The sequence below is a fragment of the Salvelinus fontinalis genome, chromosome 13, assembly GCF_029448725.1.
Source record: "Salvelinus fontinalis isolate EN_2023a chromosome 13, ASM2944872v1, whole genome shotgun sequence".
NCBI lineage: Eukaryota > Metazoa > Chordata > Actinopteri > Salmoniformes > Salmonidae > Salvelinus > Salvelinus fontinalis.
Genome location: NC_074677.1, coordinates 17,677,560 through 17,749,648, shown reverse-complemented (window position 1 = coordinate 17,749,648; position 72,089 = coordinate 17,677,560). Strand labels below are relative to the sequence as shown.

The following is a 72,089-nucleotide window of genomic DNA, read 5'->3' as shown; positions in this document are numbered from 1 at the left end:
TTTGTGGGTTTTTGTTTGTCCACCCGCCTCTTGAGGATTGACCACAAGTTCTCAATGGGATTAAGGTCTGGGGAGATTCCTAGCCATGGACCCAAAATATTGATGTTTTGTTCCCCGAGCTACTTAGTTATCACTTTTGCCTTATGGCAAGGTGCTCCATCATGCTGGAAAAGGCATTGTTCGTCACCAAACTGTTCCTGGATGGTTGGGAGAAGTTGCTCTCGGAGGATGTGTTGGTACCATTCTTTATTCATGGCTGTGTTCTTAGGCAAAATTGTGAGTGAGCCCACTCCCTTGGCTGAGAAGCAACCCCACACATGAATGGTCTCAGGATGCTTTACTGTTGGCATGACACAGGACTGATGGTAGCGCTCACCTTGTCTTCTCGGGACAAGCTTTTTTCCAGATGCCCCAAACAATCGGAACGGGGATTCATCAGAGAAAATGACTTTAACCCAGTCGAATCCCTGTACCTTTTGCAGAATATCAGTCTGTCCCTGATGTTTATCCTGGAGAGAAGCGGCTTCTTTGCTGCCCTTCTTGACACCAGGCCATCCTCCAAAAGTCTTCACCTCACTGTGCGTGCAGATGCACTCACACCTGCCTGCTGACATTCCTGAGCAAGCTCTGTACTGGTGCTGCCCGATCCCACAGCTAAATCAACTTTAGGAGACGGGCCTGGCGTTTGCTGGAGCCCTGAAGCCTTCTTCACAACAATTGAACCGCTCTCCATGAAGTTCTTGATGATCCGATAAATGGTTGATTTAGGTGTGCAATCTTACTGGTAGCAATATCCTTGCCTGGAAGCCCTTTTTGTGCAAAGCAATGATGACAGCACGTGTTTCCTTGTAGGTAACCATGGTTGACAGAGGAAGAACAATGATTCCAAGCACAACCCTCCTTTTGAAGCTTCCAGTCTGTGATTCGAACTCAATCAGCATGACAGAGTGATCTCCAGCCTTGTCCTCATCAACACTCACACCTGTGTTAACGAGAGAATCACTGACATCAGTTGAAATGTTTTTGGGGGATTCAGTTCATTTGCATAGCAAAGAGGGACTTTGCAATTAATTGCAATTCATCTGATCACTCTTCATTACATTCTGGAGTATATACAAATTGCCAAATGAATATTTGTGTAATTCTCATAACTTTTGGCCACGACTGTATATTCATTATTTGACTGATAAATTAATGGTATATGCCCATTGATCCTTGCAGATTCTAAACTGGGTGGTTCGAGCCCTGAATGCTGATTGGCTGAAAGCCATGGTATATCAGACCATATACGACAGGTATGACAAAACATTTATTTTTACTCTTGTAATTATGTTGGAAATGTTTTTGGGGGATTCAGTTGAAAAGTTTTCTGGGGATTCAGTTCATTTGCATGGCAAAGAGGGACTTTGCAATTAATTGCAATTCATCTGATCACTCTTCATAACATTCTGGAGTATATACAAATTGCCATCATACAAACTGAGGCAGCAGACTTTGTGAAAATGAATATTTGTGTAATTCTCATAGCTTTTGGCCATGACTGTACATTCATTTTTTGACTTATAAATTAATGGTATATACCCATTGATCCTTGCAGATTCTAAACTGGGTAGTTCGAGCCCTGAATGCTGATTGGCTGAAAGCTGTGGTATATCAGACCATATACGACAGGTATGACAAAACATTTATTTTACTCTTGTAATTACGTTGGTAACCAGTTTATAACAGCAATCAAATCAAATCAAATCAAATTTATATAGCCCTTCTTACATCAGCTGATATCTCAAAGTGCTGTACAGAAACCCAGCCTAAAACCCCAAACAGCAAGTAATGCAGGTGTAGAAGCACGGTGGCTAGGAAAAACTCCCTAAAAAGGCCGGAACCTAGGAAGAAACCTAAAGAGGAACCAGGCTATGAGGGGTGGCCAGTCCTCTTCTGGCTGTGCCGGGTGGAGATTATAACAGAACATGGCCAAGATGTTCAAATGTTCATAAATGACCCGCATGGTCAAATAATAATAATCACAGTAGTTGTCGAGGGTGCAACAAGTCAGCACCTCAGGAGTAAATGTCAGTTGGCTTTTCATAGCCAATCATTAAGAGTATCTCTACCGCTCCTGCTGTCTCTAGAGAGTTTAAAACAGCAGGTCTGGGACAGGTAGCACGTCCAGTGAACAGGTCAGGGTTCCATAGCCGCAGGCAGAACAGTTGAAACTGGAGCAGCAGCACGGCCAGGTGGACTGGGGACAGCAAAGAGTCATCATGCCAGGTAGTCCTGAGGCATGATCCTAGGGCTCAGGTCCTCCTAGAGAGAGAGAGAAAGAGAGAAAAAGAGAATTAGAGAGAGCATACTTAAATTCACACAGGACACCGGATAAGACAGGAGATGTACTCCAGATATAACAGACTGACCCTAGCCCCTCAACACATAAACTAATGCAGCATAAATACTGGAGGCTGAGACAGGAGGGGTCAGGAGACACTGTGGCTCAATCCGATGATACCCCCGGACAGGGCTAAACAGGCAGGATATAACCCCACCCACTTTGCCAAAGCACAGCGCCCACATCACTAGAGGGATAACTTCAACCACCAACTTACCATCCTGAGACAAGGCCGAGTATAGCCCACAAAGATCTCAGCCACGGCACAACCCAAGGGGGGGGGCGCCAACCCAGACAGGGAGATCACGTCAGTGACTCAACCCAATAGGGACAGCATGGAAGAGCACCAGTATGCCAGTGACAGCCCCTGTAATTGGGTTAGAGGCAGAGAATCCCAGTGGAGAGAGGGGAACCGGCCAGGCAAAGACAGCAAGGGCGTTTCTTTGCTCCAGAGCCTTTCCGTTCACCTTCACCCCCCTGGGCAGACTACACTTAATCATATGACCTACTGAAGAGATGAGTCTTCAGTAAAGACTTAAAGGTTGAGATCGCAATAAGGCACCTCAGGGGTTTGTGGTATATGGCCAATATACCACGGCTAAGGGTTGTATCCAGGCACTCAGCGTTGCGTCGTACATAAGAACAGCCCTTAGCCGTGGTGTATTGGCCATATACCACACCCTTTTGGGCCTTATTGCTTAAATATAACTTAGAAATGCCTCATTAACTTAGTTCAACTGTCGTACCCCATCAGAACCCATAATATAAGCTTGTTTTACTCCAATGTTTGTGAACAATGTAAATGTACACAAACATTGTATAGCCTCCAAAGATGGTTAAAACTATATCAGGGAAGATCAATCCTTGCATCCATAGTTCTGTCTATGAATTTGAGTGGTTACATTTCTCCAGCCTCATCGCTTAGCTTTTTAGCAAAATAGTAATCTTTGTTATTGTTTTAAGGATTCTAGCTTTAAAAAGAACCGGGGGAAAAACACAGAAACAGCCATGTTAGAATTCAGTCAGATATTCCCTTCCATCATGATTAAATCATTAAACCTTCCATCGAAGAGAAGAGAAAGATTTTGTTGCCCAAATATGGATGAATATTCATGTATCATGTCTGTTGATGCTTGGCCATCAAAGTAACGAAGATAATGAATCTAGTAAGTTAAAACATGGCCTGTTTGGTTTTATGGTCAGTGACACAAAGTCATTGTGGGTTATTATTCATAATTCAAATCATATTTTTGTTAATTGATGAATATAGATGAAGATCCCGGCGATACTCTGTAGTCAAACACTTCGTCCCCTGACAGAGATGTTGCTGCTTTTTCCTCCACTTTACACTGGTGTAAAACTGCTTCTGTCATACAGCAGGTCTCGCTTCATGATTTTAACATCATTAACACTTAGTGGTGTTTAAACTGATATCGCATAGCCCTGGCATTCACAGAAATTAGACAAATATCCGAAGCTAGAACTGGAAGGCATTCTTTTCCCCCCTCTCTCTTTCTCTCCCTCTCTCTCTCCCTCCACCCTTTCTCTCACTCAACAATGCTGGACATGCCCCCAGCTCATATTTGCTGTGGGAAGATTGCAGCCATTACAGAGGTCAGGTAGAAGAGAGAGATTAATAAAAGTGAAAATCCTTCCCAGTGCTGTTTATTATCCTGGCTGCCGTCTTGTTTCTGTGCATTCAATATTTAATACAGGAACGTCAAGGAAAACTCTTGCCTCAGTCTTGGAGAAGGATTAGAAAAGGCTACCTTTTCAAGTGGTAAGTCCCAAAATTTGTCATCGGTATCAAAGTGCTGTAATTTCACCCTGCTTCTCTCCCTTTCTTTTTGCAAGTATCAACTATCGTCAGAGCTACTTTGAAAGTGTGGGTGAGCGCAGCGATAAAGCACCCTCACATCTCCTGTCTGAAAACAGAGTTGACGCTGACTGCTGTCAAGGGAAAGAGGTAAAGACAGGGCAGCCCTTCCTCTCTCTGAAAGTGCTGTTTGTGTGTGTGTGTGTGTGTGTGTGTGTGTGTGTGTATGTGTGTGTGTGTGTGTGTGTGTGTGTGTGTGTGTGTGTGTGTGTGTGTGTGTGTGTGTGTGTGTGTGTGTGTGTGTGTGTGTGTGTGTGTGTGTGAGTCACGCACACAAGAGGGAGCTGGAGCGGGTGTGTTCTCCTCACCAAGTCATAATGTCTCTAATTACAGGCCATATGCATGTGGATTACAATAGACAGGTCTGGTTTCCTGTCAGATTCACATGCTGAAAAGTCTTGCAAAAATGTTGAATGTAAACAAAAGCTGAACATGGCTGAGTACCCAATGGCACTGGTAAAAAGTAGTGCACTATTTAGGGAGCAATCATCTCTGGTCCTCTGATAGAGATACTTCCCTCTCTCAACATGTGGCAGTCCAAAATACTACATTAGCAATCATAGTAATCTCTCTGTCTGTAGGGGAAAGGATAGCTTCTGTGGCAGGTAGTCTACCCACAGGGGTTGGAATTATCCCGACAACCATGGAGCCGAAAAACGGGAGCATCTAGTTTTAATACTGTTTACACTAAAACCATACAGTGGTCTCGCCACGCCGAAGATTAATTTAATCTCATTTCACGATTGCAGTTGAATCTCTATCCAAAGCTTATTCCGACAGCGGATTTAAAAAAAGGTGGTGTAGGTGCCGATAGGATAGACTTTCAGTGGGTACAGACAGCAGCTAGGGTCTGTGTGATGTGTCGAAACAGTACATTGTGCCGTGTTAAATCAACGCTCAGAATTAATTTTAACACTACTCCGGATAACATATGGTCCAACTCTAGAGTGTAGAAAGTACTCTGATTATAGTGTTTCATTTTTGTGTTCATGTAACACACTGCATTTTAAAAAATTAACACTGGTTTACACTTGCCAGTGTCACTAAAATGTAACACTAAGGGTGAATTAACACTCACAGTGTAATTTATATTCAACACTAGGTTTAATCTAGAGATAACTCTTTAATAGTGTTAACATACACATTTCTGGTTACTCTGTCCAGTGTAAAAACAATGCTTTCTGGAATTACAAAATAAGAATGAATCAAACAGAACAATTGCATCATGTCCCAAAAATATGTGCTTCAAATATCAAATTAGGCATGTGTTACAATCTTAGAACGTACTATAAAAACAAAGGCATTCTGTCATGTCAAGAGACATGGTGTCACGATCGTGTGGCGGATTGATGGACCAAAACGCAGCTTTTGGAAAGTAAGCCATCTTCTTTATTAAACAAAAACACGAAGATGAACACGACACAAAAACACTATACAAAATAACAAAATAACAAAAACGACCGTGAAGCTACAAACGTTGTGCATAGACAGACAGGCTACTAACGTTCTGACATAGACAATTACCCACAACCAATGAGAGCCTATGGCTACCCTAAATAAGGCTCCCAATCAGAGACAACCGAAATCAGCTGTCTCTAATTGGGAACTCATTCAGGTAACCATAGACTCTCCTAGACAACTAAACATACATAGACAACGCTAGACACATGTACTCAACACAAACCCATATACTACACCCAACAACCCCTATACCATAGAAACACCCAAAACCAACAAAACACAAACATTCCCCATGTCACACCCTGACCTAACTAAAATAATAAAGAAAACAAAGAATACTAAGGCCAGGGCGTGACACATGGATTCTGGAATGTCCCATTTGAAATAACTGTCCAGTGAATAACTTACTTTTAAAAGTTAATATTCTGTTAACTCATACCCAAATAATGATGTTGACTTGGCCAATACTGGTATATGGCCAAAGCATAAATTAGAGAAACATTTAAAAAAAAGAAGAAAAAAACAGAAAAAAACAGAAAAAAAACCTGCTTGCCATGATGGATGGAATACTCCTGAGGGTCCGCTCGAGTCAATCAGCAGTACACTTGTATTCATATTTGTAATGACCAGTATACCCACCCACATTCCAACAAAGAAAAGCTGCTTTTAACATCCTTAATTACCATTTTTTGGAGGGGAAACTATTTCACTTATATTCATAGAAATGCCTAAATAGAGTTACTTTATGAACAAAACATGTTTTCATTTTAACAATAAAATACAATAAATACATTTTTAAAATAAACATGCACTGGACATGGTTTCACTTCCGAGCAAGGTAACACAATGATGAATAAAACAAAAAACAAGAGAAGTTGCAGACGAGTTGGACATCTTTGGTTCAAAAACAAAATGTACTGTACACCATGTTAACATCGATAAAGCAGACTACTCAAAGTTGCAATAGCTGACAGTATGGAACCACATACCAAACATAATTTGATCCATAAGCCATCTGTAAATCAAACGGTTTGTAGCACATAACGCCATTGACCTTACACAGCCCAATTCGCTTCAATAAAACTTTAAATGCATGGAAATTGTCATTAAAACAAAGAGTTTGAAGGGATGAGGTAACCAATATTACTTGCTCATCTTTCACAACAATGTCCTTCAACACATACGATCAAGCCAAGACGATAGTCAGCACCTTCGTGCTTTAACCATTTCACTGAGAGAACATTTGTGGGAATCTAGTTTTAATCTCAGGACCTTCTTTCATGTCATTGATCTCTACCATCTTCCCTGGACCTATGGCTAATCTGTCCTGGCTGAAAGATTCCCATTTATATGCCATGTGATGTTGGTGCTTTTTGGCAAGTGTCATGATGATATTTCTTTTAATCGTTGGCTGTGTTTTAAAGAAGTTGTGTTTCGCCTCATAACGAATACACCATGTGTGAAGAATCGGCCCAATATTCCTTACACACAGAGGATAACGTATCATGAAATGGTGTTCAGGAAAAAGATTCCTATTAGGAAAAAAATACTTGAAGAGCCCATGATGCTCAGCAATGAAGTGTTTTAGAAAGATAGTCATACCCTCGGTTAATGCTGGAGAAAAAACAATATTCACGATCTGTAGTAGTAACAGTAGCAAGTATTTAATCATCATTCTGAACCAGATCACCAAATATCAAAGGCATATTGCAAAGAAGAGACCAAGATTGGATAGCATTTAGGCCCAAAGCATTGCTTTCATCATCTAATTTGAGTGCAGGTGGACGATTCCTTCTATCTGTGTAGCCATAGTTAAATGACTATATTCTACCAGAAATGTATCTGTCAGTCACAGAGTTTGCTTGTACATAGTGTAACACAAGTTTACCTCAAACTGTGCAAATCCTTCTAAAATGTTGTGCATAATATCAACATTTGTCAGCTGTGTTGAAGTACTGCAGAGAGTTCAATAAACAAGCATGTTTCACACCGTATACATGAGGTAGTGTTTTTTTTTTTTTTCTTCTTTTTTTTGGGGGGGGGTGGATCAGCTTAATATTGCGGAAAGAATGTTGCTTCCAATGTAATTGTCTGCATCATTTCCAATCCCCCATATTTTTTGGGGTAAATATATATATCCATTCACGTATGCATACATATACACATATATACATACACATACCTACATAGACATACATACTTTTTTTAAAGAGTATACCTTTATTATTATTCCCCGCAAACCCTACCACCGATCCCCCAATTGGAGTAAACTGATAAACATTTCTGTTTTTACCTTCAATTTATACATCTTATACACATTTTACAGACACAGTCTACTTTATAATAGTTCTCTCTTGTTTGTTCTTAGTCCTTCCTCTATTTCTGTTGTCCATCCAGTTTGATTTCCACTTGTAACTGTGCTATTTCACAATAGCTCCGCACCTATACACATTTCACAGATCCCGTATGCCCTACATTGTTTATCTTGTTATTAGTCCCACCCTTCAGCTCCACTTAACCTTTCCCATCTATCTTCCAACATCATCCATTTCGGATTTTTATTTGCCATATATTTTTCAACTGTGCTGTGATGCTTCACAAAAGATTTGAATCTTCCTATTCTCATAGCTTCCACGGATTGTAAATTAAAAATAAACATTTTTGCTAAAATAATTATTATATTATTGATTGATTGACTATGGCTTTTCAGATCCCCCAGTATTGCTATCTGTAGCGTTAGTTCTACGCAAATGTTGCAATTCTTCAACCATTCCTGGACCTGTGACCAAAAACGAGCTACATGCGGACAATACCAAAATAAATGGTCTAATGACTCTGCCTCCTCACAGCAGAATCTACAGAGCTGGGAAGATTGTATCCCCCATATATATAACATTCTATTAGTTGCAAGAATTTTGTACAATAATTTAAATTGAAAAATTCGAAGTTTTGAATCCGGCGTTGTTTTGCGTATCAATTCATAAACCCAGTGCCATGGAATGGGTACATCGAAAATCTCTTCCCAACTATTTTGCAATTTATATGGCACAGCTGTAAGTTTTTTGGTCCTTAAATGAAATTGGTATATGTTTTTATTTATCACACTTTTATTTAACCATTTATGTTCTTTAATATAAGGCCGACATACAAGTTCCTTACTTTTATCCCCTTCCACCTGCCTCTTCCATTTTTGTGGTAATGCCGCAATTAATTGGTTGTAATTTTGGGTAGAGCAGACATTTCCATATGTCTGTGTTAGCTGCATGTGTGACATTACTCCACCAGTCCTATTTATGATATCATTCACAAAAATTACAAAAATACCTTTTTTAAACATTTCTTCGATAAATACAGTTTTTTTATCAATTACTATATTTGAATTTAACCACAAGATTTGTTGTACTATTTGTTCCGTCCTTTCAGGTGGATTAAACTGAAATTGCAACCAACTTTCTAAGGCTTGTTTAAAAAATAAAGATATTTTGGAAATTATTTCCTTTTCAAGCAACCGAAAGTGAGCAGGTGTAATCTGAATAAAGGGAAAAAGGCCCTTCTTGAACATAGGATGAGACATTTGTACCAATCTACTAGAGAACCAGTTTGGATTTAAGTATAACTTTTGTATGACTGATGCCTTTAGTGAGAGGTCTAATGCTTTAATATTTAATAATTTCTGCCCTCCGAATTCATATTCGTTATATAAATAGGCCCTTTTAATTTTATCTGGCTTGCCGTTCCAAATAAAATTGAATATTTTTTGTTCATATAATTTAAAAAGCAGGTCACTAGGTGTAGGCAAAACCATAAGCAAATAGGTAAACTGTGATATGATTAAAGAGTTAATCAGGGTGATTTTCCCACAAATAGACAGGTATTTTCCTTTCCATGGTAGCAAGATCTTATCTATTTTTGCTAACTTTCTATAAAAATTTATTGGAGTGAGATCATTTCTTTCTTTTGGGATTTGTATACCGAGTATGTCCACATCACCGTCAGACCATTTAATTGGTAAACTACATGGCAATGTAAAATGTGTATTTTTTAGTGATCCAATACGTAATATGGTACATTTATCATAATTTGGTTTTAATCCAGAGAGGATAGCAAATGTATCTAGATCCTCTAAGAGGCCGTGGAGAGATTCTAGTTGTGGTTTTAAAAGAAAACATGAATCATCAGCGTACAATGACACCTTCGTTTTTAGGCCCTGGATTTCTAATCCCTTAATATTAATGTTTGATCTAATTTTAACAGCTAACATTTCGATGGCAATAATAAATAGATATGCCGATAGTGGACAACCTTGTTTTACTCCTCTAGATAATTTAAAACTTTCTGAGATGTAGCCATTATTTACTATTTTACACCTAGGGTTACTATACATAAGTTTTACCCATTTTATAAGAGATTCCCCAAAATTGAAATATTCTAGGCATTTATATATAAACTCCAGTCGTACTTTATCAAAAGCTTTTTCAAAATCAGCTATGAAAACCAGGCCTGGTGTCCCCGATATTTCATAGTGTTCTATTGTTTCCAGTACTTGCCTTATATTATCTCCAATGTATCGTCCATGTAAAAAACCTGTCTGATTAGGATGAATAATATCTGACAAAACATTTTTTATTCTATGCGCCAAGCATTTTGCTAGGATTTTTGCATTACAACACTGAAGTGTAAGAGGTCTCCAATTTTTTAAATGGACTGGATCTTTATATATACCACTTGGGTCCTGTTTCAGTAATAATGATATCACACCTTCTTGTTGCGTGTCTGATAATCTATCATTTATATAGGAGTGGTTAAAACAAGCTAATAATGGTCCTTTGAGTATATATTTTTTTTTTGTATACTTCCACTGGTATGCCATCCAGTCCTGGAGTTTTCCCATCCTTAAAGGCCCCAATTGCATCAAGTAGTTCCTCCTCTGTAATTAGGCCTTCACATGAGTCTTTCTGTACAGATGTTAATTTTACATTATTATTAGGGAAAAAATCCATACAATTAGTTTCAGTTAGTGGAGATGGAGGAGCCTGAAACTAAAATATATTCTTAAAGTACTTTACTTCCTCTTTCAAAATATCATTTGGTGAATCATGCGTGACGCCATCATTTGTAACAAGTTTTAATACGTTTTTTTTGGTAGCATTTCTATATTGAAGATTGAAAAAGAATTTGGTGCATTTTTCCCCATATTCCATCCAGTTCGCTTTATTTTTGTAATATATTACACTGGATCTTTCTTGAATAAGTTCCTCCATTACATGAGGTAGTGTTGGATTTGACTGTATAGTTTGACAATGGTCTGAATGCATGCCTTTTGTTTGCAAAATCACACTTGGGTCATCCTCACAGAACACAGTTTGAAACTCCCCCTTCTCAGTGAGACCAAAACGACAACAATACCGGCCACTAAATGATTCTACAATAACAAAGAGGCAATGTATGCCCAGATTATCACCAGGACAATACTGCCATGAACACGACCATCAAATATGGAAACTTCAATTCCCTCAGCCTCAAGCACTTTCAGGTCACTTACAATTGGCTTTAGTACGGCAAGTAAACTCCTTCGAAAGGGTGACTTGCCTCCCAAGTGGTGCAGTGGTCTAAGGCACTGCATCTCAGTGCTAGAGGCGTCACTACAGACACCCTGGTTCGAATCCAGGCTGTATCACAACTGGCCGTGATTGGGAGTCCCATAGGGCGGCGCACAATTGGCCCAACGTCGTCCGCGTTTGGCCGATGTAGGCCATCATTGTAAATAAGAATTTGTTCTTAACTGACTTGCCTAGTTAAATAAAGGTTAAAATAATTTTACTGCAATGTCTGAAGAATTGGAACATAAGCAATCTTGTAAGATACAACTACTTGATCATAAGTTCCAGTTGTTTTGTTTCTTCTATGATCAGATCTAACACCAAGCACTTTCCCCACCGGGTTAACAGTTTCCCATGTCTGTGCAAAATAGTTTTTTAGTTTTGATTCGGAATTAAATGAAGTAAAAGAGTTTTCAATATCCTGAAAAGACTGCTGGATTTTGCCTAGCATTTCTGTGTGCTGTGAATACATACATTTCAGAGCTGTCTCTTTAGCTTGACCCTGTATCTCAATAACTGCTTCTTCCATGGAAGATACAGAACTATTTACAGTTGTCTGACCTACACCCGCAGCCTGCAGTTGTGCAATAGCTGACGCACACAAATCAAGGATGTTCTTGTTGGATATAAGACATAAGAAGTTGTAGGTATGACATCACTTGGCTGACTATTATCTTTGTTATCCATGTCAGTGTTCAATAGAACATCCTCATGTCCTTCGTGTACCATGTTTCCTTAAGCCTGGAAAAGTACCAAATACAACAACCCGTTTGACCACATTTCAGCGTAAGTGTTTTACCAGGGCAAAGTCCATGAATCAACTAAAGATTCCTAACAAGCAAGATGGAACTCCAAAGACTAGCATGACAAACAAAAATCAGATTTCAACTCCATATTTCTGCTTAAGTGTAGGAATCTAGCTCTAAGCTCTGCAGCACATGGACTCTTTATAACCTTCCCAATATCTATCTTGTACACAGTTGTCTGTATGAAGGTGTACATACTGTGCAGCATCAGATCGAAGAGCTCATCAAATCAAACTTTATTTGCCACATGCTCCAAATACAACAAGTGTAGACATTACCGTGAAATGCTTACTTGCAAGCCCTTAACCAACAGTGCAGTTCAAGAAGAGTAAAGAAAATATTTAACAAATAAACTAAAGAAAAGGCGCTTGGTGAGTTTCATGTCAGAGCTTGCTTGTCCAGGATGATGAAGTAACTATGGATGCTGCTCCTCTTGGTCCCGACAGCAAGAAGGTACGGTTAACTGCTTTGGGCAATAGCATCAATGTGTTTCTGGATACTGGTTCCTGCCTGAAGACAAAAACAACAAAAGAAACACTACCATTATTTAAAATTCACCAATAGTCTAGTGGCTTGGATTCAATAAACCGTGACACTAGGTACTCAGAAAAGGAGACCAATGCAAACGTTTTTGAATATGACGAGATGCTTCTCAGCTTGAGGCAGACACCTTGCCTGGTCTTTTGTGGCCTTGTGATGAAGGGGGAATCAAATGGAGCTGGAGGAGGATGGAGGAGAGGTCACTGTCCATCCTAAACAGAAAGATACTGAGCAAAATGTAATACAATAGCACAATAGTTACGAAACTGCCAAAGCAATCAAACTCTCCATTTTTGGATTCAAGGGAGGATGCCGATGAGGTGATGTTGTTTGAAATGTTGAATTTGAAATGTGAATTTGTTTGAAATGTTGAAGAGCTTACCAGGCACTTCATATCCATGAATTGTGGAAATTCAGTCAGCAACTCGCAGCATTTACTTGGGTCATGAGTCATCTTCCGTCTGTATTCAAATGTCATCCTCATTTTCTGCTTGTTGGTGACCTCATCAGAAGAATGCTTCATCAGGGAAATGGCTTCCCTACACTTTTCACCAATCAGGGTAATCTCTGGATGGGATGGAGTCTCTATCTCAGCTATTGGGTCACCACTGAATTACTGGCTAGGTGATAATTTCTCAGGTGAAGCTGAATTCCTCTGGATGGTTCAGAGGACAAGTAACTATTTCCAGTTTGAGGGTCAAAATAATGTTCCTTGAAGAAAAGGAGAACACATTCACTCATCTTAACACAATGGAAAAGTCACATCAACACATACATTAACACTCCTAATCAGACAACAATTGCAAGATGTGTAACACAAACACAAATGCATGCAAAATGTGGCATATACAAAAACATTTGGGCCAATTAATACTCACATATCTTTTAGTTTTGTAGGAGTCCTTGAGGTAAGGGAACAAGTCGACAATTCCTTGAGCATATGACTCCCTCATGGCGTGGTGCTGATGTCCTGACAACAAGAGTACTTTATTCATCCATTTGCAATGAAGCCCCCTGTTGATTCTGGTCCCTATAATAGCAACATTCATCTCAAATACATCTTAGATACAGACAGCTTTCTTGCGTGCCTGGTTTAGTGCTTAACCGTGAGTCTCGGTCATCTCTGCTGTGAGAAAATGTATCATCTTTCGTCTGGTGTCGTCAGTCAGCCCTTTGGTTCGAGAGTATTGATGACAAGAGCGCCACCAGATTTCTTCTTCAGTATGTTATTTCTTAACTATGAAAGGAAAATGATCAAGAACAATCCAGAACCATCCTTACCCGCTCTCATCGGACACTGCAGGTAAAAAGGTATGCACTGGTTTACAGCTCCCAACTATCAGGGGGGTAAGCTGATATACGGAACATTAGTTAAGAGAAAGAGATGTTAGCAAATAATGATTCTAAACAGATGCTTATTACATTACACTCAGAAAAATACATGTTGTTTAGCTTCATCCTCAGCTCTCTGTCGTTTTCTTGAAGGGCTCCAATCATCGCTCAGAATGACAGTATCATCTAACTCAATGGACGAGATCTCCAACAAGGAACTGGCAAAGGAGGAAGTCATCTGGGAAGATACTGTCACACAAAGTGGTTGATTATTGTAAAGGTTTTGACAAAGAGAGACATTCCAAATGAATGTGAGAAAGCAACACAGCCCTATACAAAGTAACTGGTCCAGAGGAGAGGCCGACAGTTAAACCTCTAACTTTATTACTGTGAAAAACCAACACATACCAGTATCATTGTCCAGTCTGATTGTGAAAACACCAGGACTTGGCTGTGTCAGCACCTCCTCAAACATTTCTCCATCAACTTCAGTTCCCGACTCATCATACAGCTTTGCATTAATTTGGCTGGCGACTGGTACGTCATATTTCAGGAATGCAGAGACAAATCATTTCAAAATAACCATGAGTGGGGGAATTACAATCAATTGTTCTGTTCGATGTTCTCCAGTCCATTCTATAGATGGTTTCAAAAAATCATTACTATGTGAGTTAGAGTTTAACGGCGATCCATAACAAAACTGTAAAATGTTTGCATTTTATATGTGATTGATCCCCAAGAGGAAATTCTGTTGTTATACTGTCAGGGGAAGTTAACACATTTTCACATGTTTTATGTTCTCCCTTTCTGTGTTTGTAGTTGATTTCCCAAATCGTTTTTTGATATCGTATTTCTGAAAATTGGTTTCACTTTTGCTGAATCATCACTTTCCATTGACTGAATGCATGATAAAAATGTGTATATAAAACACTCCAAACTCACTAATTTTACATATTTTGTTTCCACCATCCTATAACTCAATATTTGCATATTAAGGTTAAATCTTTCAAACATGGATTAATGGCACAGTAGACATAATATATATATAAAGAGAAAAGTAAGGCCACAAAAACTTAAAATGGGTGAAGTTCCCCTTTAACATCACATTAGGATGGCTGTGAAACTCACATAACGATATGAAACCATACGGACTCAACAGAAACAGGAAAAGTGGAATTCCCCTTTAACTGAGAAATTAATCTTTCGCAACTACAGTGGTAAAAGACAATTACATTTTAATGGCCAACTTAAAAGATTATCTTCATTCAAGAAGTCACTCAGCCTCAGGTCAGTGAGTCAACTTCCCTTGATCAGCAATGTTGGATCTGAGGAGAGAGAAAAAAAAGAGACATTGATTTAAGTATTCAAACAAGTCAAGTTCTGTTGATGAGATTTTGAAGATAGGTTACCATGAACATGTAATCCATAACCATAAACGTATGAGACAATACTCAAATACTGATTTGTGACTCACATTTGGCCAACCTTGTGATTCACAAATTGGCCTCCCACCAACTTCACTGAAACAGACAAATTAGTTCAGTACTGTAAACTACTTCAATTTACAAGAAGATCATTAAATAGTCTAAACAACCCATTTCAAATTAAGCAGCAATGAGGGTGCATTCGGAAAGTATTCAGACCCCTTGACTTTTTCCACATTTTGTTACGTTACAATCTTATTATAAAAATGTTTTCCTCATCAATCTACATACAATACCCAATAATGGCAAAACGAAAACAGGTTTAGAATATTTTGTCAATTCAAAACAAAACAGAAATACCTTATTTACATAAGTATTCAGACCCTTTGCTATGAGAATCGACATTGAGCTCAGGTGCATCCTGTTTCCATTGATCATCTTTGAGATATTTCCACAACTTGATTGGAGTCCACATGTGGTAAATTCAATTGATTGGACATGATTTGGAAAGGCACAAACCTGTCCATGTAAGGTCCCACAGTTGACAATGCATGTCAGAGCAAAAACCAAGCCATGATGTCAAAGGAATTGTTCATAGAGCTCCGAGACAGGATTGTGTCGAGACACAGATCTGGGGAAGGGTACCAAAACATTTATTCAGCATTGAAGGTCTCCAAGAACCCAGAGGCCTCCATCATTCTTAACTTCTCTAGGGTAGGGGGCAGCATTTGGAATTATGGATGAAAAGCATGCCCAAATTAAACTGCCTGCTTCTCGGGCCCAGAAGATATGATATGCATATAACTGGTAGATTTGGATAGAAAACACTCTAAAGTTTCCAAAACTGTTAAAATAGTGTCTGTGAGTATAAGAGAACTGATTTGGCAGGCGAAAACCTGAGAAAAATCCATTCAGGAAGTAGGATTTTCTTTTGGTTTTGTAGTTTTCTATTCAATGCCATTACAGTATCCATTGACTTAGGACTCAAATTGCAGTTCCTATGCCTTCCACTAGATGCCAACAGTCTTTAGAAATTGTTTCAGGCTTGTATTCTGAAAAATTAGGGAGTAAGAGCAGTCTGAATGAGTGGACCCTGCCGTGTCCCAGAGCTTTTTCATGCGCGCGACCGAGAGAGTGCCTTTCATGTTTACCTTTTATATTGACGACGTTATTGTCCGGTTGAAATATTATCAATTATTTAGGCTAAAAACAACCTGAGGTTTGAATATAAACATTGTTTGACATGTTTCTCTGAACTTTACGGATACAATTTGGATTTTTTTGTCTGCCTGTTGTGGCTGCGTTTGAGCCTGTGGATTACTGAAGAAAACGCACAAACAAAACGGAGGTTTTTGGATATAAAGAGACTTTATTGAACAAAAGGAACATTTATTGAGTAAATGAATGTCTTCTGAGTGCAACCATATGAAGATCATCAAAGGTAAGGGATTAATTCTATCTCTATTTCTGACTTGTGTACCTCTTCTCCTTGGCTGGTTACTGTTTGTAATGATTTGTCTGCTGGGCTGTTCTCAAATAATCATAAGGTATACTTTCGCCGTAAAGCATTTTTTAAATCTGACACCGTGGTTGGATTCACAAGAAGTTGATCTTTAAACCTATGTAAAATATGTTTTGTTTTCTGAATTTTTATAATGAGTATTTCTGTATTTGAATTTGGCGCCCTGCAGTTTCACTGGCTGTTGAAGAGATGGGACGCTACCGTCTCACGTACCCTAGAGAGGTTTTAAATGGAAGAAGTTTGGAACCACCAAGACTCTTCCTAGAGCTGGCCTCCTGGCCAAACTGAGCAATCGGGGAAGAAGTGCCTTGATCAGGGAGGTGATCAAGAACCCGATGGTCACTCTAACAGAGCTCCAGAGTTCCTCTGTGGAGAAGGGAATGGGACCTTCCAGAAGCACAACCATCTCTGCATCACTCCACCAATCAGGCCATTATGGTAGAGTGGCCAGACAGAAGCCACTCCTCGGTAAAAGGCATGACAGCCCTCTTGGAGTTTGCCAAAAGGCAGCTAATGACTCTCAGACCATGAGAAACAAGCTGCTCTGGTCTGATGAAACCAAGATTGAACTCTTTGGCCTGAATGCCAAGCTTCACATCTGGAGGAAACCTGGTACCATCCCTACGGTGAAGCATGGTGGTGGTAGCATCATGCTATGGGGATGTTTTTCAGCGGCAGGGACTGGGAGACTATTCAGAATCAAGGGTAAGATGAACGGAGTAAAGTACAGAGAGATTTTTGATGAAAACCTGCTCCAGAGCGCTCAGGACCTCACCTTCCAACAGGACAACGACCCTTAGTACACAGCCAAGACAACGCAGGAGTGGCTTCGGGACAAGACTTGAGTGGCCCAGCCAGAGCCGCTACTTGAACGCAATCAAACATCTCTGGAGAGACCTGAAAATAGCTGTGCAGCAACACTCCCCATCCAATCTGGGTGGAGTTATAATGTTTCTTACACTATTAGAGTAAAAAATTAAACATAGCATTTAACTACAGTTATCAACACTGACACTAGGGATCTTTTGACACTGCATGTTGTTCAATCACTTTTGACACTGCAAATTTAACACTTGTGATTTTACTGTGTATGTGGTGTGTCTGTCTATATCGCTTTTGTTCAGTGGCGAAATCGACCCCCATTTTCTCAAAATTAGCATTTAGATTCATACATGCCACCGGCCCCAAACTCAGACAATTGGCACTGCTGCTGTCACGTACCGAAGCCCGTCCATTAATATAATTACCACAGAGTTGGATAATGAGGCATCAGAGCCTCCGCTCAGATTAATGGATAAAGACAACTCTGCAGAAAATTAAAATCATTCCTCCTCTTCACTTCCTTTCCTTTAGTTCTCTCCTCCTCTCTCCCGCCCCTGCTAAGTGAACGATCACGGGACGTGGATGGGGGAAAAAAACTCCCTCCTGCTTGCTGCCTTCCATTCCAGAATTCTGCCAGCCTTTCCCAACTCCATGACATCACAAGGCAACGATACATCTCAGGGTTCAGGAGCCAACCAGATGAGGCGACCACCGAGGTTGTCATTAATCCATAGGGGGATGTTCCCTCTGTTTAAAAAGGCTCCTCTACAGCCTCATTTAGGCATCAATAAAACACATCTCCATCTTCACTTGCCAACTCTGACACACATGTTGAACACAGGCGTGCATGTCCACCTGTATCACTTCTCTCCATGACTTCTCGTGACTAGGATCTCTCTTAGCATGACGAGAATGGACATGAGAGCCACCTCTAGAATTATAATGACGAGATTAAACTGATAATCACGTTACAACACGTCGCTAAGTTGTGAGGTACAGTATATTCGGTGACAAGACACTGGTTAGAGCTAACACCAAACCACTCTCCCCTTCCATTGGCTCTTCACAACTACCCATCGTAGCTATCCGCCACAACACAGAAAATAATTTGTTACCTCCCAAATGGCACCCTATTCCCTATATATAGTCAAAAGTAGTGCACTATTAAGAGAATAGGGTGCCATTTGGAATGCACACAATGACTAATGGATGATGAACAGTCGAAGACAACAACCCGTCCTTTCAATTAATGTTGATGGTTTAATCACTGCAATCTCATCCCACTCTGTCTATAGGAAAAGAAGATGACAGAGATAGGGGATGGCAGGGAGGAGAGGAGAAGGGCTGAATGAAAGGCGGGAAGGAGGCGGCGGCGTAGGGCTCTTATCTCTGCATCAGACTGTGACATGAAACAGCTGTTTCTTAGTGCGAGCCTTCCCTCCACCGTCTCATTACAACAGCACCTGACAGAGAAAGAGAGACGCTAGAGAAGGACTGACTGTCTCTCACACACACACACACACACACACACACACACACACACACACACACACACACACACACACACACACACACACACACACACACACACACACACACACACACACACACACACCCCACCCCCCACCCCCCCACCCCCTACTGAGATGTGGCGGTCAGTGACGATTAAGATGAGGGAGGATGATTTTTTTTTTCATGAGCATGACCTTGTTTCTATTAGAGCATGTTGGATGACTGTCATTCATATTCCATTCACCCAGTTCAATGTAACGTCGATAGTTTAGGCTACTACATGATACTCAAATTTTTCCTATACCCATCATGACTTAGCCTATGAATTAAAGTTTACAATGTAGGTGCACAGGTCGAGAGAAAAAGTTGAGCATTCAAGGTGACAGACAGTGACACATTCAATACCGCCTTGCACACACTTACCTGCATCTAGTTGATTTAGGGTGTAATCATTAGTCCAATAGTTGTAAATGAGTTTCAATTGGACAAATTCAGGTATGTTTATCCCCGTTTTGTTCCATTTAAGAAACGTTTAAGAAACCGAATCAGCGGAATGAATACACCCCTTATCACACGCAAACACAGTTCACTTTCATAGCAGCCACAAACAAACAACATGAACATTTTCCTCGTTGTGTAATTCCTTCTCGCATCTACGTGCTCTCCTCCTCTCACCGATTCCCTTTGCTTGTGGACTTCCGATTCCCTTTGCTTGTGTACAGTCAGCAAGCAGTTTAGCAGCTACCTCGGTGGCAATAAATTAATACAATCAAAAACTTACCTTGACTTGGAAGGGTTCCAGTGTTGGATAGCCATAGCCAACTAGCTAACATAGCATCCCTCTCTGTTTGAGCCGGGTGTTTGAGTAGGCTAAAGTAGCTAGCTGCATTCGCTAGCTAAGTGAAAGTGAAAAAAATACAACTAAATATAGCTCTCTCTCACTTCTCCTTCATTTTTAAAGAAATGTATTTGTTCAAAACTGTTCAACACTTTTCTTTATCTTTATTGAGTCAACTACTCACATTTTATGCACTGCAGTGCTAGCTAGTTGTAGCTTATGCTTTCAGTACTAGATTCATTCTCTGATACTTTGATTGGGTGGACAACATGTTAGTTCATGCTGCAAGAGCTCTGTCAGAAAAGAGGACGTACTCCGGAAGTTGTCATAGTTACTGTGTATGTCTATGGAAGGGGGTGAGAACCATGAGCCTCATAGGTTTTATATTGAAGTCAATGTACCCAGACGAGGATGGAAACTAACTGTTCTCCAGCTACACCATTGTGCTACCCTACAGAGTGCTGTTGAGACTACTGTAGACCTTTATTGTGTTTTGACTAATTATTTGGTGACGTGAATATATATTTAGTATAGTTTTATCTAAAAAGGATAACTTTGTTAATGTTTCACTATTTTTTTTAAATGAAAATCACTGAGGATGATGATTCTCCCCTTACTCCTCTGAGGAGCCTCTACTGCTCCAAAGGTGCTCTACAGGTATGGAGTCACTGTCATTGCATCGGCCTCTCACTCAGACATTATGCAGTGTACAGTACAGTACACACTCATACTGGCATGCTCACAGACACAGAGACACAGTAGCCTATACAGTAGCCTCTCTCTCTGCAGTCCCAGCAGGGTTTGGCAGTAGCTATGCCTGATGTCTGTACCACAGCGCAGTCACTCTTTGCCTCCTGTCCTCTCCTCTGTCTCCACACAGTATCGAGGACCAGGCTGACTAACAGGCTCCACAGGGCTGTGTAGCGCTGTGCTGTCAGGGTCCCCTGAACAGATGGAGGGCCACCTCTATGACAACACCTGGCAGAACAGAGCACGTTGTCATGCCTGAGCTGTGGCAGACAGCAGCAGCTTCACATGCTCCACACCGTAATTTAGTCTGAGGGATGGACAGAGCCGAGGAGTGGGTGGTGAGGAGAGTTAGTGGTAGATAGTGAGAGCTGTTGTTTTTCAAAGAAGGTGTTAAAAAAAGCTACTTGGTGATACATAACTTACTGTGTTTTAGGGTAGTTTTGAGGATGGTTTGCATGGTTTGAAAGTGATCTGGAAGCCGAAGGGACTGGGTGAATGGTGGAAATGTCTGGATATTGGATAACATTGATAGCTAATGCAGTTAGTATCAGAGTTAATATTCATTGTGTTTTGGTCACCTTTTAAGCATCTTGACCATCTGATTCTTAGTTATTCATGTTGTGTTCATTTAGATTTAAAGCTAAACCTCTGCTTGTGTTAATTTGAGAAATTTACATATTCCCACTCAAGGAGTCTAACAGAGTCAACTAGCTAGGTACTTTACTGCTTCAGTTCACCATGCTTTTGTCCCAAATGGAACCCTATTCCCTTTATAGCGCACTACCTTTGGCCATGGCCAATATGGCTCTGGTCAAACGAGTACACTATATAGGAAATAGGATGCCATTTGGGACGCAACCCATAACATCATAGAGCTGTGCCTTGCCAGCCCAGTGCAATACATGGAGGCTCTACAGTAATGAGCAGTAATGCCCTAACACCTTGATTAATCCTCTGTCTTAAACCATTAACATAATGCCATTTAAGTGGCTTTAATTTACCTTTCCTGATGAACCTAATGTCTCACTTCATTCTCTATCTCCCCTGGTTACCTCCTCTTCACTGAGCTCTGGCTGCATCATGTCCTCCACTGTGTTGTGTATTTTCTCGTTAGCATCTGTTGGGCACCTGTCTAAGGTAATGCCTGTCCCCACACACCACAAGAGCGGCCGATGTACAGTCACCGAAGAAGGGAAAAGTAAAGCACTCTGAAAACAGGGAAGAGAATCCAATCTACCCTCCTCCCCCCCTATCGATTCCATCAGCACTTACTTAATAACATATTTTATTGGCAACTTTGGCAGACAATAGTGCTATTGAGGACAACCACAAAGGGGTTTTGCGAGGCGAGCGTTTATCGTTTGATGGAATGTGGACTGGACACGGCAGCTGTGTGAGTGGATTAATGGAAGCCATGACAACGTGCTCTGCTCTGAAATTTCTGTCACCTTTCAACAAACGGCCAGTAACAACAGACCAATCAGGTGGAATCTGTGAGAAGTGGGTCTCCATTGTCTGGCTTTTAATTTCTACAGTCAGGGGCTTCGTCCTATTCATGTTGCCCTATGGGACCTGGCCAAAAGTAATGCACTACATAAGGAATAGGCTGCAATTGGATCGCTCCCTAAGTGATGAAACCTATCAGGGTCTCGTAATGGCCTTTTAGGAGCTGAGCTGCATGTGAAGAGACAAGGGAGGGGAGGGCTTTTCATACAGAAATCTTTACACAGTTCTGCCTTAGCATCAACAGGTAGATGCAGGAGATACAGGAGAAGAGACTCCTGTATCAAAGCCTTCTTCACCAAAGTAAAAGCAGCATCTGTATCAATATGTATAGATCAATCATCTACGTATAAAGCAGCTTTTCAATTAATAACATTGAAAACAATTAAAAACCTTAAAAGCCAGGCTAGATAAATGTCTTTGGATTACCTTTGGTGTAATCACTGCAGCTAGAGGAGAGGAAGCAGAAAACCAATATCAGAGATTGGATGGTGGGGGTGGTTTGCTTTCAACACAGCAGTGGTTCTTATTGAAGAAAAAATAAAGAAAAGTTACACTGAAATCAAAATTGTGTTCAGAAACTATTTGTCCTGTAAAGTTCAGTTCAGCTCTCTCTCTCTCTCTCTCTCTCTCTCTCTCTCTCTCTCTCTCTCTCTCTCTCTCTCTCTCTCTCTCTCTCTCTCTCTCTCTCTCTCTCTCTCTCTCTCTCTCTCTCTCTCTCTCTCTCTCTCTCTCTCTCTCTCTCTCTCTCTCTCTCTCTCTCTCTCTCTCTCTCTCTCTCTCTCTCTCTCTCTCTCTCTCTCTCTCTCTCTCTCTCTCTCTCTCTCTCTCTCTCTCTCTCTCTCTCTCTCTCTCTCTCTCTCTCTCTCTCTCTCTCTCTCTCTCTCTCTCTCTCTCTCTCTCTCTCTCTCTCTCTCTCTCTCTCTCTCTCTCTCTCTCTCTCTCTCTCAACATGAATGAACTCATTATTTAAAGCAATTCAAAAGGCCTGTGGAGGGTTGCATGCAGCATGCTCAGAGCAAACGGTGCCCCCTGGTGCTCTCTCCTCCAGCCACTGACAGCACCGCCATCGCTACATAATCATATCAATGGGCCCCACTGTTTCAGGGCTGTCTAGACTCTACAGTACACTCCTGCATCAGTCCTCCAAACAGTCGCTGCTTGTAGTCGCTAATTGTATTTGTCACATGCGCCGAATACAACAGTTGTAGACCGTACCGTGAAATGCTTACTTACCAACAATGCAGTTTTAAGAAAAAGAAGGGTTAAGAAAAATATTTACTAAATAAACTAAAGTAAAAAATAAAAGAGCAACAATAAAATAATGATAACGAGGCTATGTACAGGGGGTACAGGTACCATGTCAGTGGGTAACCATTTGATTAGCTGTTCAGCAGTCTTATGGCTTGGGGGTAGAAGCTGTTAAGGAGCCTTTTGGACCTAGACTTGGCGCTCCGGTACTGCTTGCCGTGCGATAGCAGAGAGAACAGTCCATGACTTAGGTGGCAATTTTTAGGGCCTTCCTCTGACACCGCCTGGTATATTCACAAGCTGTAGAACTTTTTGAGGATCTACCTCTGTCCACCTACAATACACACATGGTTCAAAAAATGTTAACAAGAGCTGAATCTTAGCTTTTCTGACCAGCTGGGTGTCACAGTACATTTAATAACCTTTATCTCTTCTAGCGAGAAGTAATGTCAGCAAGCCACTAGAGTTCACTTAACACATGGCAAACAAGCCAATTCCCCATTGAGGACAAAAAAGATCCCCTGCCCAGCAGTCTGCATATGTGTATATAGTGATTTTATAGCTGTCAGTGGCCATAAACTGTAACATATTAATTGAAGTAATAATTTGGGACCATTGCGTTTGACCCGTCATGAGTTAAGTTATTGCTTACTCAGGTGTTGGTATTCTCTGTCACAATGAAAGCTGATGGAGAGGTCATCTGTGTGACAGTGGAACACAACAGAAATGCTGTTACATGAGAAAATGCCCGGCGGTTAGTGAGGAGGAAGGTGTGGATGTGGAGGAAAGGAAGGTATGGGTGTGGAGGGTGTGGATGTGTAGGAGAGGAGGGTGTGGGGGAGAGGAGGGTGTGGAGGAGAGGAGGGTGTGGAGGAGAGGAGGGTGTGGAGGGTGTGGAGGAGTGGAGGGTGTTGAGGAGAGGAGGGTGTGGGTGTGGAGGAGAGTAGGGTGTGGAGGAGAGGAGGGTGTGGGTGTGGATGAGAGGAGGGTGTGGGTGTGGGGGAGAGGAGGGTGTGGGTGTGGAGGAGAGGAGGGTGTGGAGGAAAGGAAGGTATGGGTGTGGAGGGTGTGGATGTGTAGGAGAGGAGAGTGTGGGTGTGGAGGAGAGGAGGGCGTGGGTGTGGAGGAGAGGAGGGTGTGGGTGTGGAGGGTGTGGATGTGTAGGAGAGGAGGGTGTGGAGGAGAGGAGGGTGTGGGTGTGGAGGAGAGGAGGGTGTGGGGAGAGGAGGGTGTGGGTGTGGAGGAGAGGAGGTTGTGGAGGAGAGGAGGGTGTGGGTGTGGAGGAGAGGAGGGTGAGGAGGAAAGGAAGGTTTGGGTGTGGAGGGTGTGGATGTGTAGGAGAGGAGGGTGTGGAGGAGAGGAGGGTGTGGAGGGTGTGGAGGAGAGGAGGGTGTGGAGGAAAGGAAGGCATGGGTGTGGAGGGTGTGGATGTGTAGTAGAGGAGGGTGTGGAGGAGAGGAGGGTGTGGATGTGTAGGAGAGGAGGGTGTGGAGGAGAGGAGGGTGTGGAGGAGAGGAGGCTGTGGAGGAGAGGAGGGTGTGGATGTGTAGGAGAGGAGGGTGTGGAGGAGAGGAGGTGTGTAGGAGAGGAGGGTGTGGATGTGTAGGAGAGGAGGGTGTGGAGGAGAGGAGGTGTGTAGGAGAGGAGGGTGTGGAGGAAAGGAAGGTAGTGGTGTGGAGGGTGTGGATGTGTAGGAGAGGAGGGTGTGGAGGGTGTGGAGGAGAGGAGGGTGTGGAGGAAAGGAAGGTATGGGTGTGGAGGTGTGGATGTGTAGGAGAGGAGGGTGTGGAGGGAGAGGAGGGTGTGGGTGTGGAGGAGAGGATGGTGTGGAGGAGAGGAGGGTGTGGGTGTGGAGGGTGCGGATGTGGATGAGAGGAGGGTGTGGAGGAGAGGAGGTGTGGAGGAGAGGAGGGTGTGGATGTGGGGGAGAGGAGGGTGTGGAGGAGAGGAGGTGTGTAGGAGAGGAGGGTGTGGATGTGGGGGAGAGGAGGGTGTGGAGGAGAGGAGGGTGTGGGTGTGGAGGAGAGGATGGTGTGGGTGTGGAGGAGAGGAGGGTGTGGGTGTGGAGGAGAGGAGGGTGTGGAGGAAAGGAAGGTATGGGTGTGGAGGGTGTGGATGTGGAGGAGAGGAGGGTGTGGAGGAGAGGAGGGTGTAGGTGTGGAGGGTGCGGATGTGGATGAGAGGAGGGTGTGGTAGAGAGGAGGGTGTGGCTGTCGAGGAGAGGAGGGTGTGGGTGTGGAGGAGAGAAGGGTGTGGGTGTGGAGGAGAGGAGGGTGTGGGTGTGGAGGAGAGGAGGGTGTGTAGGAGAGGAGGGTGTGGATGTGGGGGAGAGGAGGGTGTGGAGGAGAGGAGGGTGTGGGTGTGGAGGAGAGGATGGTGTGGGTGTGGAGGAGAGGAGGGTGTGGGTGTGGAGGAGAGGAGGGTGTGGAGGAAAGGAAGGTATGGGTGTGGAGGGTGTGGATGTGGAGGAGAGGAGGGTGTGGAGGAGAGGAGGGTGTAGGTGTGGAGGGTGCGGATGTGGATGAGAGGAGGGTGTGGTAGAGAGGAGGGTGTGGCTGTCGAGGAGAGGAGGGTGTGGGTGTGGAGGAGAGAAGGGTGTGGGTGTGGAGGAGAGGAGGGTGTGGGTGTGGAGGAGAGGAGGGTGTGGGTGTGGAGGGTGCGGATGTGGAGGAGAGGAGGGTGTGGTAGAGAGGAGGGTGTGGGTGTGGAGGAGAGAAGGGTGTGGGTGTGGAGGAGAGAAGGGTGTGGGTGTGGAGGAGAGAAGGGTGTGGGTGTGGAGGAGAGGAGGGTGTGGGTGTGGAGGAGAGGAGGGTGTGTATGGGGCCTCCTTTGCTGAATATGCACCAGCTCAATGGAGGGAACATTACAGAGTCTGACATTTAAATTTACTTCATTCTTATGTCGGCTGCAGCGTGTGACCTTTGCACACCTCCATCCATATATCGTTCCTAGGCAACGTCGGCACGACGACGGTTCTCCATCCCACATGCTCAGATGGATTCCCTCTTTTTTTTAATAGGAGCTGTATCAACCAGAAGGAAGTCCATAGAGGGAATGACTGGAATCCTAATGATGTTCCTTCAGAATGCTGAGATTGCACAGTATTCTAGTCAGTGGTCATGCCTGAGACTGTTCAGGTGTTTTATTATCTGGGGGACAGATGGTGACGCATGTCTATGTTGTTGTGACCATAGAAATCATATTAAATTACTCATTTGTTTTCTAATTCCTAATGTTTGTGACTGACAAGGGAAAAGCAGTGTGTTTGGAAAGAAGTCATAGGCCATGGCTCCCCAATAAATTCAAACTGCCTTGTCACAAGGTGATCTGATACAGTTAAAATGGAGGGTCAAGACGTTGAGGAACAACTCTAGAGGCTGTTAGTGATTTTTTTTTTACAAGAACACAATTGGAGAAAAATTGAATCCGTTATGAGAAATCTCACTCCAAAGATTAAATCAAATTCATATTCACAAGGTCCAATTAATGCATAGACAAACCTAGAAAAAAAACTGCACCTCTTCAGAGACCGAAGGGAATATCAAAAGTAGCAAATAAAACCATGAGAAGAAGTTAGTCAGAGATTAGGACGGAGCTAGAAAGACAGATCCAAAGTGAAAGACAGAGATATATGGATCCTGCAGGACTCTCTGAAGACAGACACTGGTAGAGAGATTAGCAAGGATTTTGTATAGCCCGAGTCGACAGACAGCGTAGACTGACTGATTCCTAGGAGAGAGAAAGGAGCTAATACACTGTCCTGAGAGGACTGAAGGAGAGAAGTAAATAAGGGAGTTAAGGCAGATAACATAGTAGGTCTGACAAAACCAAGCAGACAGACGTTGTATGGCTTAGCATGGTACAGTAGCTGGAGGCGGGCAGAAACACACACACACAATTCATGTTTAATCAATCCGCTGAGAGCAGAACCGGAGGTAACCGGACCAACACGCTTATTAACAGTATGGAGAGAAGATGCTCATACAGTATGTAAGCGCTTCTGAAGAAGACAGGACTTGCGACAGGTTTTCAACACATGATGGGTTATAATCTAACCGTTTGATCATCATAAATTTAACTAACTATTTAACTAACTAACGCCTCTGAGCTAACAGTTTGTTCAAGGAGGAGGGTTTTAGAGGAAGGGAGGTGCTTTGATGGTGAGTGAGTAATGAAGGGGAGGATGACAACAGAATGAAAGAAGCGAGGGAGGCCCCAGGGAAACTGGCCCCTCAGAGAAGAAGGCAGACAGTCTACAAGGGGAGGATGACAACAGACTGAAAGAAGCGAGGGAGGCCCCAGGGGAACGGGCCCCTCAGAGAAGAAGACAGGCAGTCTTCAAGGGAAGGATGACAACAGAATGAAAGAAGCGAGGGAGGCCCCAGGGGAACGGGCCCCTCAGAGAAGAAGGCAGGCAGTCTTCATAACAGCAAAGAAGACATGTGTGGCATTTATCAACAAGAGGAAATCCATGAGTCAACACTGTACACTATAGGCTTCCCCATTCCCAGACAAAAACTTAGGACAGTAAAGCTATAGTTAATATTAAAATAACACACCCAAATCAAACGAGGCAAATAGGACTAGACATTCTGGACAGAGTGGATTATGCCACCCGGGTGACTTTTAGTTTAGGACAGGGACAGGAAATTAAAAGTCTAAGTGAAGTAATTAGAGAAGGTAGAGGAGGTCAGAGATATTCATCTTCCTGCATACCCTTGACCAATGAAAAGGTAATTGTCACATTTTGTGGTAGGGATACCACTTCCTGAAGAACATCAACCAATAGTAGGTCTTAAAAAGTCTCACACAATATGAAAATCCGTTATGGGCTCCCAAGTGGCGCAGCGGTCTAAGGCACTGCATCTCAGCGTTAGAGGCATCACTACAGACCCTGGTTTGATTCCAGGCTGTATCACAATCAACCGTGATTGGGAGTCCCATCGGGCAATTGGCCCAGCGTTGTCTGGTTTAGGGTTTGGCCGGGCTAGGCCGTCATTATAAATAAGAATTTGTTCTTAACTAACTTGCCTCGTTAAATAAAAATAATTTGAATCAAAAATAAGAATCCATTAGGAGACATGGCTCTGTGAATTGAAACAACATTTTGACGAAATGAAGAAAATATGCCGGAAATATACTGGTAAAGGAGAAAGAAATGAAGTATGACACCTGCGTTCACACGTTGGTCCACAAATATCCTTGTAATGTCAAATAATGATTAACCATCTACATTTGATAAACCTGACTATCTGATTTCATTTGATACCATGTGCAATCAAGTATTATGCGTTTCGCTGACTAAGATCCAGAAATGGTCATGAAAAGTGAATGCAAAATGGAAGAGTATTTAATTACTTTGTAAAATGAATTATAACATTATACAAGGCATAAAGCTTAAGTTGCATAGCATTCACAATCTAGGCATACAAATTACAAGTTACAGTTACAAGCCAAAGCATGAAAAAAGAGATGCCTAATATGAAATGAGAATTGATCATACAACCGTTCTCCATGGTGATCATACAACCGTTCTCCATGGTGATCATACAACCGTTCTCCATGGTGATCATACAACCGTTCTCCATGGTGATCATACAGCCGTTCTCCATGGTGATCATACAACCGTTCTCCATGGTGATCATACAACCGTTCTCCATGGTGATCATACAACCGTTCTCCATGGTGATCATACAACCGTTCTCCATGGTGATCATACAACCGTTCTCCATGGTGATCATACAGCCGTTCTCCATGGTGATCATACAACCGTTCTCCATGGTGATCATACAACCGTTCTCCATGGTGATCATACAACCGTTCTCCATGGTGATCATACAACCGTTCTCCATGGTGATCATACAACCGTTCTCCATGGTGATCATACAACCGTTCTCCATGGTGATCATACAACCGTTCTCCATGGTGATCATACAACCGTTCTCCATGGTGATCATACAACCGTTCTCCATGGTGATCATACAACCGTTCTCCATGGTGATCATACAACCGTTCTCCATGGTGATCATACAACCGTTCTCCATGGTGATCATACAACCGTTCTCCATGGTGATCATACAACCGTTCTCCATGGTGATCATACAACCATTCTCCATGGTGATCATACAACCGTACTCCATGGACAGGATAAGAGACCGAACAAAGGCACTTCATTCCATTTATAACACAAGGTGACACTTTCAAACCTAAACCTACCACCATTGACCCATCAAACGATACCAAGTTACAGTAACCTGATCAGCCAGGCCCAATCTCCACAGGATGTCACAGCAGCTAAAGGTCTAGGGGGGGGGGGGGGGGATACTGGCCCTTAAATCATTGTTCTTTGTGTTTTCCTCATGTTCCTGGGCCATTTGCCATGACAGAGAGCACATAAGTTAGGTACATAAGTTTGAGGCAGGGCCTGCATCCAGAAACACAGCACCTATGAAAATATAATATATCCTAACTGTTGCCTACAACAGCAACCTTTCTCCAACAGGCCCTGACACAGAGCTAGCTTGTCAATGAGGCACACCTTGACCTCCCTGTGAAGATAAAGCAACAGCCAGAACATATACATCTGATATGTGTGCTTGGATAAATATTGTCTGTATTCCAGTTGTTTTATCTATCTGCAGAGGGAGGCTTGCCCCCCGGTTTCCAGTCCATATATTGACCTATCAGCATGGGGAGCCCCCTCGTCCCCTCGTAGGTGAAACACCCACCTACCAACTGCAGGCCAAAATAACAAAACCAAAATGCCCAATATTAGCCTTAATCAACCATCCTGCATGACCTTGACATCCCATGTTAACAATATCACTGCAGATTTGGGTTTACATATTGTCAATGCTTTGCCAACTTTTTTTATTTATTTACCCACTATCATGTGCTTTTGTGAAGCAATGGAATCTTTGGTTTCACTTCAATTGACAGTGTTGGGGGTTCATGAAATCAACCATGTAAATAATTAAGTACGTTCTACTTACTTACATGGTTATTAATTAGCCTACTCTGTGCTTGCCAGGTTTCAGGATGATAGGCATATCCATTCAAGCTAAAACAGTCACCAAGTTCTTTTCTTTTACTCAAGCAATAAGCTTCCCAGAAGTGCCCTTCTGAATGTTCTCACGCGTAGTTGCTGTTTACCGTCTGCTCATCACTGAGTTGTGTCTCTACTGCCATCCAGTGGTGATGTGACCACCTGCAGCCTTTTGTCTATATAGGACAGGCCCTTTACCTCCTTCAAGACCTACCCACAGGAGCCAACTCATATCAAGCTCTCTCAGTAATGTCATCATTCAGTTAGTAAAAAATGTTTGACTGTGTTTTATCATCACATACATTTCACTGCACCTATCCAGTGTGTTGTTTTACAGGATCAGCCATAGTAGTAAGGGACCCCTGGAGCAAATTAGGGTTACTGTAGGTGCCTTGCTCATGGGCACAGACAGAGTTTTCACCTTGTCGGCTCAGGTACTCAACCAGCAACCTTTCAGTTACTAACCCAACGCTCTAACACAGGGGTGTCAAACTCATGCAGGGCCATGGCTGCAGGTTTTGTTTTTTTCCTTTCATTTAAAAACAGACAACCAGGTGAGGGGAGTTCCTTACTAATCAGTGACCTTAATTCATCAATCAAGTACAAGGGAGAAGCAAAAACCTGCAGACAGTAGGCCCTCCAGTTTGACAAACGTGCTCTAACCAATAGGCTAACTGCAGCCCCATGCATAACCATGAAAGGTCACATTGCCATTGACCAGGGGTGGGCAACTCCAGTCCTTGAGGGCCTGATTGGTGTCACACATCCCTACCAAACACAGCTGATTAATCAAATGGCATTCTAAACTGAAGATCATGATTAGGTGATTATTGGAGTCAGGTGTGTTAGTTGGGGCAAAACTGTGACACCAATCCAAACCCCTCGAGGACTGGAATTGCCCACCCCTGCCATTGATACTGCTTAGGATTCAGGATTACTCACAAGGGAGCTATAACTCAGAGCAAAGTATATTTCTGTCATCATACAAGACAACTTTAGCAATGGAATGATTCAGCAGTTACTGTAAAGTCATGTGGACATGACAGGCTCATTTCCAAATACATGAATTCCTGTGTGGCTCAGTTAGTAGAGCATGGAGCTTGCAATGTGGGTGAGAGAATCTGCTAAATGACTAAAACGTAAAAAATAAAAAGCATTAATTTCTCTTCACGATGAATACAACTAACTTTTTGATGACTCTTATAACCTGCTGTGGAGATAAATTCAATTACAAGAAATGTAAGAAACAGAAATACATTTATTTAGTAGCAAATGAAGCATTAGCAAGAGACAAAAAGGGACCCATATACAATTGTGCTTTATAGAATCTCTACAGTTGATTGCAAAAGCAGTGTTCATCCACCACATGCTATAAGAAAGCTACACAACACCGTATCTGTTCCATGCATGACATCTCCCTCCCATGCTTTAGCGATTGTCGTGGCACCAGAGTGCGCACAGCTCCTGACAGAGCTGAAATCCACCACCTATTTATAATGTTTTAGCCTGGTCCCAGATTTAGGCTGTTTACACCACAGAAAGCCCAAATCTGATATGTTGTTGATTAAATTGGCCTTTTGACAAATCAGATCAGCTCTGAAAAAGATCTGATGTAATTGGTGAAAAGACAAATTAGTGGAAAAAATATCAGAATTGGGCTGCTTGTGTAGACGCAGCCTTTGTGCCCTTTCCAATGCCATCGCTCATTGTCAAGGCAAACATGCTCGTCATGACAATGAGTGACAACAAGTTGGCACGTTAGCACAAACAGCCTGGCACTCAGGCTAATGTTTCTTCTCTGTACTGAAAAGACAGTGGAAAATTAACAGCGATTGACAAGTGCATGAGAATTGATCATTCTGGATTCATGTCACAGGATAATGGCATTAGAACTGAAGGCTCGTTAAGGTAATGACGAGTGAGCGACGGTGGTTGTTATCGTTTCCTCCAGACTGAGTCTACGTCACAAATGGTAACCCATTCCCTACACAGTGCACTACTTTTGACCAGAACCATAGGGCCCTGGTCAAAAGTAGTGCACTACATAAGTACTAGGGTGCCATTTGGGATGCATGTGCCCCAGAGCGGGGACAGAGAGCTGATTGATCTAAAGTAATCGGTGTCCAAGTGGTGCTTTACATGCACATTAGGCCATATGAAGAGTGCAGCTTTCTGATAAAAAGAGAAGAATGAAGGAGCGAACAAACAGAAAGGAGGACCAGTCCTGGGATAAGTGTATAGAAATCTGGACAACGTGTTAAGACCAGTAAAATGCCAGATGATGGAAAAATATCAATGTGGTGGTGTGTTCTGGCAGGTCAAGAAAAGTAAAGTGAGGATGGTTTTAGCATAAGAAATAACCACAACATACATAATTGTCAGTATTGCTGTAAAAATTATCAATTTTATTAAGGTCTATATTTGTAGTATAGTTTTCCAACTCCTGTCCTCCAGTACCCCCCCAACACAATACATTTTTGTTGTAGCCCAGGACAACAACAAAAAACACCTGATTCATCTTGTCGAGGGCTTGATTAGTTGGGGGGGGGGGGGGGGGGGGGTCGGTACTGGAGGACAGGATTTGGGGAAACACTGGTGTAGTATGCTTTATTCCTACAATATTAACTTCTACAACTACAAATGCTTTGTGGCTAGTCACTACAAATAGCCTTCATTCATTGCTGGGCAAACTAGTTACTAACAAGCAAAGTATCACAACATATTTATCTTGATATTGATTCTGACAATCTATACATCCAAATTTTCTGTGTGTGTAATCTGCAAAAGGAGAGAAAAAATATTAAGTGTAGAAGGACAGTAGGGCTTAAACATGGTGAGAATGTTTTTCATATAGACCAGTGTAATTGTCACCCAAATAAATCATTTCAAAACTCAGAGTATGGTTAACAAAACAAAGAGTAATATTTCCAACGTACGTGGATTAACATTGAAAAAGTGTAGGCTATCGATTACAGAGATGAAGTACCATCAAACTCCCTCCTGCCCAGGATTGTCCTGAAGCAAGAGGAAGTGGGGCAAGCTTGTGGGAAAGCGAGCATTTCAACAATGCAGCCGGAAACAGGTTTGTTCAATTCAGTTCAGTCTTTTCAACTTCCTTCTCTGCTCAGAAAATGTAATCTTGAGTCATCTTGAGGGAAGGCATGGCATCGTTGACATTCTGGTCCAGCCGATGGTACTCCACATTGTTGCGAGAGCACAGGCCGTCCCTCCAGCGCCGACTCTGGGCCAGGAGGAAGATCTGGAGAGAGGGGGATATTCAAATTGACCTTTAACCTTTTTAAAATGGTAACCTGAACCAGTATTCATAAAGCATCTCAGAGTTGCAGAGCTGATCTAGGCTCAGGCCCCATCTGTCCATGTAATCCTACTCTAAAAAGGCTAAAATTATCCTAAATTAGAACGTCTACTCTGAAATGCTTCATACATACAGACCAAAAAGTAACTGCACTAAGCGCTATCAGGATGTTTTTCAAAGAAACACAAAGAGGCGTGAATGGGGATTCCCCACACTAAAAATGTAGCTTGTCTACCCATTAGGGCAGGGGTGTCAAAGTCAAATGGACGGAGGGCCAAATAAAAAATTTAGCTACAAGCCGAGGGCCGGACTGTTCGAATGTTCATTGAAAAAATTTTAAATGACGCATATAGTCTAGTGAACCTAATTGAACCTACTGAAAACCTAACAAATATATTCCAATATGATCAGATAAATAAAGCAATATTTTCTTATGGCTCTGTCAGTAATCTTTAATTTTCAACAGACACAAAAGACAAATTTCCTTTATATAAAAATCCCCATAACATGAACATTAAATGAAAGAAACCGGTATTCAAGGCACCATCAGTAGCCTATATTTTCTATTTTAGCAAAAGTGGGCTAAATTTACTTCAAAGAAAAAAACAATAATAGCAATTTTCTATCATCCACTCAACTGAAATATTTTTAAAATATAATTGGATTGAAATACAATAAAATAAAGTGCAAAAATCTATTAATCAAAAACAACACTTTGTTTAAGGAGAAGTAACATGCAGTGAAAACAAATATTAAACTTTAACTTTTAAACTTGAACTGAGTAAAAACTCTAAATATGTGATTGCACAGTAATGTTCACTTGTTTGAGGTTGAGGGTGATACTTGGTGGTGTCCCATCTTTTCCACAAGTTCATCAATGTTCGGGGTAAGGCTCTGAGCTGAGGAAATCCTCAGAATTGAGTGGAGGTGTTCAGCAGTAAGTCGACTTCTGTGTGATGTTTTGTTCAGGTTCATCAAAGAAAACAGTTGTTCACACAGGTATCTGCTGCCAAACATAGACAACGTTTGAGCAGCCTGGATGCGCAGCTGGGGCATTGTGTCGGGGAGGAAACGGGCGAACTCCGCAGCACCCACTGCCGCATATTTTGCCCTCAGTGCATCATTGCATTGGAGGTCAATCAACTCCATTTGGAGGTTTGGTGGTGAGCTTTCCACGTCAACAGCAAATGGGTTACCGAGCAGTTCCAACCTGCTTTTTTGTGCTTCAAAGTCAGCAAATCGGCGTCGAAAGTCAGCGGAAAGCATACCTATTTTATCAGCCAACTGTGCGCTCGGGAACGCACTGGTAGAGAGCTTCTCTTTCATGGTCTGGCAGCTGGGAAAGTGGCTCAAATTTTCTTTCCGCATCTGCGTCTCCCACAGAGTCAGTTTGGTTTTAAATGCCTTCACTGTACTGTACATATCAGAGATGACATGATCCCGACCCTGCAGCTGCAAGTTCATTGCATTCAGATGACTCGTAATGTCACACAGAAAAGCCATTTCACACAGAAACATTTCGTCTCGGAGTTGTGTTGTGTCTTTCCCTTTGCTGTCCAAGAACAGACAAATCTCCTCACGAAGCTCGAAACATCTTTGAAGCACCTTTCCCTGGCTTAGCCATCGCACCTCTGTGTGATAAGGCAAATCACCATGCTCCGTTTCTAACTCCGTCAGAAATGCCTTGAACTGGCGGTGATTCAAACCTTTGGCTCTGATAAAGTTAACTGTGCGCGTGATGATGCTCATTACATGCTCCATTTTCAAGGCTTTACCGCACAACGCTTCCTGGTGTATGATACAATGATAAGCTGTCAGCTCACCTGTCGCGTTTTCCTCTTGCATCTTTTCCCGTATCTTCGCCACCAGTCCGCTCCTGTGTCCACACATCGCAGGTGCTCCGTCGGTTGTCAAACCCACGAGTTTTTCCCAAGGCAGCTCCATCTCATTTACACATCTTGACACCTCTTCATACAAATCATGCCCCGTAGTTGTGCCATGCATAGGACGTAAAGCCAAAAACTCCTCTGTCACGCTTAGGCTGGAGTCCACTCCGCGGATGAAAATTGACAACTGGGCAATGTCAGAAATGTCGGTGCTCTCATCCACAGCCAAGGAATATGCAATGAAATCTTTTCCCTTTTTCACAAGCTGCTCTTTTAGATTGATGGACAACTGGTCTACTCTCTCGGCAATGGTGTTTCTGCTCAGACTCACATTTAAAAAGAGTTGCCTTTTTTCTGGGCAAACTTCGTCACAAACTTTAATCATGCAGTTTTTGATGAAATCCCCCTCCGTAAATGGCCGGGCTGATTTAGCGATCTCTTCTGCCAAAATAAAACTGGCCTTGACAGCAGCCTGGCCTTGTGATTTGGCTTTTTTGAACAGAGCCTGTCGAGATTTGAGGCCTCGTTTTAATTCCTCTGCCTTTTGTAGCCTTTGTTCCATGTCCATATTCTTGTTTTTGTCCGCGTGTTTCGTTTCATAATGTCGTCTCAGATTATACTCTTTCAGTACCGCCACACTTTCTCCACACAGAAGACACACGGGTTTTCCAGCTACCTCCGTGAACATATACTCCGACTCCCACCTTGTTTGAAACCCCCGGTTCTCAGTGTCCACCTTCCGTTTTGCCATTTTTGATGGGTATCTGAAAGTTAATTTTACTGTGATGCTGACGACTGCTGTGCCAATAAATATTGAAATGAAGCAGCCTACTGCTCGGTGCGTCACCGTTGCATTGTGGGAAATGTAGTATTGGTGCGTGTAAAAGATCTGCGGGCTGCCGGCTTGCTGCGGTCTGCGGGCCGGTTCTAATAATAAATCAAGATCATCCCAGGGGCCGTAAAAAACCTTCTCGCGGGCCGGATGTGGCCCGCGGGCCTTGACTCTGACATATGTGCATTAGGGTAATGAAGTCTCTCAAAAAGCCTAACTGCAAAAGGAGGCTACATAATCATCATAAGTGTGGGAATTTGTGTGTAAAGTGACCATTTCAAGACAAAGGCTAACTGAAGAAAACCAACCCAAATATGTTTTAGAATAGTCTTGGTCCTTCCTACTACTACTATTTGATCATATTACTCCAGTGCTAGCTTCCCTACACTGGCTTCCTGTTAAGGCAAGGGCTGATTTCAAAGTTTTACTGTTAACCGATAAAGCGTTACATGGGCTTGCTCCTACCTATCTTTCCGAGTTGGTTCTGCCGTACATACCTACACGTACGCGACGGTCACAAGACGCAGGCCTCCTAATTGTCCCTAGAATTTCTAAGCAAACAGCTGGAGGCAGGGCTTTCTCCTATAGATCTCCATTTTTATGGAATAGTCTGCCTACCCATGTGAGAGACGCAGACTCGGTCTCAACCTTTAAGTCTTTACTGAAGACGTATCTCTTCAGTAGGTCATATGATTGAGTGTAGTCTGGCCCAGGAGTGTGAAGGTGAACGGAAAGGCTCTGGAGCAACGAACCGCCCTTGCTGTCTCTGCCTGGCCGGTTGCCCTCTCTCCACTGGGATTCCCTGCCTCTAACCCTATTACAGGGGCTGAGTCACTGGCTTACTGGTGCTCTTTCATGCCGTCCCTAGGAGGGGTGCGTCACTTGAGTGGGTTGAGTTACTGACGTGATCTTCCTGTCTGGGTTGGCGCCCCCCCCTTGGTTTGTGCTGGAGATCTTTGTGGGCTATACTCGGCCTTGTCTCAGGATGGTAAGTTGGTGGTTGAAGTTATCGCTCTAGTAGTGTGGGCGCTGTGCTTTGGCAAAGTGGGTGGGGTTATATCCTGCCTGTTTGGCCCTGTCCGGGGGTATCATCGGATTGGGCCACAGTGTCTCCTGACCCCTCCTGTCTCAGCCTCCAGTATTTATGCTGCAATAGTTTATGTGTCGAGGGTCTAGGGTCAGTTGGTTATATCTGGAGTACTTCTCCTGTCTTATCCGGTGTCCTGTGTGAATTTAAATATGCTCTCCTTCTTTCTCTCTCTCGGAGGACCTGAGCCCTAGGACCATGCGTCAGGACTACCGGGCATGATGACTCCTTGCTGTCTCCAGTCCACCTGGCCTTGCTGCTGTTCCAGTTTCAACTGTTCTGCCTGCGGCTATGGAACCCTAACCTGTCCACCGGGCGTGCTACCTGTCCCAGACCTGCTGTTTTCAACTCTCTAGAGACCGCAGGAGCGGTAGAGATACTCTTAATGATCGGCTATGAAAAGCCAACTGACATTTACTCCTGATTATTATTTGAACATGCTGGTCATTTATGAACATCTTGGCCATGTTCTGTTATAATCTCCACCCGGCACAGCCAGAAGAGGACTGGCCACCCCTCATAGCCTGGTTCCTCCCTAGGTTTCTTCCTAGGTTTTGGCCTTTCTAGGGAGTTTTTCCTAGCCGCCGTGCTTCTTCACCTGCATTGCTTGCTGTTTGGGGTTTTAGGCTGGGTTTCTGTACAGCACTTTGATATATCAGCTGATGTAAGAAGGGCTATATAAAATAAACTTGATTTGATAATAAGAGTGCTTTTCCTTACATCTCCTGCCGTTTTGCAGGTTAAACAAAGTGGCTACCCACTGCTTCAGCCTCTCCAACCTTATGTGCATTTTCTACAGTGCATTCGGAAAGTATTCAGACCCCTTGACTTTTTCCACATTGTTACGTTACAGCCTTATTCTAAAATGTATTAAATACAATTTTTTCCTCGTCAATCTACACACAATACCCCATAATGACAAAGCGAAAACAGGTTTTTAGAAATGTTTGTTAAATATAAAATAATAATACATAAATATTCAGAATCTTTGCTATGAGACTCAAATCTGAGCTCAGGTGCATCCTGTTTCCATTGATCATCCTTGAGATGTTTCTACAACTTGATTGGAGTCCACCTGTGATCAATTCAATTGATTGGACATGATTTGGAAAGGCACACACACACGTCTATACAAGGTCCCACAGTTGACAGTGCATGTCAGAGAAAAAACCAAGCCGTGAGGTCGAAGGAAGTGTCGTAGAGCTGGGGAAGGGTACCAAAACATTACTGCAGCATTGAAGGTCCCCAAGTTCAGTGGCCTCCAAGATGAACAGAGCAAAGAACAGAGAGGTCCTTGATGAAAACCTGCTCCAGAGCGCTCAGGACCTCAGACTGGGCAAAGGTTCACCTTCCAACAGGACAACGACCCTAAGAACACAGCCAAGACAATGCAGGAGTGACTTCAGGAAAAGTGAGTGGCCCAGCCAGAGCCCGGACTTAAACCGGATCAAACATTTCTGGAGAGACGTGAAAATAGCTGTGCAGCGACGCTCCCCATCCAACCTGAGAGCTTGGATCTGCAGAAACTCCCCAAATACAGGTGAGCCAAGCTTGTAGTGTCATACCCAAGAAGAATTGAGGCTGCAATCGCTGCCAAAGGTGCTTCAACAAAGTACTGAGTAAAGGGTCTGAATACTTATGTAAATGTGATATTTCAGTGAATTGTTTTTATAAATTTGCAAAATGTCTAAATCTGTTTTTGATTTGTCATTATGGGGTATTGTGTGTAGATTGATGAGGATGTACACAATTCCTGGAAGCTGAAAATGTCCCAGATCTTCCATGGCCTGCATACTTACTAGACATGTCACCCAATGAGCATGTTTGAGATGCTCTGGATTGACGTGTACGAAAGCGTGTACCAGTTCCCGCTAATATCCAATATCCTTATATTAACTGTAACAGTAAAATCTTTGATAATTGTTGCATTTATATTTTTGTTGAAGATGAGGTGCAGTACAACAGAATACAACTGTCTTGAATGGATTAATAAAGTATTCTTCCTCTGCTTACCTTCCTCTTATTGTGGTAGGTGATGTATACGATGGCCACCAGGAAGGCCAGGATGACCACGTGGAAGAAGAAGTGTGAGTCCTCATCCTGGATGGTGTAGATGGTGGTGTCCTTCATACGCACGTCTATCTTCCCAGCATTCTCTGCTGGTCTGAGCACCACCGGGTCATTGTCTGCGTCCACCATGATGTCGTCCTCCTCGTCGTTGTTCAGAGGAGCCTTAACTGCTGGCCGCAGGTCATAGTCGTCGTCCTCATCGACATCGTCCTCATTTTCTCTGTCGTACACGTCAATCTCTGCCTGGGACTCTAGATTGTCCTCTTGCTCGTCCTCTGTAGGGTTCATGCGACCGACAAGCTTGGTGTTGGAGGCAGAGCTTGGTTTCTCCAGGGTGGGCTTGGTTGTGGTGGTGCTGATGGCTGGATCTGCAGCCATGGTAAAGGCGGCAGCAGCATCTGCATCAGTGGGATTGGGAAGTAGTTCTTCAGTAGTAGTCCGTCCTACTTCCTTGCCAACAGTTGTTTTATTAATAATGGCAGGGGATTCAGCTATAACCTTCCCTTTGGTGGCCGGTGCAACATATGCTGTTACACCATCGATAGATGCATCCTTGATGGGTGTGTTTGCATCCTTGATGGGTGTGGTAGCGTCTTCTAAAGGTGTGGTAGCATCCTTGATGGGTGTGGTAGCGTCTTCTAAAGGTGTGGTAGCATCCCTGATGGGTGTGGTAGCGTCTTCTAAAGGTGCGGTAGCATCCTTGATGGGTGTGGTAGCGTCTTCTAAAGGTGCGGTAGCATCCTTGATGGGTGTGGTAGCGTCTTTGATAGGCGTAGCACTCTCATTGGGTGTAGCAGCAGCATCCTTTACGTCTGATGTTACAGCCTTAATGACTGCTGTGTCATCAACCTCGATAGATGTTCTAGCTTTGTCATTGGTTACTGTGTCTGCCTTGCTGTCTGTTGTACCAGTGCTGTCGGCTGTTGCTGCACCCTTGCTGGCAGTTGCCAAAGGCAAGGAGTGATCTGAACCAACAACTCCTGGATTCAGAGGTGGTTGAACCTCAACTAAATCTGGAAATGAGAGAAATGGGAATTGAAAACAATCACCGCATTCACTTGAACATTTGTTCACATTCCACACTTTGCAAAACAAGTCGTGGGCGTTTAACCGATTTGCAGTCTACTGGGGATTTGAAAATAAATGTGGTGAAATCTTTAGTGGAACAATGTAGCCAAGTGATATAAGCCTAATCTAATTTTACACGACACACATCTTATCATTCTGTGTCAGATCTGTAATGTTTTTCATTGCGCCATCACTTTGAATGATTTTGTATTAGATAACCTACCGTTAGTTTCTCTTTGCCCTCCGAGTTTCAGTATACATTTCTCACTGTAAAAATGTGCAGTGTACAGTAAATACCAGCTTAATTTATATGCAGTCTAAATGTACAAGATGTTCAGTCGGGCATCTACTGAGGGGGATGTTTGTTCTAGCACCTTCCATCTCAATCAATGACACGATTCAACTAGAGAGTCAACATGATTTTTTACTCCTGGGACTTTTATAGGCGTCGTCCAAGCTGAGGGTTAAGCTGGGTGTGGAAAGTCGGCGGAATTGCGCCCCTAAGTTAGCGGTCCCCATGAAGAAAGGGAGTATTCATTCCTGAGGCTACTGCCAGCATAAATATTGAATAAAAGGGAGACCTTTGTCGCAACGATCTCGTTACACATTAATTTGCGACTAAACACACCCTCTTTAACTGGTAAATGACTGGAAAGTATCCTCCGTCGACTTTGTAAAGGGAGGGACATCCAAATAATATGCAACATGTCTACTGAAATGTCCCCAAGTCTAACGATTTCTACGCTCTTGCAATGTCTGTCATCAATCTCTCCTACGTCTACATCACAAATACTGCTCTCCTCACACGTTAAACACCGGTGTAGGACGACACCTCAGATGGCACCTTTCTTTCTGTAACTCAAGAAACTCTGGGGCAATCCCAGCATCTCCTCACACACACACAGTGTATGGCTACTGTTGGTAATGGTTAGATTTCTCACAGAGAAGAACACTTATGGATACACTCATGCAATGTCAATTTGGATGCCTGTAAAACAGGCCACATATGATCGCTTTCCCTGAATGTGGCATTAAGCAATGCTCCTAAGAGGAACTCTGAACAGTTCGGCTATGGCACACAAAGGGAACATAGACTGGCTATGATACGAAAAGGCCAGAGATGTTGTGTGCAAAATGTGATCTCTTCTCAAAATATGATTTTTGTAAGTCACTTTCAGAAGGCGATAAGGAAGCTATTGGAAAAGTATTCCTGGCCTCCTGAATGGCGCAACGGTCTAAGGTGATGCCTTAGACCGGTGATGCCTCTAGCGCTGCAATGCATCACTACATACCCTGGTTGGTTCCCAGGTTGTCACAACTGGCCGTTATTGGGAGTCCTATAGGGCGGCGCACAATTGGCCCAGCGTTGTCCGGGTTCGGGGGGGGGGGGGGGGGGGGGGGGCGTCATTGTAAATAAGAATTTGTTCTTAACTGATTTGCATAGTTAAATAAAATGTAAAAATAAAGTATTCCCATGAAGACAAGCTTTATATCAATCTCCAATACAGCATTGTCAAGTCAAAAATAGACATTAAAATCATGTGCAGACAGAACCCCGCCCCCCACCAAAAAAAAATAAGAAACTTAGAAAACTAGCTATAGGCCTGCCTTAGATAAGGTCATATTTTTGTTAGAAATTGTGCGCACACAGGCTAGCTCGCCAACACCGAAGAGAGTAATCTATAGTGACTATTTTAAACACTAATCCATTGTGCTACAAGCTAGCTAACTACCTCTCTGTAGCTGGGATTCAAGTTAATAGCATGTGCACACGTACAGTGAAATGCCTTTCTTGCTAGCTCAAAACCCAACAATGCAGTAATCAATATCAATGTAGCACTAAAAATAAAAAGGTAGAACAAAAACATGAGAAATAAAGGAAATAAGAACACGAGAAGTAAGCTAGCCTATATACAGGGTCAGTGCCAATACCATATTTACAATGTGCAGGGATACTAGAGTGATAAAGGTAGATATGTATATGGGTAAGGTGACTAGGCATCAGGATATGATAAACCAAGTATCAGCAACATATATGTTGAGTGTATGGGAGTGTGTGTATGTGTGTGTAGTCAGTGTGCATGTTGTGTGTGGTGTCAGTGTACAGGCCGGTGAGTGTGCATAGAGACGGTGCAAAAATAAACGGTCAACTCAGTCCGTGTAGACATTATGTTAGCTATTTAGCAGTCTAATGACTTTTGGATAGAAGCTGCTCAGGAACGGGTTGGTCCCAGACTTGATCCACCGGTACCACTTGCTGTACGGAAGCAAAGAGAACAGTCTGTGGCTGGAGTATAACGATTTTCCTTGCTTTCACGCCACCTGATTTAGAGGTCTTGGATGGCCCCAATAATGTACTGGGCTGTCCGCACCAACCTCTTTAGCACCACGCGATCCAGGGCGGTGCTGTTGCCATAATAAGCAGTGAAGCAGCAAGTCAAGCTGCTCTCAAATGGTGCAGCTGTAGAACATCAAGAATTGAGGATAAAACCTTTGCCACCTTCTTCACAACTGTGCGCGTTAGTGATTTGACACCGAGGAACTTGAAGCTCTTGACCCGCTCCACTGCAGCCCCTTCGGTGTGGATGGAGGCATGCTCAATTTTATTCCATTCCAGCCATTACTATGAGCCTGTCCTCCTCAATTAAGGTGCCACCGGCGGCCTGGGATTGTCACATAGCTATTCCTCTTATCTAGGTGGATGTGAGGTGCAATTGAGATTGCATTGTCGATGGATCGGTATGCAAATTGGAGTGGTTCTAGGATGTCTGGGATGATGGAGTTGATGTATGCCATAACCAACCTTACAAAAATCACTTAATGATTATAGATGTGAGTGATAAAGGCCAGTGGTCATTGTGGCATGAAGCATTAGAGTTCTTGGGAACAGGAATGAAGACATGTGGAGATTAAAGATTGGGACAAGGAGAGGTTGAAAATAACCATGAACTTAGGCTTGGGCGATACACTGTTATACAGTATAAACGATCTATTTCGAAATACCGACAGTATGATTTTCAATTCTGTTTTCTGGGTGCGGTTGGCGGCAACCCGCCTCGCAGGAGCTGCATGCTACAGCACTGCTTGTTAGCTATAAGTTAAATATAACAAATCTAAGATGTGGAAAATAAACTATCTCCAGCTATGCATTTGGTTTGCTAACTTTCTAGATTAATGGCTAGACGTCAAGATCAAACTTCTTTGTTTGTGTGCACATTCAGCAATCTGCGAAGTCTTGCATCTCGCAATAACTGCATGGCAATGTAATTTCGCTGAGTCTACCTTTTAAATTACACTTTCAATATTCCATAAGAAATCGATTCAAATAATAGAAATAAAGAGACTTTCCATTTAACTTGACATTCAACGGTGGGTGAGCCGACAGTCATCCTTGTGGTAGTAATTTAAAATGTTCAATTTAACATGTACCAACTAAATTGCAGTGGTCTGAAGGAATAGTCTCTGCATTATATTTCTATTTTTGAAATGACACCCACCCTGTATTCAAGAGTATGCTGTGTTAACCAATGGTGGGCACAACGCACATTCACCTCAGATTATGTAAATTAGGGTCCAAGCTACAACATATGCAAAAATGTTCATGTGATTAGATAATTGATGTTAAAGGCAACAGAAAAAAAATTAAATGTACAATGTTCGCAAGCTTTTACATGGTATGCAAACCGGTCAACATTGAGCAACTGTCACATATACTCCCTCTCCGGCATGAGAGGTAGTTAGACTGCTCATTGTTACGCACACCTGTCACCTGGACTCGATCACCTGCCTGATTAACTTCCCTATAAAACTGTCCCTCCCGTCGGTTCTTTCCCTAGCCGTTATTGACTCTGCGTTCCATGTCTGTACGCTGCTCGTGTTTTTTATCTATGTTCATTTATTTATCAAATTATTCTCTGCCTGTACTTGCTTCCCGACTCCCAGCATACAGGGCGGCAAGTAGCTTAGTGGTTAGAGCGTTGGACTAGTAACCGAAAGGTTGCAAGATCAAATCCCCGAGCTGACAAGGTAAAAATCTGTCGTTCTGCCCCTGAACAAGGCAGTTAACCCACTGTTCCAAGGCCGTCATAAAAAATAAGAATTTGTTCTTAACTGACTTGCCTAGTTAATTAAAGGTTAAAAAAATTTGTTACAGCAACTCCATCTGAATGTTTTGGCACGCAGGTCCAAAGTCACTTTGCCCACTTCTACCATGGGGAAATGGAAAGGTCCATTCAAATAAAAGGGGTGGGGTCAAAAAGTGACCTATTAATCAGATTAGTTAGTTAAGAATGGATGAAAGATTATGCGGAGTTCAAAAAAACTGGAAACTCTCCGATTTCAGTGTGTTCACGATAACTGGGATCTCGGGGAACTAAAGTTCATGGATATTTGGGGATAATTCCCCAAATGTGTTTCCTTAATTTTCTATCAATTCGGAAGTGGCTGACTATAACCAGAGAAACCCTGCGAGGGAAACAGCACCCCTCTGTCTCAGTATGTGTAATCTTTGTGTCCGATGCTGTCTGGAACAAGAGTATGACATGTTGCTGCAGTAGCATTTGATTGATTGATGCAAGCTTAGCTCAACTGTGGGTTGTCCTAGCACAGTACCTTGGACAGCCACATGATATTTAGCAACATTGATTGGACTAAATTGTTTATATCTTTACGTTTTTTCAGTGTATTAAAGTAAGCATATATAGCCTCGTTGATCTGATCATGTTTGTGCTGGAATAGCAGACGCATTGCTCCTGTTGTCTTTGTGCTGACATGCGGTAACGCCATGATTCTAAATCAGTAGTTTAGTAAATTGTCGGAAACAACTTGCTTGACCATGCTGCAGGCCATATAACTGTTTGTTACATGCAATACTTACTTTGTGGACTTCACCTGTCAGATGTTGCTCTCAGGTTTTGTGATGAAACAAAAACACTTGTTTAATTTATTCCACCACTGTCTGACTTGTCTTTGTTGTCGCTGCCTTTTTGTATATCACGGTGGCGTATGAACTAAGTTATTTAGCAAACATGCAAATATCACAACATAGGTTGTACTATGGCTTTTTTACTGCCTTGGCTTGCCCAGTGATTTTACCCATGCACCTCTAATACTGATGTAATGATTTGACCTTGTTTTTAATCACGAGTTCCCAGTTTTGAAAGCACCCCACGCCACATTCAATACAACTGGGAACTCTGGAAAATAAGAGGTCAAATCATGACATCAGTGATGTTCAGAGCTCTTGAAAGAGGCCCGAGTGGAGATGGCCCAAGATGGCATCACTTTGATCGGGTGTATTTGAACGTATGTCCCAATAAACTAGGAAGATTATGATCAATATTCAAAGATTACTTATCTGAAGTAACAGAAGGTGATTGGAAAACGCTGTGATCACACTACTACATGGGCAGAAGAAACCGAAAAAGGCAAAGCATGGCTGAACAGATGCTTATCACCTCAAATCAAATGTTATTGGTCACATACACATTTAGCGGATGTTAATGTGAGTGTAGCGAAATGCTTGTGCTTCTAGTTCTGACAGTGCAGTAATGTCTAACAAGTAATCTAACAATTCCCCAACAACTACCGTATACACAAACACAAGTCTCAAGGGATGGAATAAGAATATGTAAATATAAATATAAATATATGGATGGCCAAGCGGCATAGGCAAGGTGCAATAGATGGTATAAGGTACAGTATATACATATGAGTAATGTAAGATATGTTAACATTATTAAAGTGGCACTGTTTAAAGTGACTAGTGGTCCATTTATTAAAGTGGCCAGTGATATGAGTCTCTATGTAGGCAGCAGCCTCTCTGAGTTAGTGATTGCTGTTTAACAGTGATGGCCTTGATCAAAGCTGTTTTTGAGTCTCTCGGTCCTAGCTTTGATGCACCTGTACTGACCTCACCTTCTGGATGGTAGCAGGGTGAACAGGCAGTGGCTCGGGTGGTTGTTGTCCTTGATTATCTTTTTGGCCTTTGTGACATCGAGTGCTGTAGCTGTCTTGAGTGGTAGGTAGTTTGCCCCCTCAGATGCTAGCAGCGAAACAAAAGCATGCAGCCCACGTGAAGACTTTCCAGAACTCATGGCAAAAGAATCCTTATTTTCACCACTGCCACCGACGCCGAGTAAGAGCCCTGCTACCAAATACAGGGCAGTCAAATTGTTCTGCCAACCCTGACATTCTCAAGGCCATCTTTGAGAAACTGGCCATCATTGAAAAGACAGACTATCTTCAAATCAATGGAGTCGCTCTCAGCCACTGTGCAGCAGCTCCTCAATCAGGTGTCAACCCATAGTGAAAAAAATACTGACAATGGAAGCTGAAATACAGAAAACTGCAACAGGTGAAATCTCCAGCTGCGACAGAATTCCAACTGCGACAGAATGTCATGGAAGTCCAGCGCCGGAGATGGAACCTGAAACTGCATGGGGCGCGAGAAGAAGACGGGAAGAACATGCGGAGGGTTTTCATCGACATCCTCGGCAAAGTAGCACCCAGGATTGGAGACAAGCTCCCGGACATCATCGACGTGGTGCACTGCCTGGGAAAGTGAAGGGACGACGGATCTCCGCGGACAACCATCATCCGGTTCACAACGAGAATCTACAGTGTTGTCGGAAAGAAGCCAAGGAGTCCAGGCTTCTCATGGAGAATAAACTACACATCAAAGAGGCTCTCACTCCAGAAGATGCTGCTGCAAGGGGAAAACGTTGACCTCGTGGTAAAAAAAATGCAAGAGAAGGGAAGAGAGCATCTTTCAGCAGCCCTTCTGCATTTATTGATGGAAAGAAGATGGATTGCCTTTTTAAACCTTTTTGACTATCTTTTAGCTGGGCCTCCGTCTGTTTCATTCAACCAGGATCTTACAAGTTCTGGTTTGCAGACTGAGTAATATAATTAAATTGAGTTATGTACCTGGAGAACAAAATTCTCTTAACAGCTACCTAGCCTACTAGTTCAACTAGTTATTCATATCACTACACTGTATTTGTTTTCTTATTTTTGTCAGGTTAGGCAACGTTTTGAATTCAATGCACTAAATATTGTATCTCCAAACGCAGGGGTTTACAAAACACTAAATGTAGATTTCAATCTACTCCAGGAGACTCACTCCTGTGATTCAGATTCTAGTTTTTGGAAATCACAATGGGGAAATACTGTTTATTAGTCAGGGGTCTAACCACTCAGCTGGCACTATGATATTGCTTCATAAGTTTAGAGGTGATATTTCAAAGTATTGTGTGTCCAAATATGGAAGACATTAATCTCCAATCTAAATAATGATTGTTATATTATATGCAATGTGTACAATTGATAGATATTACTGCACTGTTGGAGCTAGGAACAAGCATTTTGCGACACCCGCAATAACATCTGCTAAATGTGTGTATGTGACCAATAAAATGTTATTTGATTCTCACACCTCAAATAAGACTTTATTTTTGGATCTTGCTGATAAGCTTACTGAGCTGCAAAACAAGTATACAAATACATGGCTTATAATAGCTGGAGACTTAATGAAACACCTCATAACTCTTTAGATAGATTTCCAACTAGACTAGCTCAAAGATCTCAGAATAGTAACATCACCTCATTTTGCAGTAAACTGACAGTGATTGAACCATGGCGCTTCTTTAACACAAACTTAAACGAATACACCTGGTGTAATAGGTCAATGATGGTCAGATCCAGAAAGTATCCGTTTCATTTCTCCCCCACTTTTACAGTGTGTACAAGAAGTCAAACATGCTCCTTTGACTGATCATAAAATGATATTATTGAAGTTAGAATGTTTTGAAAAATCCAATGGCATTCGAGGATTCCGGAAACGTAATAATTCACTCTTAAATGATCCAGTTTTTAACAACAGCATAAATAACTTGATCATAGACTTGTTTATTTCAAATGATTTAGAACCAAAGCCTGAAAGTCATTGAGAAATATTTAAATTCAAAAGTAAGATATGACCATTACACTTAATAAATAACATGTTATTTTAGGAAAGGGATACCCTTACAGCAGAGGAAGAAACATAGCAAATGTACATTGAGTTAGCTAAAGAGCTAAAAATGGGTCGAGGGTTAGAAAAACAAGATCATTTTTTGCCCTTGAAAAAAGGAACTAGAAGAGACAATCTCTTTCTACATTAAATATTGACAATGCCTTGTGTAAAGACCCCCAAGATCATCTCTAGCTTTGTGTATTCTTTCTATGAAAATCTGTATAAATCTAATTTTAATAGAATGTGAACATTTTATGGAACACGTCCATGATCATGTTCCAATTATTTCTGATGAGTTCAGGTCCATATGTGAAGATGAGTTTTCTGTAGTAGAGATTAGAGATGCTCTTAAATCTATGAAGAAGGGCAAAGCACCTGGAACAGATGGTCTTTCTGGACATTTAGAGGGACCAGTATTCAACATGTTCCAAGAATGTCTAGCAGCGATGATTACTAGCATGAAATAAGGGCTTATTTCCTTGATACCAAAACCTGATAAAGATCCCCTTTTCATAGATCATTTGAGACCTATTAAATTATTAAATACATATTATGTTTGCATATGCTAATAGACTTAAAAATGGGCCTAAACCACCTCATTAATGAAACCCAAACGGGTTTCATGAAAGGTCGCCGGATCAGCTGTAACATTAGGTTAGTTTTAGACTTGATTACGCTGATTCAATTGACTCAAAGGCTATTATTTTATTCCTTGAATTTTGTAAACATTTGATACAATTGAACACAAATTCCTAAAACATATGTTGTACACTTCTGGTTTCGGGACTAGCTTTGTCTCTGTTATCAATAGGTTTTATAAAGATATGAATAGTTCTATTCTGATTAATCGTAAAACATCTCAAATATTTCATATTCACCATAGTGTATGCCAGGGTTGCCCTATTTCAGCTTTCTTATTCCTTTTGGTTGTAGAATTACTATCTACTAGCATTTTAAACAACCCTGAATTAAAAAGGTATTTCAATATTTGGAAAATAAATACAAATCTAAATTAGCAGACAATACAGCTCTGTTTCTAAAAGACAAGGATCAAGTTGCTATTGCACTTATTATAAAATCATTCTCTTCTGCTCTGGATCTTAATTTCAATAAATGTGAAATATTATCATTTACATTTAAGTCATTTAGCAGACGCTCTTATCCAGAGCGACTTACAAATTGTAAAGTTCATACATATTCATCCTGGTCCCCCCGTGGGAATTGAACCCTGGTCCCCCCGTGGGAATTGAACCCACAACCCTGGCGTTGCAAGCGCCATGCTCTACCAACTGAGCCACACGAGACCATTATAAATACATAACTCAAATTACCAATCTGTTGAATATTCCAGTAAAAGACTGAAATATTTCAGGGTGCACATGGCAAAAAAACATTTTCCATCAACATCTCAAATTCTCTCAGAGATTAAAGAAAACTAAATCCCTCTTTAATAACTGGTTCCTGCGTGACCTCTATTACTGGAAGGGTTTTATTGTCCAAAGCAGAAGGTCTGACGTTAACTACCCTGCTCTATCGCTATTTGGAGCTGATCAAACCAGCAAGGATATCAACGAAACTTTCCTAGACTTTAAAAACAAACAAACAAACTTAAGTCTAATATCAAACTAAAGAGCTGATGGTGGGCTTTAAGTGCTAGATTTAATTGATAACAACAATACCTTTCAAGTAAACTGGATAAAAAGGATGTATGCTTAGCTCTGAATCTATATGGTACTTCATTCCCTGTTATATCTTTATGAAATTGGGTGGTCTTCAATTTGTGGAAATGCAACTATTCTCCAGCAAAATTACCCATCAAACTGTCCACATTTCCTGAACAAGCCCTTTTAGCCTGGAAACTATATTATGTCCACAACTTCTCACCACACAAGGCACTTCTGGGGAACAACAAAGATATTGTTGTTAAAAACAGGTCTTTGTTCTTACCTAAGTGGTTTGAAAGAAATATTATATTTGTCCTTGATTTATTTGATAAAAGGATTAAATATACTCTTATAGAACGTTCTTAGAAACATAACTTCCAGTACATTATAAAGAATTTAATTCTACATGCAAAACAATACCTTGAGGACTTACTCAATGAAATCTCATCTGTGTTTCAGAGAACATGTCAAGATAGATGCACAATTTGTTAGGTTGCCCCCTGCTGGATAAGAAATGTAATTACACATTCTTAAGATTACTTTAACTCGAAGAACAATATCTCTCCTAGAGTGAAATTCTTCTTTTATTTTATTTATTTATTTAACCTTTATTTAACCAGGTAGGCAAATTGAGAACACGTTCTCATTTACAATTGCGACCTGGCCAAGATAAAGCAAAGCAGTTCGACACATACAACAACACATAGTTACACATGGAGTAAAAACAAACATATAGTCAATAATACAGTGAAAAAAAATAAGTCTATATACAATGTGAGCAAGTGAGGTGAGATAAGGGAGGTGAAGGCAAACAGATATATGTATAAATAAATAAAATATAAAAAGGCCATGGAGGCGAAGTGAGTACAACAGAGCAAGTAAAATAAAAACTAAAAAAACACTGGAATGGTTGGTTTGCATTGGAAGAAAGTGCAAAGTAGAGACAGAAATAATGGGGTGCAAAGGAGCAAAATAAATTAATAAATAAATACAGTAGGTAAAGAGGTAGTTGTTTGGGCTAAATTGTAGATGGGTTATGTACAGGTGCAGTAATCTATGAGCTGCTCTGACAGCTGGTGCTTAAAGCTAGTGAGGGAGATAGGTGTTTCCAGTTTCAGAGATTTTTGTAGTTCGTTCCAGTCATTGGCAGCAGAGAACTGGAAGGAGAGGCGTCCAAAGGAAGAATTGGTTTTGGGGGTGACTAGAGAGATATACCTGCTGGAGCGCGTGCTACAGGTAGGTGCTGCTATGGTGACCAGCGAGCTGAGATAAGGGGGGACTTTACCTAGCAGGGTCTTGTAGATGACCTGGAACCAGTGGGTTTGGCGACGAGTATGAAGCGAGGGCCAGCCAACGAGAGTGTACAGGTCGCAGTGGTGGGTAGTATATGGGGCTTTGGTGACAAAACGGATGGCACTGTGATAGACTGCATCCAATTTATTGAGTAGGGTTTTGGAGGCTATTTTGTAAATGACATCACCGAAGTCGAGGATTGGTGGGATGGTCAGTTTTACAAGGGTATGTTTGGCAGCATGAGTAAAGGATGCTTTGTTGCGGAATAGGAAGCCAATTCTAGATTTGACTTTGGATTGGAGATGTTTGATGTGGGTCTGGAAGGAGAGTTTACAGTCTAACCAGACACCTAGGTATTTGTAGTTGTCCACATATTCTAAGTCAGAGCCGTCCAAAGTAGTGATGTTGGACAGGCGGGCAGGAGCAGGCAGCGATCGGTTGAAGAGCATGCATTTGGTTTTACTTGTATTTAAGAGCAGTTGGAGGCCACGGAAGGAGAGTTGTATGGCATTGAAGCTCGCCTGGAGGGTTGTTAACACAGTGTCAAAAGAAGGGCCAGAAGTATACAGAATAGTGTCGTCTGCGTAGAGGTGGATCAGAGAATCACCAGCAGCAAGAGCGACATCATTGATGTAAACAGAGAAGAGAGTCGGTCCAAGAATTGAACCCTGTGGCACCCCCATAGAGACTGCCAGAGGCCCGGACAACAGACCCTCCGATTTGACACACTGAACTCTATCAGAGAAGTAGTTGGTGAACCAGGCGAGGCAATCATTAGAGAAACCAAGGCTGTCGAGTCTGCCAATGAGGATGTGGTGATTGACAGAGTCAAAAGCCTTGGCCAGGTCAATGAATACGGCTGCACAGTATTGTTTCCTATCGATGGCGGTTACGATATCGTTTATGACCTTGAGCGTGGCTGAGGTGCACCCATGACCAGCTCTGAAACCAGATTGCATAGCGGAGAAGGTGTGGTGTGATTCGAAATGGTCGGTAATCTGTTTGTTGACTTGGCTTTCGAAGACCTTAGAAAGGCAGGGTAGGATAGATATAGGTCTGTAGCAGTTAGGGTCAAGGGTGTCCCCCCCTTTGAAGAGGGGGATAACCGCAGCTGCTTTCCAATCTTTGGGGATCTCAGACGACACGAAAGAGAGGTTGAAGAGGCTAGTAATAGGGGTGGCAACAATTTCAGCAGATAGTTTTAGAAAGAAAGGGTCCAGATTATCTAGCCCGGCTGATTTGTAAGGGTCCAGATTTTGCAGCTCATTAAGAACATCAGCTGACTGAATTTGGGAGAAAGAGAAATGGGGAAGGCTTGGGCGAGTAGCAGAGGGGAGGGCAGTGCTGTTGTCCGGGGTAGGGGTAGCCAGGTGGAAAGCATGGCCAGCCGTAGAAAAATGCTTATTGAAATTCTCAATTATAGTGGATTTGTCGGTGGTGACAGTGTTTCCTATCTTCAGAGCGGTTGGAAGCTGGGAGGAGGTGTTCTTATTCTCCATGGACTTTACGGTGTCCCAGAACTTTTTTGAATTTGTGTTGCAGGAAGCAAATTTCTGCTTGAAAAAGCTAGCCTTGGCTGTTCTAACTGCCTGTGTATATTGGTTTCTGGCTTCTAGAATGCATATACTGAAATTGAATGGAAGAAAGCTTGGTTGCTCCCTCACAAATGTTCTATATCAAATCAAGTAAAATAAATTTACTTTAAATCTTGCACAAAATATACCCTTGCAATAACTTGTCTAAATTCATGTACTTAAGAGGACATATGCCTTTTCTGTGATAAGGGGAAACTATTATACACATTTATGAGTGTCACTCTAGTTAATTTGGAGCGAGTTAAGTATTTACAGTTTTAATTTCATTAATGAAATGAATGAAAGATGTAATATGTTATTATTCAAATTAAAAAAATACTGAATTTGTCCTTAATTTCTTAATTCTCTCGTAAATTGTATATGAAATCTGTCCCCAAATGCAATATAGTTTTACTTGAAATTCAATATTTAATAAAATCTCTAGAATTAGTCAACCAAAAAACACTATTCTTACAATGCTATCATAGGTTTGTACAATTGTAACCCCTGACCTTATATTTATTTGAAGTACTTTAACTTTGAAACTAAATTCATGTGTAGTGATTTCTTCTTTTTTTTTACTTTAATGTTATTTTATGTTCCTTCAGAGAAAATATACGTGTAGTTCGAGTTAGAATTCAGATTTTTCCCAGTCGGAGCTCGTTTTTTTCCGAGTTGCCACTGGTTTTGAACACTCAGAATCAGAGATTTCTGAGTTCCCAGTTGTTTTCAACGCGTAATAACTTATATTTCTGACAGAATTGTCTGCCATGTTCCTCGTCATCTGACACCTTGACAATTCACTAGGCGGCACAAACTGGTCGTGTTGGAACTGTGAGCAAGCTAGCTTACTCCCAACATAAAACTAACCATAAATATTCCATGGCAACTTCATGGTGAATATTAAACATACCGTTTTCGGGTTCCAGCGGTGCCGAAATACATTTGAGAGGAAATAGTTGTAACAAGATAAACACAGCAAATGCACAGTGAATTTTCCAGCTGCGTCTCGTCTCCCTGCAAGCCGCCATCTTTGTTTTGGGTGATTGTTGATGGGCGTGGTTAAGACGTGAAAAGCTGACGGAGAACAACAGAAACGAGAAACACTGGCAGCATTCCAAAGACTTAAATGACACACCCAATCCCCTCACCCCTCAAATTAAGTGCACACTTCTAGTGACGTTCCATAACGTCTGACGAGTATACACTTTTGGGAGAGGGCCCGTGAAGATAAATCTTATTGCAAGAACTGGGAGCTCTTTCAATTTGAGGTGTCCAAATACCTTAGAAAATATGGTAGTAATATTGCTAAGACCAGAAGAGCTGAGGAGGAAAAGGTGATCATTAAGATAACTTCCCTTTCTCAGAGGTCCCCAGCCGGCCTCTCGGGGGAGGAGAATATGGAACTAATTGAGTTACAAAATAAACAGGATAATATATACAGATTAAAAGCAGAAGGAGCCTTTATTAGATCTAGGAAAAATGGATTTAGGAGGGAGAACAGAATTCGTCCTATTTCTTTAGACTTGAGAAATTTCACTCTAAAAATAACACTATCCATAAATTAAACATTGATGGTGATATTACAGATGACCAAAAATGAATCGCTAAATACTGTAGCAATTTTTACAGAAAATTGTATAGCTCTACGTACTGTCAGGAATCCACAGATGTGTTTTTTAACTCACTGAATAATGTTCACTCTATCAGTGATATAGAATCTAAACATTGTGATGAACCCATCAAAGTTGAAGAGATTATAGAGTCTATCAAACATCTAAAAAACAATAAATCACCAGGTGTTGATGGAATTACATCAGAATTGTACAAATTATTTTCTGAACAAATAGCTCCCTTCCTATTTGAAGTCTTTTTAGAGTATTAAAAACAATGTTCTCCCTCCTACAATGAGTCAGGGATTAATAACACTGATACCTAAGCCTAAAAAATAAGTGCTGCTCATCGATAACTGGCATCCAATTTGTCTTCTTAATAATGACTATAAGATATTAGCCTTACTACTTGCAAAAATAATTAAAGAAGTCCTGGATGCAATCATTGATGAAACACAGTCTGGCTTCATGAGGAATAGACATATTACTAACAATGTCAGACTAGTATTAGACATACTTGACTACTCAGACCTAATAACTGAGGATAGCTTCATATTATTTTTTGATTTTTATAAAGCATTTGACACAGTAGAGCATCGGGTTCTCTTCCACTCCCTTGAGAGACTTGGCTTTGGGGATTTTTTCTATAAGGCTATTAAGACTCTCTATGCAAATGGTAACAGCTCTATCAAATTGAAATATGGCACCTCACCTAGATTTGAGTTAAAGAGAGGAATTAGGCAAGGTTGTCCTATCTCCCCGTACCTGTTTTTATTAATCACCCAACTTCTTGCAAATTCTTTAAATAATAGTCCTGTACAAGGTATTTCCATAGCTGGTAAAGAAATTATTATAAGCCAGCTGGCTGATGATACTACAATTTTTCTGAAAGACGCTAACCAAATTCCCATATCGATCAATGTGATACAATCCTTTTCCAAAGCGTCTGGTCTATACCTTAACATTAATAAATGTGAACTCATAGCTGTCAAAGATTGTGTGACACCTTCATATTATGGTATTCAAGTAAAAGAAGAACTTACATATTTAGGCATAACCATTACAAAGGATCAGAAGTCTAGAGGCTTACTAAATTTTAACCCTCTTATTAAAAATACCCAGAAGAAGCTAAATCAATGGCTACAGAGGGACTTATCTTTAAAAGGTAGAGTCCTAATAACCAAGGCTGAAGGTATCTCTAGACTGACATATGGCGCTCTATCTTTATATCTTCACAGTAAAATAAGCAAGGAGATAGACCAGATGCTTTTCAACTTTCTTTGGAGAAACCGTACCCATTACATTAGGAAAACTGTTGTAATGAACACTTATGAGAATGGTGAACTGAATTTTCTGGACTTTACTACTTTAAATAATACTTTTAAGATCAATTGGATAAAGCAATTCCTAAGAAGACCCACTTCTATCTGGAATTTTATTCCTCATAATGTCTTCTCTACTTTTGGTGGCCTTAACTTCATGTTGTTTTGCAATTATAATATTGACAAAATTCCAGTGACAAAATTCCTTTCTGCTTTTCATCGGCAGGTTTTCTTGTCATGGTCCTTAATTTATAAACACAATTTTTCTCCACACAGATATTATATATGGAATAATCGGGATATATTGTATAAAAATACTTCTTTGTTTTTAGAATATTGGTTCCGAAATAATATCCTATTGGTTATCCAAATGGTAAATGCAGAGGGGTTTTACTCAGTTATAAGGAATTCTTATCACTTTACAAGGTCCCTGTAACACCTAAAGATTTTGCAATTGTTTTAGACGCCATTCCCTCAGGTGTTGCTCTGTTATTCAGGAACGTGTCAAGACCTGACCCTCAGAGCCTATCTTCTATTGACCCTGTTGACTCATCAGTAGGAAAGATTTGTTTCTCTTTTGGTCCATTCAACAACAGAGCAATACAAACCTCGTTTCAGCAGGATGTTGTGTCATGCCTTATTGGAATGGATTTATTGATAATATCTGTTGGAAAAAAGTTTGGATGTTGCCACACACATACCTACTTGTTAACAAAATTAAGGAAGTTTCCTTTAAATTATTCATAAATATTATCCTGCCAACCACTATATGAAGAAGTTTAAGGAAAACATCAACTCAAATTGCTCCTTTTGTAATGACCACCCAGAAACAGTGTTGCATCTTTTTTGGCATTGTATTCATGTAAGAAAACTGTGGCAAGACATCAGTAGATTTATGAACACATTCATGAAGATTTTACACTATTGTGGAGAGATGTACTGCTTGGATTCATTACATACGATAGAAATAAGCTGAAACATTTTTATGTAATTAATTTCATTATTCTTTTGGCCAAATTTCATATACATAAATGTAAATTTACAAACAAAAAAACAAATTTTCTTACCCTACAAAAATAAATTGAACTGCATTTTAAGACAGTTAAATACTCTACTAACAAAAAAGCTGTTAGAATTGTAAGTGTATGTATGTCCCTTAAGGTCCTTGTGTAATTGTAATGTGATATTGTACCCCCTAGCTCGATTGTCCATTGTATATAATCTATATATACTTGTGTTCCCTCATGTACTTTCTGTATTGATTTGTTGTTAATAAAATTAAAATTAAATAAATAAATAAATAAAAACTTGCAGGACAGGGGGCGAGGGAGGAAGGAACATTTTTAAATGGACCGCCCTTGCCCGGAAATTCGTCACTCGTTCATTCCGCGATTATTGTGTTTTCAGCCACCGGTAGCTTGTGGGTGCATTATATGCGCTACAGTCAATTATGATTGCATGTCTGCTTATATTAACTATATAATTTTTAATATGTGTCTAATGTATGATAGCTAGCAAATTAATTAGCTAAATAAAGTTAGCCTGCCTAGCTACTTCTGAAGGATAATCTTTTATTTCTACAATTTCCAAAAGCTAACCAAACAAAAACATCATTACTTTTATGAGACGTGTTTGTGCATTAGTAGCACGATTTCTAACTTATTTACATTCGTTTTTACTTACACCTGTATGTTGACTCCATATTGACATTGAGGTTTTACATTTTGGCAGAATTTTTTTAGGGGATGTACAATCATCGCAAATTGAATTATGGGGCATTTCAGGCCCGAAATGAACATAAGTGTACACTCGCAAACTCTATTAAAAATTAGGGCTGAGGGGCTTACGTTGCAAACTTCCATTGCTTGGCTAATCATGGTCACATAATCATCTCCAGTTTACAATTGGATCATTCATCCCCCCTCCTCTCCCCTGTAACTATTCCCCAGGTCGTTGCTGTAAATGAGAATGTGTTCTCAGTCAACTCTCCATGGTAAAATAAGAGTTAAATAAAATAAAAATACATTTTGTACTGATGACAAATATGTCCGCGGGGATTCCCCCAAGGGCATAGGGCTGAGGGTTTAGGGCTGTCTACTTTGAGTTTGAAACACAGGCATTGGCCCTAAACCCTCAACCCTTGAATTACATTGGCCCTAAACCCTCAACCCTTGAATTACATTTTACATTGTCACATCCGAGTGTACCTTAAATGTCCCTTGCCTAAGCGAGAGAGAGTGATGATCGGAGAGGCAACGTCCTTGGTGGAAATCTTGAAGTTGAGCTTAAAGACAACCAACCTAAAGCTATTAATGTACCTAGTAAGCTAACATATCTAACTAGCACTCTTGTCAGGTAGCTAGCTACAGTTACCCATAGCTGGCTAGCTAGTTTCATAGTTTGGCCATTTATTCCAATACATGGCAGGGTCTATGTGGCAGGGTCTACAGGAAATCACAGACTACAAAAAGAAAACCAGCCACTTTACGGACACCAACGTCTCGCTTCCAGACAAACTAAACACCTTTGCCCACTTTGAGGATAATACAGTGCCCCCCCCCCCCTTCTCTGTGGCCAACATGAGTAAGACATTTAAATGTGTTAACCCTCGCAGGGCTTCCGGCCCAGACGGCATCCCTGGCTGCGTCCTCAGGGCATGTGCAGACCAGCTGGCTGGTGTATTACGGACGTATTCAATCGCTCCCTATCCCAGTCTGCTGTCCCCACATGCTTCAAGAAGGCCACCATTGTTCTTGTACCCAAGAAGGCAAAGATAACTGAACTAAATGACTACCGCACGTAGCACTCACTTCTGTCATCATGAAGTGCTTTGAGAACCTAGTCAAGGATCATATCAACTCCACCTTACCTGCCACACTAGACCCACTTCAGTTTGTATACTGCTCCAACAGGTCCACAGATGATGCAATCGCCATAACACTGCCCTATCCCATCTGGACAAGAGGAATACCTATGTAAGAATGCTGTTAATTGACTACAGCTCAGGATTCAACACCATAGTACCCTCCAAGCTCATCATTAAGCTGGAGGCGCTGGGTCTCAAACCCGCCCTGTGCAATAGGGTCGTAGACTTTCTGACTGAACGCCCCCAGGTGGTGAAGGTAGGAAACAACATCTCCACTTCGCTGACCCTCAACACTTGGGTGCTCAGCCCCCTCCTGTACTCCATGTTCACCCATGACTGCGTGGCCACGCACGCCTCCAACTCAATCAGTTTCAACTGTTCTGCCTGCGGCTATGGAACCCTGACCTGTTCACCGGACGTGCTACCTGTCCCAGACCTGCTGTTTTCAATTCTCTAGAGACTGCAGGAGCGGTAGAGATACTCTTAATGATCGGCTATGAAAAGCCAACTGACATTTACTCCTGAGGTGCTGACTTGCTGGACCCTCGACAACTACTGTGATTATTATTATTTGACCATTCTGGTCATTTATGAACATTTGAACATCTTGGCCATGTTCTGTTATAATCTCCACCCGGCACAGCCAGAAGAGGACTGGCCACCCCTCATAGCCTGGTTCCTCTCTAGGTTTCTTCCTAGGTTTTGGCCTTTCTAGGGAGTTTTTCCTAGCCACCGTGCTTCTACACCTGCATTGCTTGCTGTTTGGGGTTTTAGGCTGGGTTTCATGTACAGCACTGAGATATCAGCTGATGTAAGAAGGGCTATATAAATAAATTTGATTTGAATCATCAAGTTTGCAGACGACACAACAGTAGTGGGCTTGATTACCAACAACGACGAGACAGCCTACAGGGAGGAGGTGAAGACATTCGGAGTGTGGTATCAGGAAAACCACTTCTCACTCAACATCAACAAAACAGAGGAGATGAATGTGGACTAAAGGAAACAGCAGAGGGAGCACCCCCCTCTGGGACAGTATCAAAATCAAATCAAATCAAATGTATTTATATAGCCCTTCTTACATCAGCTGATATCTCAAAGTGCTGTACAGAAACCCAGCCTTCTGACACGCCAAAAATGCAGCCTTTTTGATTACATTTGACACTTCACGGCCACCAGAGTTTGACAGTTTGCATTGAATTGTGGGTCATATCAACCCCGCAAGTGACAAAAGTCGTTCAGTCGCTCCCTCAAAGTAATTTGAGGGCTAATAGGGCAACATTATTGAGTTGGACCTCCACTTTAGATGGCAATCAAACTACATCTGGTTTTGACGGGGATTCCCCCAAGGGAAAGTGGATAGTGCAAGGGCTGAGGGGGTAAAAATAACGTTTGGACTGCAGCCACTGTTTTCAAGCCACATCGATACCGAAGTGACTTTTTGCCGTAGCAGGTTAGGAGAATTAACATAGCAGGTTAGGAGACAGACATTACGGTTAGGAAAAGGGTTGGGTTAGCGAAAATACTCTCCTACCCTTCTACGAAAACCACTTTGTATAGAAGTAGCATGAATGGTATTTATTTGACACCTGGGTGGGAATGGGAACTGTGTGATCAGTGAGAAAGATACATTTATGTTATGTAAATAAATAAATACATGTAAATGTAAATAAATGCATGCGTACAAAGAGCCAAAGATAATATGGCTAGAATGAAAACATTACCCTGTTAAACCTGTTAGACAACTTGACTACAGTAATCAGGAACATGCACAGATAGGGCGCTACCTGTGCAGAGCACATGCCCCTTTGCACTTCTAGTCTCCAAAGTGCCCTTTTGGGTGGTGGTATAATATCCCCGCAAAAATGTATATATATATTTTTTTAAAGGCTAATTGTTTTTCGAAACCCACTCCCGCAAGTCATCGTCAAGTTCGCCACCCCCGCTCCATCCGTTGGTTGCGCCTGTTGATCTGCCCTGTATGGAGCTCTCGCACGCTCAGCTTTCTACACTCATGGCATTCTCTCAACCAGCTTCATGAGGTAGTCACCTGGAATGCTTTTCCTACAGTCTTGAAGGAGTTCCCACATATGCGGAGCACTTGTTGGCTGCTTTTTCTTCCCTCTGCAGTCCAACTCATCCCAAACCATCTCAATTGGGTCGAGGTCAGGTGATTGTGGAGGCCAGGTCATCTGATGCAGCACTCCATCTAACTCCTTCTTGGTCAAATAGCCCTTACACAGCCTGGAGGTGTGTTTTGGTTGAAAAACAAATTATAAATCAAATCAAATCAAATTTTATTTGTCACATACAGATGGTTAGCAGATGTTAATGCGAGTGTAGCGAAATGCTTGTGCTTCTAGTTCCGACAATGCAGTAATAACCAACAAGTAATCTAACCTAACAATTCCACAACTACTACCTTATACACACACGTGTAAAGGGATAAAGAATATGTACATAAAGATATATGAATGAGTGATGGTACAGAACAGCATAGGCAAGATGCAGTAGATGGTATAGAGTACAGTATATACATATGAGATGAGTAATGTAGGGTATGTAAACATAAAGTGGCATAGTTTGAAGTGACTAGTGATACATGTATTACATAAAGATGGCAAGATGCAGTAGATGATATAGAGTACAGTATATACATATGAGATGAGTAATGTAGGGTATGTAAACATTATATTAAGTGGCATTGTTTAAAGTGGCTAGTGGTACATTTTTACATAATTTCCATCAATTCCCATTATTAAAGTGGCTGGAGTTGAGTCAGTATGTTGGCAGCGGCCACTAAATGTTAGTGGTGGCTGTTTAACAGTCTGATGGCCTTGAGATAGAAGCTGTTTTTCAGTCTCTCGGTCCCTGCTTTGATGCACCTGTACTGACCTCGCCTTCTGGATGATAGCGGGGTGAACAGGCAGTGGCTTGGGTGGTTGTTGTCCTTGATGATCTATGTGGCCTTCCTGTGACATCGGGTGGTGTAGGTGTCCTGGAGGGCAGGTAGTTTGCCCCCGGTGATGCATTGTGCAGACCTCACTACCCTCTGGAGAGCCTTACGGTTGTGGGCGGAGCAGTTGCCGTACCAGGCGGTTATACAGCCCAACAGGATGCTCTCGATTGTGCATCTGTAGAAGTTTGTGAGTGCTTTTGGTGACAAGCCGAATTTCTTCAGCCTCCTGAGGTTGAAGAGGCGCTGCTGCGCCTTCTTCACAACGCTGTCTGTGTGGGTGTACCAATTCAGCTGGTCCGTGATGTGTACCCCGAGGAACTTAAAACTTTCCACCTTCTCCACTACTGGCCCGTCGATGTGGATAGGGGGGTGCTCCCTCTGCTGTTTCCTGAAGTCCACAATCATCTCCTTTGTTTTGTTGATGTTGAATGTGAGGTTATTTTCCTGACACCACACTCCGAGGGACCTCACATCCTCCCTGTAGGCCGTCTCGTCGTTGTTGGTAATCAAGCCTACCACTGTAGTGTCATCCGCAAACTTGATGATTGAGTTGGAGGCGTGCATGGCCACGCAGTCGTGGGTGAACAGGGAGTACAGGAGGGGGCTCAGAACGCACCCTTGTGGGGCCCCAGTGTTGAGGATCAGCGGGGTGGAGATGTTGTTACCTACCCTCACCACCTGGGGGCGGCCCGTCAGGAAGTCCAGGACCCAGTTGCACAGGGCGGGGTCGAGACTCAGGGTCTCGAGCTTGATGACGAGTTTGGAGGGTACTATGGTGTTAAATGCTGAGCTGTAGTCGATGAACAGCATTCTCACATAGGTATTCCTCTTGTCCAGATGGGTTAGAGCAGTGTGCAGTGTGGTTGCGATTGCGTCGTCTGTGGACCTATTGGGTCGGTAAGCAAATTGGAGTGGGTCTAGGGTGTCCGGTAGGGTGGAGGTGAAATGGTCCTTGACTAGTCTCTCAAAGCACTTCATGATGACGGAAGTGAGTTCTACGGGGCGGTAGTCGTTTAGCTCAGTTACCTTAGCTTTCTTGGGAACAGGAACAATGGTGGCCCTCTTGAAGCATGTGGGAACAGCAGACTGGGATAAGGATTGATTGAATATGTCCGTAAACACACCAGCCAGCTGGTCTGCGCATGCTCTGAGGACGCGGCTGGGAATGCCGTCTGGGCCTGCAGTCTTGCGAGGGTTAACACGTTTAAATGTTTTACTCACCTCGGCTGCAGTGAAGGAGAGCCCGCAGGTTTTGGTAGCGGGCCGTGTCAGTGGCACTGTATTGTCCTCAAAGCGAGCAAAAAAGTTATTTAGCCTGTCTGGGAGCAAGACATCCTGGTCCACGACGGGGCTGGTTTTCTTTTTGTAATCCGTGATTGACTGTAGACCCTGCCACATACCTCTTGTGTCTGAGCTGTTGATTTGCGACTCTACTTTGTCTCTATACTGGGACTTAGCTTGTTTGATTGCCTTGCGGAGAGAATAGCTACACTGTTTGTATTCGGTCATGTTTCCGGTCACCTTGCCCTGGTTAAAAGCAGTGGTTCGCGCTTTCAGTTTCACGCGAATGCTGCCGTCAATCCACGGTTTCTGGTTTGGGAATGTTTTAATCGTTGCTGTGGGTACGACATCGTCAATGCACTTTCTAATGAACTCGCTCACCGAATCAGCGTATTCGTCAATATTGTTGTTGGACGCAATGCGGAACATATTCCAATCCGCGTGATCGAAGCAGTCTTGAAGCGTGGAATCAGATTGGTCGGACCAGCGTTGAACAGACCTGAGCGAGGGAACTTGTTGTTTTAGTTTCTGTTTGTAGGCTGGAAGCAACAAAATGGAGTCGTGGTCAGCTTTTCCGAAAGGAGGGCGGGGGAGGGCCTTATATGCGTCGCGGAAGTTAGTATAACAATGATCCAAGGTTTTACCAGCCCTGGTAGCACAATCGATATGCTGATAGAATTTAGGGAGTTTTGTTTTCAGATTAGCCTTGTTAAAATCCCCAGCTACGATGAATGCAGACTCAGGGTGTGTGGTTTCCAGTTTACAAAGAGTCAGATAAAGTTCGTTCAGGGCCATCGATGTGTCTGCTTGGGGGGGGAATATATACGGCTGTGATTATAATCGAAGAGAATTCCCTTGGTAGATAATGCGGTCGAAATTTGTTTGTGAGGAATTCTAGATCAGGTGAACAGAATGACTTGAGTTCCTGTATGTTGTTATGATCACACCACGTCTCGTTAATCATAAGGCATACACCCCCGCCCCTCTTCTTACCAGAAAGATGTATGTTTCTGTCGGCGCGATGCGTGAAGAAACCAGCTGGCTGCACCGACTCCGTTAGCGTCTCTTAAGTGAGCCATGTTTCCGTGAAGCAGAGAACGTTACAATCTCTGATGTCTCTCTGGAATGTTACCCTTGCTCGGATTTCATCAACCTTATTGTCAAGAGACTGGACATTGGCGAGTAGTATGCTAGAGAGTGGAGCGCGATGTGCCCGTCTCCGAAACCTGACCAGGAGACCGCTACGTTTGCCCCTTTTACTGCGTCGCATAGGGTCGCCGGCTGGGATCAGATCCATTGTATTGGGTGGAAGGCAAAACACTGGATCCGTTTCGGGAAAGTCATATTCCTGGTTGTAACGATGGTGAGTTGACGTTGCTCTTATATTCAGTAGTTCCTCCCGACTGTATGTAATGAAACCTAAGATTACCTGGGGTACCAATGTAAGTCCCACTATCAAGTCCCACTATCAAACCAGATGGGATGGCGTATTGCTGCAGAATGCTGTGGTAGCCATGCTGGTTAAGTGTGCCTTGAATTATAAATAAATCACAGACAGTGTCACCAGCAAAGCACCCCCACACCACCTCCTCCATGCTTCATGGTGGGAACCACACATGCAGAGATCATCCGTTCACCTACTCTGCGTCTCACAAAGACACGGCGGTTTGAACCAAAAATCTCAAATTTGGACTCATCAGACTTCCACCGGTCTAATGTCCATTGCTCAGGTTTCTTGGCCAAAGCAAGTCTCTTCTTATTATTGGTGTCATTTAGTAGTGGTTTCTTTGCAGAAATTCGACCGTGAAGACCTGATTCCGCAGTCTCCTCTGAACAGTTGATGTTGAGATGTGTCTGTTACTTGAACTCTGTGAAGCATTTATTTGGGCTACAATCTGAGGGGCTGGTAACTCTAATGAACTTATCCTCTGCAGCAGAGGTAACTCTGCGTCTTCCTTTCCTGTGGCGGTCCTCATGAGAGCCACTTTTATCATAGCATTTGATGGTTATTTTTTATATTTATATATTTTTATATAGTCTTGTTCCATCGCTGCAACTCCCGTACAGACTTCTGAGGAAGCATAACTCTCGACCTGCGCCTCTCCCGAGTCCGTAGGGGAGTTGCAGCAATGGGACAAGACTAATTACCGATTGGATATGATGAAAAAGGGTCAAAGTAAAAAAAATGTTTAAGCACAAAACAAAAACAAAAATTACAGTTGTCAGAATAATATTAATAATAATTTATTTGCTTGAGGCCCCCCCATTCTCCACTGGAGGCATAACAAATAAACAATTTTTAAAATCCCCATCAAAATCTGTCTGTTTAAATCTGCAATAACTATTTGGTCCACCTGACCAAATTCACATAGAACTGTGTTATAGATTTGTCATTCTCATTTAAAGCAAATCTAGGAAGTGGTAGATCTGTTCTATGTGCACTATTTCTATGCTTCCAGTTCTTAAGTTTAGTTTTGCCATCTTTTACTTTCAGTTTTGTAAACTTCAAACAGATGAAAATACAATATTTTTGCTTATTGAATATATATTTGAACAGCGGTTTAGACGGTACAATGATTATCTACATAATACATTGCTTGTTTTGTCACAAACTGAAATTAGGTGAATTATTCGAATTTTTACAACCAGGAAATGGCGGAGCGATTTCTGCATATTGCACCTTTAAGATAGAGATATCTACCTGTTATTTTCCTCACTGTTTTCAGACTGGGAAGTACACATTTTTCAGAGTTGTTCCGTAAATTGAAGAAAACCTGGAGGAAAAATGTAATTGTTTTATCAGAAGTGTGCTTTACACACAAAATGAACATACATCAACATGTTTTAATCTGTGATTTCCCAGCCATCCTCCCCATAGACTGTAAAAAGCATTGTTCATGCACTGTTGCACCTACGACACTAATCTAGTGAGCACTATTAGAGCTCCGCCTAAGCAAGGCATTTGATTGGTTTGACGTGTAGCGAGGTGTCACTTACACGGGGTTCCACCCCTATTTAGCTATTTTTCTGCCACGAACTTCCCCAGCCTGGTTCTCTGCGAGACTATCTTAGTAGAAACCCAGGCCCTAGGGGGATACAAAATGCATGTCTTTAGTAAAAAGACAGGTGCTGCTGAAAATACTTCCATTGTCATCAAGGCAGAGGACATGTATCTGATTCACTGGCTAAAAAGAGTATAGCATGTCATTCTCTTTTTTGGCCAGACAGCATCAGATACATGGGCTACATATAGCAAGACAGAGTGGCGCTGTTTCACTCAGTTGGTTGCTTTCTCTGGTGATAGTTTCAGCCACTTGAAGGGAAGTTGGCGTGGGCACAGTGCACTTTTCAGATCCTGGAATTATTTTGGGATGAATGTGCGAAGGTAACCTACTTTTTGAAGTGATTTGTTTGACAATCAGATGAAAACATCAAGACTGGTTGTGTTCATGGCAAATTAAAAGGTTATACATTTGACAATGAAATTAGGTCTTTACTATGAAACACGAGGGGCTGGGGGTCTCAGACTGGTCTCTGCCTGGGGCCTCCAAATCCACCCGTGTGTGTAGCTAGCTACCTAGTTTAAATATCAACAGTACTGCCACAGCAGCATAACATTTCATTAACACTTGACTTAGCCTACATCAACAATATTCGGTCTGGTTGGCTACAGCAAAAAGACATAGGTTAATCACAATCAGTAAAATAAATTGAGCTCGCTAACTAGCAGATTTATATCAATCAACGATCAGCTGATAGCCGACCCTCTTTTCCACGATGTCATTCATGTATTTAGGAGGCACTAACTAGCTTGCTTACAATTTGTGATGAGTGTGTTGTTGCAGAAATAGGCATATGATAAAAAATGTAACATTTTTACTACATTTGGTATGTTATGAATTTCGAGATATGAATTCTGCAAGTAAAATAATTTATCAAGTGGGGGGGGTGCCCTTTTCCCCCATTTTGAGCACCTGCCCCCTGAAAGGTATATGTAACAGTATTGATTCCGTCCCTCTCCTCGCCCCAACCTGGGCTCGAACCAGGCACCCTCTGCACACAACTGACACCCACGAAGCATCGTTGCCCATCGCACCACAAAAGCCTCGGCTCTTGCAGAGCAAGGGGAAAAACTACTTCAGGTCTCAGAGCGAGTGACATCACCGATTGAAACGCTATTAGCACGCACCGCCGCTAACTAGCTAGCCATTTCACATCGGTTACATATGCATGGCTCTGACTGTGATGCTATCATAGCCTGGTGCCAAATTTGTGTCTGTCAAGTCCCATGGTTGTCACGTTTAGCAATGGTAGCCGGCTAATGCCAAGGATGATGAAAATGACACTGATCATGTTTTGGGGGACACATTTCAGTACGATCTGTGGTAGATATGAGAATATAGCACTAAAGCAAATCCAAGGCATTTATTTTCATAATCATTATTATGGGTGAAAAAAAGCAGAGGCATACTCAAGGTGTTGTTGGTATTTATTTAACACTGTCCGGTACAGTTTTTCTGTTCCAACACAATCATCGGAAGACTACCATTCCTTGTAAAATGCATTCATCTTTTTTAACCAAAGCATTTGTATTAAGAGGGATGTTGAATAGTGTGCAGGACATGTTACCTTCCCTGTTCTTTTTAGGAACAATTGACAGAGGTTTGTCTTAAACATCACAAGTGGGTTAAGTATTGAATAACATTGGTCAAATAGTATTTTTGCTCTATGTAACAAAAGACAATTCACACCAACTGCACAGACAAAGACAAGTGAGACAAAAAAAAAAAAAAAACACTGACACTTTGTCCCAAATAGCATCCTATTCCCTAAAAAGTAGTGCCCTATATAGGAAACAGTGCCATTTGGAACAAATCCTGGATGTACACAACAGGGTTTTAGTGTCTCAGAGCTACTGCTGCTTAAGTGAAGGACCACAAACCCATAATAATATATCTTAAACACTTCCCTTCTTTGTCAGAGGGTTTACAATGAGAGAACTCTCCAGTACAGAGGAATATATCACCTTCGCCAAGGAACGTTGTGATCTGTGTCGTGCAACAGCCCCACATTGTGGACAGAAATTAAACTGTTTACTAACTCCTGCAATGCCCTTTTTTGACCAACAGTATCTTATTTTCTCTTATCCTTATTGAAACAAAGATAATTAAATTAAAGTGTTTACATGATTGTAGTGAAATACAAATGCACAACAGAGCTATCCCATTTTAACATTTTGCAGACTCTACCTTAAACTTGTTATACTTTTATTCTAAACTGGGCCCTGTATTCCAAAATAATTTATCATCTGAAGTGGTCCTGTAAAAGTAGCATATCAACTGTAGCGTGATTTGACCTCGTGTGCCGCCTCACCTCAACCATAGCACATCTACTGTAGGGGAAACAAGGTTGTGAGGATAGCTATTTCAATAAAATATTTGTTGTTGCGTTCCATGCCTTCTTATGCCTCAAACTCGAGTCCAAGACCGAGCTTGTGCCCACCAGCGTTAATGTTTTTCCCATCCAGGAGAGCAGAGAGGGTCAGCTTAATTCCTGCAGACAGAAAGACAAGGCATCAGCAAGGTGACTTTGGCAGGAGTTACAAGTGACAAGATCAGGTCTCATTGACTGGCTGAGGAGGTCAAGTGACAAGATCAGGGCTCATTGACTGGCTGAGGTGGTCAAGTGACAAGATCAGGGCTCATTGACTGGCTGAGGAGGTCAAGTGACAAGATCAGGGCTCATTGACTGGCTGAGGAGGTCAAGCGCATACAGTGGTTTGTTCTTTAAAAAGTTGTAGCGTACTGCAGCACAGCTTGAGTGGTGCCGCAGAATTCTACAGCAAATTATTTAAGTGCCAACCACTGGTACAATTAATGCTAGTTAGTGCTAGTTTGACCACCAGAGGGCATCTTTGAGAAGCCTTTGATAGCCTTCAATAGTGGCTGTACTAGAGAATTTAAAACCTTTTTTGTAAGAACATAGTATATGGGACTGATTTAGACATTTTGCATGATTAATATTATGGTGTCTCAATTCTAAGAAAAACGAAAAACCCTCTGGGTTTCCATTAGGATGGAACGGAAAATATGGCGCTATACAACGTGACGGTCGGGAGTAGGCTTCAGTACTGGGCTATTTAGCTAAAGAATCGCAGTGTCGTGCGGGCACACGTGAGACCGTGGTTCAATTCGCCGACGGGGAGGAAGGAGTAGGCTGTTCTTGTAAATAAGAGTTTGTTCTTAACTGACTAGCCTAGTTAAATAAAGGTTTCACTAAGAGTATAACATTTCTACACCCTAATTGTAGTCTAACCAATACCCAAACGGTGATTCAGTGAAAATAAATATCGCATTGATTTATCAAGACCAGTCCCCATGCTTGCTTCAGAGCAGCGCGAAACGGTGCTAAAATAGTTGTAGGCTATTGCTTCAAATCCTATTGCTTCTAACTTCAATATGCTCTTTAAATAAATAAGATCTACACCACTTTAACAGCACATTACGCAACACTAGTGAGACTCATGTCGCCTACAGTATAACTTGACTCTCCGCCAATAATTACATATAGAGGATTGGAGGATTCTGAATTAAAACCAAAAGCCGCCTCATGGGTCTCCCGGTGGCATCCGGCACGGGTATCGAACCTACATCTGTAGCAATGCATGTTGCACTGCGGGAGCCCCCATCCACAAAGTATCAAAATACAGAGAGGTGTTGGTAAAGGTATATTGTGCTGCTAATCGGGCTACAAGTGTTTGAAAACCAGTTTTCAAAATGCCATCAGCTGTCTATCACTACTGTAAATAAAAAAACAGCATCTTGTTTACATTATTGTAACCACAATGTCACAAATCATTTGTATCTACAGTTGAAGTCAGAAGTTTACATACAATTAGGTTGGAGTCATTAAAACTCGGTTTTCAACCACTCCACACATTTCTTGTTAACAAACTATAGTTTTGGCAAGTCGGTTAGGACATCTACTTTGTGCATGACACAAGTAATTTTTCCAAAGTTGTGGGAAAATGGCCTAAGGACAACAAAGTAAAGGTATTGGAGTGGCCATCACAAAGCCCTGCCCTCAATCCTAAAGAAAATTTGTTGGCAGAACTGAAAAAGCGTGTGCGAGCAAGGAGGCCTACAAATCTGACTCAGTTATTCCAGCTCTGTCAGGAGGAATGGGCCAAAACGCACCCAACTTATTGTGGGAAGCTTGTGGAAGGCTATCCGAAACATTTGACCCAAGTTAAACAATTTAAAGGCAATGCTACCAAATACTAATTGAGTGTATGTAAACTTCTGACCCACTGGGAATGTAATGAAAGAAATAAAAGCTGAAATAAATCATTATCTCTACTATTATTCTGACATTTCACATTCTTAAAATAAAGTGGTGATCCTAACTGACCTAAGACAGGACATTTTTATTAGGATTAAAATTTCAGGAATTGTGGAAAAACTGAGTTTAAATGTATTTGGCTAAGGTGTATGTAAACTTCTGACTTCAACTGTACCTTTCCAATTACTTTTAGAGTTTGGGATTAATTTGATTAATATTATGGTGTTCTTATTCCAAGAAAAATGAAAAACCCTCTTGCTTTCCATTAGGATGGAACGGAAAATATGGCGCTGTACAAAGTGACGGTCGGGAGTAGGCTACCGTACTGGGCTATTTAGCCAAAGAATCGCCGTGTCGTGCTGGCACACGGGAGACCGGGGTTCAATTCCCCGACGGGGAGGAATGAGTAGGCTGTCCTTGTAAATAAGAATTTGTTCTTAACTGACTTGCCTAGTTAAATAAAAGGTTACACTAAGAGCATGACATTTCTACACCATAATTGTAGTCTATCCAATATCCAAACGGAGATTCAGTCAAAATAAAAATTGCATTGATTTATCAAGACCAGTCCCCATGCTTGTTTCAGAGTAGTGCAAAACGATGCTAAAAATAGTTGTAGGCTATTGCTTAATCCAATTGCTTCTAACTTCAATATGCTCTTTAAATAAATAAGATCTACACCACTTTTAACAGCACATTACTCAACACTAGTGAGACTCATGTCGCCTACGATAGGCCTATAGTATATTGAAAAATTTAACGTGACTCTGCCAATAATTACATATAGAGGATTCTAAATTAAAACCAAAAGCCGCTTCATAGGTCTCCCGGTGGCGGCCGGCACGGGTATCAAACCTGCATCTGTGGCAATGCATTTTGCATTGCGGTGACATAGACAGCTGTGCCACTGGGGAGGCCCCATCCACAAAGTATCAAAATACAGAGAGGTGTTGGTAAAGGTATTGTTTTGCTAATAGCCCATAATGGGATATTATAATTCTGTACATGGTGTCCAGGTCAGGAAAACCAAAACATGTATTTATTAAAGACTATCAGAATGAATGTTTGTACATAAAGCCATGAATGAGTGAGTCACTCATTCATGGTAATGTGTAGGTGATAAAATAACGATATTTTGAAGATTATTTAGTGAATGATTGTAATCTGAATAAAGGCCAAAATAATATTTGTAAAGGCCAAAACATTTTATTTCTGTTTTTAGAGGGAGAGAAACGCTG

The 72,089-nt window shown here is 42.0% G+C and overlaps 3 protein-coding genes and 1 long non-coding RNA gene across 5 annotated transcripts in view; all 4 read right to left on the bottom strand.

Annotated features, from left to right (window-relative positions):
• Nucleotides 1–12,347: 12,347 nt before the first annotated feature.
• Nucleotides 12,348–22,974, bottom strand: LOC129868194 (uncharacterized). Its single transcript, XR_008761731.1, has 6 exons — nucleotides 22,799–22,974; nucleotides 15,473–15,518; nucleotides 13,545–15,323; nucleotides 13,049–13,377; nucleotides 12,797–12,878; nucleotides 12,348–12,636 (listed from the first exon to the last, which is right to left on the bottom strand). It is a non-coding gene; the product is annotated as an uncharacterized LOC129868194 (long non-coding RNA).
• Nucleotides 22,975–33,576: 10,602 nt separating this feature from the next.
• Nucleotides 33,577–54,530, bottom strand: LOC129868192 (uncharacterized). The gene is made up of 3 exons (XM_055941939.1): nucleotides 54,383–54,530; nucleotides 39,800–40,869; nucleotides 33,577–33,924 (listed from the first exon to the last, which is right to left on the bottom strand). The coding sequence occupies exons 1-3, from the start codon at nucleotides 54,498–54,500 to the stop codon at nucleotides 33,790–33,792; spliced, it is 1,323 nt and encodes a 440-aa protein (XP_055797914.1). The 5' UTR covers nucleotides 54,501–54,530; the 3' UTR covers nucleotides 33,577–33,789.
• Nucleotides 34,734–36,881, bottom strand: LOC129868191 (general transcription factor II-I repeat domain-containing protein 2-like). The gene has a single exon (XM_055941938.1). The coding sequence runs from the start codon at nucleotides 36,616–36,618 to the stop codon at nucleotides 34,798–34,800; it is 1,821 nt and encodes a 606-aa protein (XP_055797913.1). The 5' UTR covers nucleotides 36,619–36,881; the 3' UTR covers nucleotides 34,734–34,797.
• Nucleotides 54,531–67,981: 13,451 nt separating the features above from the next.
• LOC129868190 (voltage-dependent anion-selective channel protein 1) overlaps nucleotides 67,982–72,089 on the bottom strand; it is a 16,668-nt gene continuing 12,560 nt past the window's right edge. For both annotated transcript variants that reach the window (XM_055941937.1, XM_055941936.1), the window contains one exon: nucleotides 67,982–69,063. In XM_055941937.1, the coding sequence (XP_055797912.1) occupies nucleotides 68,972–69,063 (92 nt within the window). In that variant the 3' untranslated portion in view covers nucleotides 67,982–68,971. The remainder of the gene's footprint in view (nucleotides 69,064–72,089) is intronic.

What these genes read in the sequence shown, in the direction of transcription:
- LOC129868192 (XM_055941939.1), bottom strand. Translation starts at nt 54,500, where the DNA reads ATGGCGGCTTGCAGGGAGACGAGACGCAGCTGGAAAATTCACTGTGCA. An exon ending in ACCGCTGGAACCCGAAAACG is followed by an intron (nt 40,870 to 54,382) that starts GTATGTTTAATA and finishes TCTCATTTCCAG; the next exon opens with ATTTAGTTGAGGTTCAACCA. An exon ending in CCTACCACAATAAGAGGAAG is followed by an intron (nt 33,925 to 39,799) that starts GTAAGCAGAGGA and finishes CCCTCTCTCCAG; the next exon opens with ATCTTCCTCCTGGCCCAGAG.
- LOC129868191 (XM_055941938.1), bottom strand. Translation starts at nt 36,618, where the DNA reads ATGGCAAAACGGAAGGTGGACACTGAGAACCGGGGGTTTCAAACAAGG.